At 52.1% G+C, this 54845-nt stretch overlaps 4 protein-coding genes across 11 annotated transcripts in view; 1 reads left to right on the plus strand and 3 right to left on the minus strand.

The window, feature by feature from the left end:
• Positions 1-708: 708 nt before the first annotated feature.
• On the minus strand, positions 709-7544 carry EBI3 (Epstein-Barr virus induced 3). The gene is made up of 5 exons (XM_079772451.1): positions 7365-7544; positions 6201-6321; positions 4970-5148; positions 3618-3775; positions 709-1037 (listed from the first exon to the last, which is right to left on the minus strand). Exons 1-5 carry the CDS (start codon positions 7429-7431, stop codon positions 885-887), a joined length of 678 nt encoding a protein of 225 aa, XP_079628577.1. The 5' UTR covers positions 7432-7544; the 3' UTR covers positions 709-884.
• A 1649-nt stretch (positions 7545-9193) lies between these two features.
• ANKRD24 (ankyrin repeat domain 24) lies at positions 9194-33943 on the minus strand (the record flags this gene model as incomplete). Of its 4 annotated transcripts, none has more annotated exons than XM_079773317.1 (21): positions 9194-9271; positions 9379-9444; positions 9669-9794; positions 11874-12041; positions 14269-15777; positions 15947-16065; positions 16293-16365; positions 17225-17323; positions 17412-17456; positions 18543-18650; positions 18771-18851; positions 20006-20034; positions 20524-20711; positions 20877-20983; positions 21173-21243; positions 23144-23201; positions 23734-23798; positions 24775-24863; positions 24944-25074; positions 25179-25265; positions 33908-33943. In XM_079773317.1, 21 exons carry the CDS (start codon positions 33941-33943, stop codon positions 9194-9196), a joined length of 3333 nt encoding a protein of 1110 aa, XP_079629443.1. The 4 variants fall into 4 exon arrangements, with proteins under 4 accessions (XP_079629443.1, XP_079629442.1, XP_079629445.1 ...); XM_079773316.1 differs by lacking the exon at positions 33908-33943 and adding an exon at positions 26124-26162 and having other exon boundaries at positions 24944-25068; positions 25161-25265; XM_079773319.1 differs by lacking the exon at positions 25179-25265.
• Positions 33944-37591: 3648 nt separating this feature from the next.
• SIRT6 (sirtuin 6) lies at positions 37592-48596 on the plus strand. Of its 3 annotated transcripts, XM_079773332.1 has the most exons (9): positions 37610-37690; positions 39446-39484; positions 40010-40137; positions 41865-42047; positions 44283-44342; positions 46288-46383; positions 46467-46547; positions 47104-47227; positions 47316-48596. In XM_079773332.1, exons 2-9 carry the CDS (start codon positions 39461-39463, stop codon positions 47655-47657), a joined length of 1038 nt encoding a protein of 345 aa, XP_079629458.1. In that variant the 5' UTR covers positions 37610-37690; positions 39446-39460; the 3' UTR covers positions 47658-48596. The 3 variants fall into 3 exon arrangements, with proteins under 3 accessions (XP_079629457.1, XP_079629458.1, XP_079629459.1); XM_079773331.1 differs by lacking the exon at positions 39446-39484 and having other exon boundaries at positions 37592-37690; XM_079773333.1 differs by lacking the exon at positions 37610-37690 and having other exon boundaries at positions 38543-39484.
• A 58-nt stretch (positions 48597-48654) lies between these two features.
• Positions 48655-54845, minus strand: part of CREB3L3 (cAMP responsive element binding protein 3 like 3) — a 10392-nt gene continuing 4201 nt past the window's right edge. For all 3 annotated transcript variants that reach the window (XM_079772673.1, XM_079772672.1, XM_079772671.1), the window contains 6 exons: positions 54180-54317; positions 53513-53619; positions 51712-51780; positions 50157-50241; positions 49842-49938; positions 48655-49639 (listed from right to left, as the gene is read on the minus strand). In XM_079772673.1, coding sequence (XP_079628799.1) covers positions 49326-49639; positions 49842-49938; positions 50157-50241; positions 51712-51780; positions 53513-53619; positions 54180-54317 — 810 coding nt within the window. In that variant the 3' untranslated portion in view covers positions 48655-49325. The remainder of the gene's footprint in view (positions 49640-49841; positions 49939-50156; positions 50242-51711; positions 51781-53512; positions 53620-54179; positions 54318-54845) is intronic.

Below are 54845 nucleotides of genomic sequence, written 5' to 3' on the forward strand. Positions count from 1 at the left end.
TTGGAGGAGGTGACCTCTGAGATGAGAACTAAGTGAAATCCACAAACAGCCGAAACCGGTTTGGCTCAGTGGATAGAGCGTCGGCCTGCGGACTCAAGGGTCCCGGGTTCGATTCCAGTCAAGGGCATGTACCTTGGTTGCGGGCACATCCCCAGTAGGGGGTGTGCAAGAGGCAGCTGATCGATGTTTCTCTCTCATCGATGTTTCTAACTCTCTGTCCCTCTCTCTTCCTCTCTGTAAAAAATCAATAAAAATATATTTAAAAAAAAATCCACAAACAAACCCATGGATTGAGAAAATCCTCCCAGACCTGGCTGCTTTGTCCCCTCCTCAGAGAAATCTTCTCAAACAAACTGATGTCCCCTTTGTGTCCACTCACACTGGGGCTCACATCTTTTGAGACGATGGGTGAACCAAACTGCTGAACTGAATGGTTCCCACCATCCCATCCCAGGCCGAACCCTCCACTCCCACCCCAACTCCTCACGCCTGGGCTCTTCCTCTCGTCCAGCCCTGACCCTCCCCACCGAGCGGCGATTCACTGTATGTGTGTCCCGCTCTGTTCTATCCTCTCTAACTCCTCTCTGGGTCTGTTGAACAAAGGGAGGAAGAGTTTTTATGCTAGTAACAATGGTCCTTGTCTAATGAAACAATAAATGATATGTCACATTCACAGTTCTGCAGTCAGAGGAGAGGGTACATCTCCATTTCACAGATTAGAAGATTAAGTGCCAGAGCGGCAAAGTCACTTGTCCAAGGTTGCCCAGCAACTCAGCAGCAGCGACCCCAGGCCAGTCAGGTTCCATCCGCCTTGGAGAGGGTAGCAGTGAGGGGGAGGGGATGTCACAGAACCAGCCCCTCTTCTGGGGGCTGGGAAGCCCCTGCTACTGGCCCAGAGCCGCGGAGGCCATGGCAGGGAGACTCCAGTTGCTTGACTGCCCGTAGTCAGTGAGGTCCTGAGCAGCCACCTGGATGCAGTACCGGGCGTGGGGCCTCACCGCTCTGAGGGTGAAGGACGTGGCTTCGATGGGCCCCACCTGAGAGCAGAAAGGCTGTGGTCAGTGGGTGAGGAGGCTGGCAAGGGCCATTGTCCAGCGGTCTGTGTGACTGAGCCTCCATCCTCACGCTCCACCCTAAACCGTTCGCCCTCACAGCCCCTCCCAGTCTTTGGCTTGTGTGGTCCTGACCTGTGTGGACTTCCTGCTGGTCCCAGAGCCAACTCGTTCAGGAATCCTTCCTGGACCGCACCAAGGGATGGCCCAGTTTCGAGGGATGTCTCAGTGGTGAGATCCCTCACTCACAGACCTCCCCTTCCCCCCGCCACCTCCTCCTGGCTCTAAACCAGAGCTTCTATCATTGACTTCAATGCCTTCCTCCCCAACCCCCCAGTCCCACTGTATTAACCATGTTTTTAAAATTTCTTTGTATCTTAGGATATTTTGGCATCTTAACATCTTAACTGGCGGGGAACAGACTGCCCTTCTTGGGGTCAGCCAGTTGTTAGAGATGGCAAAGGAGCATGCCTTTCACATACAAACTAAACAATCGGAGTCTAAACCCCCATCTAATTTTCTCTCATTTCCCCCACACAGGCCAGTATTCCTCCTGCCCTACGTCACCCCAGTGCCAGGTGCCAGGCAACTTGAGATCACCCATGTAGCCCAGAGCCCACAGGATTACTCACACTCGCCAGCCCCCAGCATTCACCCCACCCTGTCTCCTTTCCCAGGGAAACCCCAGCAGAGCGCTGCCTTGGCTCGCCACTCCCTCCTGCTCCAGCCTCCTGCTCCAGCCTCCTGCATCCTGATGTTGCCTGTACGGCCCTGCGTGGCGCGGCATGTCCCCTTCTCTCAGGAAATGTAATCAGTTCTTCTCTCAATGGCCTTGGCCTCTCATGTCCCCATGCAGGGACCTCCCAAGATTGAAGTCTCATGGGTACGAATGAGACACCCACTCAGATCCACCTTTTCTGCTTTCTCTCCCTGTCCCTGCTGCTCCACACTCTCCCTCCCTGACCTGGCCCTCACCCCCTCCCATCTCCCACAATCCTCAGAAGGTCCCATCCAGCCCCCACGCTCAGCTGCCCAGCCCCAGGTCTGCCTCGCTCCCTTCCCTGCCCTACCTGAGTTTCCCATAGGGTAGGCCGATATGGTGCTGCAAGTTTTAAATTCAGGTTAATGGTTGCACAACTTTATGAACAAACTCAAAGCCACTGGCTTAAGCACTTTAAAACAGTGAATTTTCTGGCATGTGAGTTCGATCTCAATTTTAAAACTGCAAAGACTTAAAAAAATTAATGAACACTAGTAAAATTTAAAAGCCAGTTCCCGGGCTACTCGCCACATTGGAATGGCTCGGTGGCCACCCATAGTTCACGGCCACTGTCCTGAGAGCAGATGGAGAAGCTTCCCCATCACCGAAGACTCCCACACCCGCGGGGCAGGGTGTGAAAAGCCACACTCTGCAGACTCACTCCTCAGCTCAGGACCCGGCACTGCCCAGGACACACCGGCCTTCGGATGCTCACAGGACACTGCCTTTATTTTTTATTTTTTAAGAAGTTAAGACAACCCTAGCCAGTTTGGCTCAGTGGATAGAGTGCCGGCCTGTGGACTGAAGGGTCCCAGGTTCGATTCTGGTCAAGGGCACATGCTCAGGTTGCAAGCTTGATCCCCAGTGTGGGGCGTGCAGGAGGCAGCCGATCAATGATTCTCATCATTGAGGTTTCTATTTCTCTCTTCCTCTCCCTTCCTCTCTGAAATCAGTAAAAATATATTTTTAGAAAAAAGAAGAAGAAGAAGTTAAAACAAAAGGTTGTGGGTTCCATTTCTGGTTAGGGCACATACCTAGGTTTCAGGTTTGATCCCAGGTCAGGCCATGTATGGGAGGCAACAGATCGATGTTTCTCTCTCCCTCTCCCTTGCTCTCTCTCTCTCTAAAATCAATAAAATCTTTTTTTTTAAGTTAAAATAATATATGTTGTTTTCAATCAAGGTGAAATTTACATGGCATAAAATTAACTGTTCTAAAATGGACAATTCAGTATCCTTTAGTACATTCACAATGTTGTGCAACCAGCACCTCTAATTCTAGAAAATTCCATCACCCCCCCCCCAAAGAAACACCCTGTTTTCATCAGCAGTCACTCCCCATCCTCCTCCTCAGCCCCTGACAACCATGAATCTACTTTCCATTCCTGGATGTGCCTGCTCTGGACATTTCACATCAATGGACGCACACACCTTTTGTGTCTGGCTTCTCTCACTGAGCATCATATTTTCAAGGTTCATGCACATTGTAGTGAGTGTCAGTGCTTTCATGGCTGAGTAATACTCAGTGTGTGGGTGGACCGTGCTTTATGAATCCATTCACCCACTGATGGACATTTGAGCTGTTTCCGCCTTTCAGCTATTGTGAATAGCACTACTATGAAGATTTTGTTTTAGTCCCTGTTTTCAAGTCCTTTGGGCAGATACGCAGGAGCAGGAGTGGAGTTGCTGGGCTGCCTTTATTTTGCACACTAGCCACAGGCAACCTCAAGCTACAGGGGAGGCCTCCTTTGCACGTGCTGTTCTACCTGGGAATCATCCTCCCCAGCTGCCTCTCAGCTTCCTCACCTGGCGAAAGCGGGCAGCTCCATGACGCTTGTAGCGAATCCAGTACTTGAGTGAGAAGATCTCCGGGAAGGGCCAGGACCTGGGAGGTTCCCACTGCACCCACAGCCCCTGCCCATGGAGGGGTCTCAGGTGCACGCCTTCTGGAGGGTCTGGTTTGACTGATAGACAAACAGGAGACAGGGTCAGCAGAGGGCAGTTTCATTTATTCATGCAAACAACCAACAAATATTAACTGAGGACCTACTGTGTGTCCAGTGATGTTCTGGACACTGGGGACACAGCAGTGACCAGTACAGACCCAACCCCTCTCCTTTTGGAGCTCAATCCACAGGACAGAAGGCAAGAGATGAGAAGGAAATCTACTGATCATAAAGAGTAGGGAAGAGCTTTGCACAGTGGCAGTATCGTAGCCAATGAGGTTTATCCGGGGCGTGATTATTGCTAATTGAAAAAAAAAAAAAAAAAAAAGGAGGAGGGGAGAAAGTTCAGGAGTGCAAGGAAGAGAGTGGCTTGCAACTTTTTGAGACATAATTCGCATACCACAAAACTCACCCTTTCAAAGTGTGCAGTTCAGTGGTTTTTAGTACATTCACAATGTGTATGAACACCACCACTATTTAATCAGAACATTTTCGTCACCCCAAAAAGAAATCCACATCCATTAGCAGCCATCCCTCCAGCCCCATTACTGCTAGGGAGGAGACCCGAAAGGTCATACAGGGCCCTGTGGGTCATAAGAGGACTTGGGCGTTTACCCCAAGGAAGGCGGGAGCTAGAGAGCTGTGGGCCGAGGGGCGGGACCTGACTAGGGTGCTCACAGCGCCCTCTGGTGGCTGATTCAGGGAAGGCGCCCTCTGGTGGCTGCTGAGGGAAGTGGGTGGGAACCAGAAACTAGGGTGAGAGGACTGTGGCCCAGGTGGGCGGTAAAGAAGCGGGATCAGACCCTAGCCAGTTTGGCTCAGTGGATAGAGCATCGGCCTGTGGACTGAAGGATCCCAGGTTCGATTCCGATCAAGGGCACATGCCCGGGTTTCGGGCTCGATCCCCAGTAGAGGGTATGTAGGAGGCAGCTGATCAATGATTCTCTCTCATTGATGTTTCTCTCTCTCTCCCCCTCTCCCTTCCTCTCTGAAGGGAAAGAAAAAGGAAAGAAAGAAACGGGCTCAGGGAGGCTCAGGAGGAGAGAGAAGTGGGAGAGAGAAGATTCTTGATTAACTGTGAAGTGGAGCCCACAGGACCCACGATAGAGGACAGGACTGTGTGACAGGTAGAAGGTGGGGGTACCTATAGAGGCGGAAGAGCACAAACAAGCCAGTGACCCTCCTCACCCCCCAACCATGGCCCCCACTCACTGATATGCTCTGGGACAAAGGTCACGAAGCTGCTGCTGCTGCCCCAGGGGTGGACAGCTGTGATGTTCAGCATGTAGGGTACCATGGAGAACATTTGGACGTCTGGGATGGTGCAGCTGGTGGCTTCTGGTGTTGGCTGGAGGCAGGGCTGGCTCTCCCCGTGGGCGGCCACTCCAAGCCTGGGCACGGAGTGGGCACTATGAGGGCCTCAGCACCTCCTGCTGGCCCTGCCTGTGCCCTAGATCCCAAGTAGGGACAGAAGGTGAGGAGCCCTGGTTCGGGGTCCTGCTCTTGTCTCTGTGACCCTGGGGGAGGCACTCACTTGACATTACAGATCCCACAAGTACCCAGGGTTTGGGGTGAAAACCACGCTAGATGCTCAGGTCCCAGATTCTACAGGTTTCTGGAAGATCAACATTCCATCCTTAGAATTCCCACATTCTGAGGTCTACAGAGTCACAGACTCTGGAATCTGAAACAGTAAGATTCTGAGACACCAGGATTTCAGGCTTTAGAGACTTGAGCTGAGTGCCATCCATAGAACTTTCTACAACATTCACAATGTCCTGTTTCTACATTGTCCCATGCAGCAGTCACTAGCCGCCTGTGGGGTCAAGTGCTTGAAACACAGCTAACATGACTGAGTGGGACTTTTAAGTTTGGTTTATTTTATGTAATCTAAGTGCAATGTTTCCAGTTATCAGAAAACTTGGGAAAGTTGTTTGGAACAAGTTGGATGCATGAATTTATTGCTTCAAATGCAAATTTTATGAAATCCAATCAGAGATCAAGAATTTCTAATGAAAGTTTAGTATCTGAACTGAAATGCACTATATTCATAAAATACACGTGGAATTCTGAAGACTTCATATAAAAAGGATGTAAAATATCTCATTAATTTTTAAAGTAATGATAACGATAATATTTTAGCTATTTCTATATTAATTTCTATTCTACATTTAAATGTATACATTGTGTATAAGTATGTTCAATTACATTATGCTCAATCATTAAATGATATACATATTTGGAAATATAGATGTTATTTACATAAAATATTAAAATTAATTTCACCGATTTCCTCCTACTTTTTAAATGTGGCTTCTAGAACATTTTAAACGACACCCCTGGTGTAAAATATGTACTGTAGGAGGGTACAGCGCGGGTTCCAGGCCCGCGCTGCCTGCAGGCCCAGCTGTGGGTCTCCAGGAAGCCCTCGGGGCTCTCTGACCTGTACGTGGCAATGAAGGACGTGGGCCTGGTGGAGTCCGCAGCAGGCGGCAGGGTCCAGAAGCAATCTACGGCAATCGGGTACCTAAAGGCCCAGCACCACACCCTGGACTGGGTTGGGGCTGCAGGGGTGAGGGAGGAGGGAGGAGCGTGAGCTTTCAAACCACCCCACACGTACCCAGGGTTTGGGGTGAAAGCCACCCTAGATGCTCAGGTCCCAGATTCTACAGGTTTCCGGAATGTCAACATTCCAGCCTTCGAATTCCCAGTCTGAGAGGTTTACAGAGTCACAGACTGGAACCTGAAACAGTAAGATTCTGATTCTCTCCAGAGAATCTGTAAAGCCCTCCCCTGGGTTCATCCCGCCTCCCTGCCGGCCAGTGCCAGGCGTGTGGGAGGCACTAACAAAGGCTGGTGGAATGAGTGCATGAATGAAAGGCACCTACGCCGTCTCTCGCCCCTACTACCTGCAAAGGTAGGAACTATTGGCTCATTTCCCAGGGTTAACAAGCCACAGAGGAGCCCTCGGGAGTGGAGAACCCTGACGGGAGGGAGATATTTCACTGTCTCTCCTCTTTGTTACAGATTCTTGGTTTTGTTAATCTTCACCCGAGGATATTTTTTCATTGATTTTTTTTTTTTTTTTTTTTTTTAGAGAGAGTGGAAGGGAGGGAGAGAGACAGAGAGAGAGAAACATCGATGTGAGAGAGACACATCAATTGGCTGCCTCCCCAATGTGCCCCAACCAGGGCCAGAGCTTGCAACCGAGGTACGTGCCCCTTGACTGGAATCCAACCTGGGACCTTCAGCCCGAAGGCCGACGCTCTACCCACTGAGCAAAACCGGCCAGGGCTACAGTTTTGTTTTGAAGCACATGAAATGAATGCATGCAATTAACACCCACCCCTTCTCTCTCTCTCCCTCCCCCCCTCCCTTCTCTGTCTCTCTGTCTCTCTGTCTCTCTGTCTCTCTCTCTCTCTCCCTCCAGGCTGTGGCTGCCAGGACCTGTTGTCACTTTGGAGTAGGATTCATCTTCTCCGTGCCTCACTTTCCCCATCTGTGGAATGTGATGGTAACCCCCTCCTATCCCACCCAGAATGTTCCACAGCAAAGTCCAGTCCCCAGACTGGCCCTGGTCCCCCAACCCCCCAGGGGCCCTACATACCTTCACTCCCACTGCAGGGCCAGTAGCCAGCCCAGAGGACAAGGGCTAGGAGAAGTCTTGGGGCCATGACTCCTGTGGGCTCCTTGCAGAAGCTGGGGCAAGGGGCACCCTTGGGGAGCAGGCACTCAGACCCTGCCACGGCCCCCTTCCCTCTCTCTGGGGGGGACGCACGGGCAGGTTCCTGGGGCCGCGAGGAGTCAAGCAGGGGCAGCAGATCCGCTCGTCCCTGTACTGGCCACCCGGGGACGAGGGTGCGGAAGGCTCTGAGGGTGGGGGCAGGGGGAAGAGGCCACAAAAGGGAGAAGTGGAGACCCCGTGGCCTTTCCCAGCACAGTCAGTCCTTCCTTCCGGCTGCTGTGAGGAGGGGCTGGGGAAACCCCAGAGGGGGAGATCGCATGGAGAAAGACAGAGACAGAGGCAGGAGGGGAGACTCAGAGGAGAGGACAGAGGGGGTGGGAGACTCAGAGGAGAGGAGAGGGGGGTGGGAGACTCAGAGGAGAGGAGAGAGGGGGTGGGAGACTCAGAGGAGAGGAGAGGGGGGTGGGAGACTCAGAGGAGAGGAGAGGGGGTGGGAGACTCAGAGGAGAGGAGAGAGGGGATGGGAGACTCAGAGGAGAGGAGAGGGGGGTGGGAGACTCAGAGGAGAGGAGAGAGGGGGTGGGAGACTCAGAGGAGAGGAGAGGGGGGTGGGAGACTCAGAGGAGAGGAGAGGGGGGTGGGAGACTCAGAGGAGAGGAGAGGGGGGTGGGAGACTCAGAGGAGAGGAGAGAGGGGGTGGGAGACTCAGAGGAGAGGAGAGGGGGGTGGGAGACTCAGAGGAGAGGAGAGGGGGGTGGGAGACTCAGAGGAGAGGAGAGGGGGTGGGAGACTCAGAGGAGAGACAGAGATGGAGATAGGGAGAGATAAGAGAGATAGAGAAAGAGAGAGAGACAGAAAAAGAGGAAGGGTCAGGAGACGGAGAGATAGACACACAAAGGTCTAGGAAAGAAGAAGACAGGGACACGAGAGACCCAGGCATCTCCACAGGAGATGCCCATTCACGCGTGGACCCCAGCGACGGGGTCCCCACCCTTACCGGCCACACTCCACACCCCAGGCCAGAGAGAGACAGAGACAGACCTGGGGCAGCCCCTCCCCACGGACATTCGCCTAGCCATGGGGATGCCCAGCTGCTGAAAACCGGACCGGTTCCTGCCCTGGGTGAGCAAGGAAACCCCCAGGGGCAGGCTGGACACTGGGGGTTCACAGTCTTAGTCACCTCCTCTCCCTGAGCTGGAAAGGGCTGAGAACCACCGGGGGATTTCAGGGAAGTTGCCGGGGCAGGGGGTTGGGGGGGGGCTCTCCCTCCCAGGGGTGGGCGGAGGTTAGGAAAGTGAGGTAAGTGCCGGCGTGGCCCCTGTCTTCCCTTAACTCGGAGATTTTGTTCACGGTGAACTTTCTGGAATCCATTTTGACTTTTTAAAATATTGCAGTAACACAGTGTTCATCGTGGGGACTGAGACTGGGGTGCGGGAGGGGGTGCCTCCCTCTCCTCACCCTAATCTAGGCCACCCTCTCCCCTCCCCGAAGTGGGCACCCAGCAATCAGGCCACACGCAGTCCTGGGCTCAGTGAGCTTTATTCCTGGGGTGGGGTCTGGCGACAGGACGTGAGCGAGGGAACTCACAGATTCTCCGATGGGGGAGGGTGTGGGGTATAGTCAGGGCCTGAGACATGGACACCAGGGACAGCCGGGTCGGGGCTAGGCTGATCCCCAAGTCCGGAAGGTCAGAGTGTGAGCCCCAACACGCCCCGTGCAGGTCCTAGCAAGCAGGGTCCGTGTCCCGAGGCTTAGCGTCCCTGAGCCTGGAGCCTCTGCATCTGCAGGATCTGGCTCAGAATCCGTTGCACATCTTCATCCATCTGGCCCTGGGGTGGGGGGACAGAGGAGAGCCTGGGCGCCCTGCCACTGTACAGACGGGAAACGGAGGACCAGAGAGCTGCCAGGGGTGTGGCCAAAGCCAGGGCTGACTCACCTGGATGGCGTGTAGGAGGTGGCTCCTGTACAAGGCCACCACTGCGCTGTGCTCCCGGGCGGCTTCCTGTGGATGTGGCGGATGGGCGCTCAGAAAAGCAAGACAGCCCCCAAGGTGCCAAATGCCCCCTTCGTACCCTGAGCCCCTATGTTGATGGCATGGACCAGTAAGACAGTGCCAGTTGACAAAATATTGCAATATTTTCCTCCCAGGCCTGGTACATGTACCCCAGGTTCCTGCGTGCCCCCAGCCCTCTCCTGGGGTCTCTGTGTGCCCGGTGCGGCTCTCACCTCCAGCTGCCCCTGGAGGGCCTCCACCTGGCTGCGCAGGGCCTCCACCTCGGAGCTGCCCGGGACTGCTGGCTGGTCCTTCAGCGCCTCCTTAAGACTGAAGACCTCCTTGGAGAGCTCTGTGATCTGGGGTGGGGGTGGGAGGTGTCAGGGGTCACCCTGGCGACCCTGAGCTCAGGGCTGGGGGCAGCAGGGGTAAGAGAGGTGGGACAGAGGCTTGCGAGGGAAGGTCACATCCTAGAGGCTAGCAAACTCTGGCCCTCAGGCTAAGAATGGTTTCCATAGTTTTAAATGGCTGAAGGATTGCCCTAACTGGTTTGGCTCAGTGGATAGAGCATCGGCCTGCTGACTGAAGGGTCCCAGGTTCGATTCCAGTCAAGGGCATGTACCTTGGTTGTGGGCACATCCCCCGTAGGGGGTGTGCAGGAGGCAGCTGATTGATGTTTCTCTCTCACCGATGTTTCTAACTCTCTAGCCCTCTCCATTCCTCTCTGTAAATAATCAATAAAATATATTTAAAAAAATAAAAATAAATAAATGGCTGGAGGATTAAAAGTCAAAAAGAGAATGCTATTTTGTGACACGTGAAAATTAGATAAAATTCACACTCCCGTGTCCATACATGAAATTGTATTGGTGCATGGCCACGCCCATTCGCATTAGGTCACCTATGGCTTCTCCTGCAATGGCAGACCTGAGCCCCAAACACTGCCTATCGGGTCCTTTACAGTAAACGTTTGCGGATCCAGTCACACCCCCTGTTGGAGTCTGGAAAGGGAAGCTGGTGGAACAGGGGCGGGAAGCCGGTGTGGCTGCCAGACAGCCCTGGGTTGGGTCCTTCTCTATCCCTTTCTCAAAGGAGATCTTGGGAAGATGACTCAACCCCTCTGAGCCCAGTTTCGTCCCCTGTAAAGAGAATCATGGTTCTCACCAGTTAACTGATTCTGAACAGTGATTAAGTGTAAACTGCTGGGCAAAGAGCAGGCACTTAATAATGCTAAACTCCATTATTATTCCTACGGATAAGAGGTTCTCATCAGAGGCCATGCTGCCCCCAGAGGACACCTAGGGCTTCTCCTGCAGTGAAAATGTCTGGGGTGCTCCTGGCATCAAGAGGGTGGGGCCAGGGATGCTGCTCAACAACCCACAGTGCCCAAGACAGCCCCCCACATAGAGTGACCTGCCCCTTCATGCCACTAGTGCTGAGAAAGAGAAACTCTGATACATATAAAGCATAATCCCCACCACAACTTTATCTTCATTTTACATTTAGGGCTCAGAGAGGTCAAGGGACTTATCCAAGGTCACACAACAAGTCGTATCTGGATGACTCTTTGCACTAAAGCCCTTGGGGCTCTGAGGGTCACATTCACTATCCAGCGGCATGCTGTGTAACTTTGAGCCATTCGCTTTGCCTCTCAGCGCCTCAGTTTGCTCATCTGGAAGATGAAGATAAAAATGCTTTCTGGCTCTTAGGGTTGTGAGATTAAAAGTGACGGTGTGTGAAAAACAGCTGAGTAACAACCAGAGGCCTCAGTTATCATTATTCTTATATTTAAGAAAAGAACTTGGGAACTTGGGTTTGAGCCCTGGAAGAACCATTGCATAGCTGTGTGACCTTGGGCAAGTGGCTTCATCTCTCTGTGCCTCGGTTTCCTCAAATGGGCAATAAAAAGAGCAATCTTTTTGGAACTTAATGTGAGGATTAAATGCAATGATCCAGCCCTGGCTGGTTTGGCTCAGTGGATAGAGCGTTGGCCTGCGGACTGAGGGGTCCCGGGTTCGATTCCGGCCAAGGGCACATGCCTGGGTTGCGGACTTGATCCCCCAGTAGGGGGCGTGCAGGAGGCAGCCAATCAATGATTCTCATCACTGATGTTTCTATCTCTCTCTCTCCCCTCTTCCTTCCTCTCTAAAATCAATAAAATATTTAAAAAGTAAAAAAAAAAAAATGCATTGATCCATATTGAGTGCACAGCACAGGGCCCGACATGCAATAAGCACCCGATAAAGGTTACTGTGGTGGTAATTAGTAATTGGAACAGTAGCCTGTGTGTCTGAGTTGTCCCCTTCCTTCTCTGTCTCAGTCTCCTCTCTGGAAAATGGGCTCATTTCCCAGAACCCTTTCAGCTGGGACATTCTTAGATTCCCCCCAATCTCTGTTAAGTGGGGACCTCCAACTAAGTATAGGAAAAGGAGACCCACCTTCTTGTCCTTCTCTTTGGCCCTATCCAGGGCCTCCTGGGCGCGGCTCTGGGCCTGGCGTGCCTTCTCAGCCTCCGTGCGTAGCCCACGCAGCTGCTGCTCTGCCGTGGCCAGCTGGGCCTCCGCTGCGTGTCGTTCACTCTTCATGAATAGGGCCTCGCGCTGCACCTGTGGCCCAAGCCCACGTGTGACCCTGAGGACACTTGGACCCCAAAGATGCCTGAACCCCAGACTTCCTCTGACCCTCTATCTTGTCCTGAGGTCATTAAGCCCATTTTGGCCTTGAGGAGTTTGATTCAGGGAAGTTCCGAATTCCACAGGGCATTATAAACATTCTGACCCTGCCAAAGACCTCTGACCTGCTAGCTGTGTGGCCTTGACAAGGGACTTAACCTCTCTGTGCCTCAGATTCCTCATATGTAAAATGAGAATAATAATAGCTCCCCACTTCATAGGGTGCTGTGAGGATAAAATGAGCAAGTACATGGAATACAATTAGAACCGTGTCTGGCACACAGTAAGTGCTATATTCCGGTGGGTGGTATTATTATTACCACTAATGTTCTTTTCTCTGCTAGTGGTTGAAGGTTTGTAGATTTCTTACAAAATGAAAGAAAACCAGAAGAATTTGGATGAAAAGCAAACAGATGTTCAAAAGTTGATGACTGCATTTTTACAAAAATATCAAGATCAGAGCAATGTGAGCTTTGCAAAAACCGATCCTAGAGGGAACATTGACCGTTATAGAAATAACAGCTCCAGGGAAGAGTGGATAATAACTAGATGTTTCAGTTAGTATAGATTGACACACATTAACAGTTTAAATAAATCCTAAACCGATTGATAAATCAAACCAGACTTGTAAAGTTTACCCAAAAAAGAAGTGATCATGAGGAAGGTAAAATTGCAGACATCCATGAAGATGGTCATACTTAGGTTGGACTGTGATCAAGGGTTTAACTGGTTTAAAAGAGGGTTTTCTTCCCAGCTGGTGTGGCTCAGCGGTTGAGCGTTGTCCCATGAATCAAGAGGTCACTGGTTCAATTCCTGGTCAGGGCACATGTCCAGGTTGCAAGCTCAATCCCCAGGAGGGGCCGTGCAGGAGGCAGCTGATCGATGATGTTTCTCTCTCATCAATGTTTCTCTCTCTCTATCCCTCTCCCTCTCTCTCTAAAAAGCAATAAGGGGAAAAAAAATTTTAAAAAGAGGGTGTTCACCCTGGCCGGTTTGGCTTAGTGGATAGAGTGTCGGCTTGTGGATGAAGGGCCCTAGGTTCAATTCCAGTCAAGGGCACATGCTCAGGTTGCAGGCTTGATCCCCAGTAGGGGGCGTGCAAGAGGCAGCCGATCAATGATTCTCAACGTTGATGTTTCTCTCTCTCTCCCTATCCCTTCCTCTCTGAAATCAATAAAAATATATATTTTACAAAAGAGGTTCTTGGAGAAAGAATAATTCTGGCTGTCATTTGTAAATTGCTTGTACCATCACTGTCCTAAGTAGCTAACATAAATTAAGCCACTTAATTTCCATGCGAGGACTAGGAATTATTATCTCCATTATATGGGTGAATTAACAGAAGCTCAAAGAGGAAAATGATTTCCTGACAAGTAATAAATGTAGCTTCTTATTTACATATTTATTAAAACAGCTCCCAGTATTGTTTAAGAAAAAAGATGGGGTCCACCATCAGGGACAAAATAAATAACAAACAAAAAACTCAGCATAAAAATCTACTGGATTCAAAATTAGATTAAAAATCCCGGTACATGAGGTCCTCCCCCAGAAGGGGGTGAAGCATCAAAATGATCATAAGATAAAATGACAATCTCAAAAGAGCCAGTGGGGGGGAAAAAAACAGGCTAATCTTGACCAGCAGAGAAAATGGACATTTGGTAAAAACATCAGGGTAAAACCCCCAACTCACTGCTTGCAAAACAATGAGTAAACATTGATCCCCACCTCACACCATACACACAATTAGAGGCAAAGCATAAACAAGACTGTGAAACAAAAACAATAAAGATGCTGGCAGAAAACATATGATTATTTCTCCATGACTTTGGGATACAAGCAGGTTTTATAAAAAGATTACAGAAAGTGCTAACCATTTAAAAAAAAAAAAAAAGATAGGGTCGAAACAGCCAAAAGGATTTAAAGAAGAAAACATGAACAAAACAAAAGAAGAGAAAAGGAAAAGAAAGAAGAAGAAAAGGCAAACTGAAACATCCAGGAGGTCAGAATAGCCACAGGGTCAAAGGTCGACCTAGAAACACTGGCAGGGGCTAGTGTCTATAGGACTGAAATCTCTGGGATTGAAACATCCTTTGGCTGCAGGGTCAAAACAGGTGGCCAAGTGGCTGCTAGGTGTGCCTGGTAGGGGCTCGGCCATGCTCACCTGGAAGACCTCAGCACTGGTCTTTTCATGGCGGCGTCCTAGTTCCTCCAGCTGCCCCTCCAGCCGGGCCACGTCGGCCTGAAGTGCACCCACTATGCGCTCGTGCTCCAAGCGGGCCACACTGCCCACACGCTCCCGCTCTAGCTCGGCCCGCAGCCGGGCAGCCTCCTTGCCCGTGGCCACCACCTCCTGCTCCAGGCTGGCTGCCCGGCCCCGCAGCTCAAGGGCCTCCTCCTGCAGCCGGTGATGCTCCGAGGCTGGCACTGCTGACTGGCGGAGCACCTCTGAGGCCTCGCGCAGCTCTGCCAGGCCCCGCCGAGCCTCCTCGCAGGCCTCGGCCAGCTCAGCAGCCCGGGCCTCTGCTGCTTCCCGAGCTTGGCTCAGCTCAGCGGCAGCTGCCCGCTGTTGTTCCTCAGTGGCCGTGGAAGTGGCCAGCTGCTCCCGTAGCACCTCCAGCTCCCGGATTTGCTCCAGCCTCACCTCCTCCCGCTGGGCCAGCTCTGCCCGCAGGCCCCGAGCCTCCTCCTCGGCCAGCAGTCTGGCCGCTCGGGCCTCATCTAGCCAGGCCAAGGTGCCCTCCAGCTCCCGGAGGCGAGAGTCCCGGTCTCGGAGGTCCTCCCGGGCCTGCTCCAGGGCTGCCCGCAGTTGGACCATGTCACCACCAACAGCCTCACACACCCGCTCCGGCGGCCGGTCAGCCTCAGCCTCCGTGGCCTCCCACTTGCCACGGGCTGCCTCCAGCTCGGTGGCTGCCTCCCGCTCCCGCTGCCAGAGTGCCTCCTCCAAGCCACGAATCCTAGTCTCCAGTTCGGTTTGCAGCTTTTCCGAGGCCTCGGCAGCACCAGGGTGTAGGACGGGGCCAGTGGGGACACTAGGGGTGGTGGCCTCCACTCCCGTGGCCTCCACACTGGTGGTCTCTGGGCCTCTGAGCTCTCCTTCCACTTCACTCACTCCATTGGCCTTCATTTCTGGTTCCTCTCCTCTCATATTTGTGGCCTCTGCTCCCGTGGCCTGTGTTTCCCGGTTTCCTCCTCCTCCTAGAGCTTTCGTTTCTGTGACCTCGGCCCCCGTGGCCTTTGTTTCCAAAGCCTCAGCTCCCGCACCCTCTGTTTCCATGGCCTGACTGTCCGTGGGTTTAGTTTCCATGATCTCGGTCCCTGTGGATGCTGCTTCCGAAGTCCTGGCTTCCGTGGTTCCAGCTTCTGCAGCCTCATCATCTGTGGTCTCAGCTCCATTAACTTTTGTTTCTGGAGCCACGATGCCATCAATCTCCATTTCTGTTGGACCATTTTGGGTGGTCTTGGCTCCTGTGTCCTTGCGTTCCCCGGGGGCTGCCTTCTCTTCTCTGGGGCTCCCCTGTACTTCCTGCTGCTCCAGCACCCGCACAGCCTCGGCATGCTGCCTGCGCAGCTGGTCAAACTCAGCCCGGAGAGAGTCATAGAGGGCCAGGGGGACGACCTCGGCTGATCCATTTGCCTCCATTTCATCCTTCTCAAAGTTCTCCAGGATCTGGAGGAGGGAGTGGGGGTGAGAGGGAGCCAGTGGCAGCTGAAGTGGCCGTGGGGGCACAAGGCAGTCTTGCCACCTTCCCTGCCCATGGACTCAGTCATGTGCCCATCCCAACCCCCTCAGATCTGTCCCCAGCCATAGCCACTCTACCAGGCCTTGGTTTCCCCACCTGGACCTTCTCCATCAGCTCCTGGTTCTGTCTGGTGAGGGTGGCCACCTGTTCCTGCAGCGAGGCCAAGAGCTCCTGGGCTGACGGGCTTAGCTGCTTGGAGAGCAACGTCTCGGCCCCTGGCAGCGTCACAGAGTCAGACCCTGGGGTCCCAAACCGCAGGGGATGGAAGCTGGGGTCTAGAGCGGTGCTTTGGGGCCCCCGGGGCATGTGAAATAAATAACAACTGAGGGCCAACCTTCCTTTCAGCTTCAAACTCTCCACGCCTGTGGGCAAAGCTCTGTCTCCTGGGACCCCAGGGACCAGGTGGGTGGGTGCATGGGGGAAGGACAAATTAGAGGCTCACCTGGAATGTCGGGCAGCTCACCCTCCTCATCCTGCAGGGTGGCCACGTCATAGCTGGTGTTCTCCCGCTCATTCTGAAAGGGGGCCCAATGTCTGTCTTGGGGTCCTGCCCTCACACCCCAAGGAACCCCCAGGAATCTAGAGTGGACAGAAATGTTCATGTGTCTGTTTGACCCCACAAGCATCAAACTGGCTGTGTTTGGCCCACAAGTATAGAGTGCCTACTGTGTGCCTGGGACTATGCTGGCCTCCCAGAAAATTAGTAAATGGCCCAATCTCTGCCCAAGTGTGTGACCATAACCCCAATGACTGGACACCTGGGACTGGGAGGGGGACAGTGGGACCATCCTGGTGAGGATGTGAGGTTGTGGGTCTGCAGTGAGCACGTGTGTGTGCGCGTGTGTGTGTGTGTGTGTGTGTGTGCCCTCTGGGCAGTGGCCCTTGCCTCTCCTGTGTGAGTTCCTGTGACGGTGTGATTCTGCACTTGTGTTTTAGTCTGTTGTGTGTGTGTGGTTACATTTGAATGTGTATATGAATATGTTTGTGTAATTATGTATTTTGAGAAATGTGTGTTTATATGTATTTGGGGGGGTGTCATCTGCATATGTGATTAAATGAGAAGGGTTTGCTGTATGCACATACTTGTGATGTGTGTGTGATTGTGCCTTCATGGATTTGTTTGTTGTCTGTTTGCCTGTTATATGTGTAAGATCACATGTATATGAGCATGGCTGTCCATCTCTGTGTGTGTGTGTGTGTGTGTGTGTGTGTGATTGTGTGTTTTGGGAAGTGTCCTTTATGTGTGTGTTATCTGTATGTGATTGTGTTTGTATGTTTGTTGTGTGTGTTTGCATGTGTGTGAGACTGTATATTAGTGTGGTTGCCATGCAACTGATTAAGAGAGGTCCCGCCCACACTCTCCACCCTGCCCACCTCCAGCAGGGACAGCCGGCTCTGCAAACTCTCCACCTCCCGTCCCAGACTTTCCTTCTCCTCCTGCTTCTCTGCCAGCAGCTGCTGTAGCTCTTGCACCTGGAGGAAGGTGGTGGAGGCTCAACCGGTCTCCGGGAGGAAACACTGGGCAGCTGGGTGGCTGGCTCTCCCCCGACCTTCCACCTACCTGTCTCTCCAGGCTGTGCAGGGAGCTGGCCTCCGCCTCTGGCAGCTTATGAAAGAAGTGAGGACAGGACTTGGATCTGGGCTGGGGGCACCCCTGGCCCACCTCCTGCTTAGTAGCCCTCCGTCCCAACCACAGACAGCTGCTGTGCATCTATTGCACACCCAGCACTGCTCTACCCGCTCACTCATTACTAAGTACTTACTGAGTGCCTTCTTTGTGCCAAACCCCATTTTTGGCCACTAATTCATTCATTCACTCATTCACTCACCCATTCAATATTTGTCCATCCTATAAATATTTATCAAGTATCTCCAAATATGTCAAATAACAGTAAGTGCTTTACATAAAAATAAAGGGAACTGGCCCTGGCTTGTGTGGCTCAGGTTGTTGGGTACTGTCCCATGCACCAAAAGGTTTCAGGTTCGATTCCAGATCAGAGCACATGCCAGGGTTTCAGGCTCCTTCCCCAGTAGGGGGTGTGCAGGAGGCAGCTGATTGATCTTTCTCCCTCTCCCTCTCCCTTCCTCTCTCTCTAAAAAAATATTTTTTTTAAAAAAAATAAAGGGGCCCTGACTGGTTTGGCTCAGTGGATAGAGCGTTGGCCTGCGGACTGAAGGGTCCCAGGTTCGATTCCGGTCAAGGGCATGTACCTTGGTTGCGGGCACATCCCCAGTAGGGGGTGTGCAGGAGGCAGCTGATCGATGTTTCTTTCTCATCGATGTTTCTAACTCTCTATCTCTCTCCCTTCCTTTCTGTAAAAATCAATAAAATATATTTAAAAAATAAAGGGAACTGAGAAGCGACAGAAGAGTGTTACAATTTTAAATAAGGTGGGCAGGGAAAGTATCTTTGACAAAGGATCTTTGAGCAAAGACCTGAGAGAGGTAAAGGAGGGAGGCTGGAGAGATCTGAGAGGAGTGTTGTAAGCAACGGGCACAGCACGTGCAAATGCCCTGAGGCAGGATTGTGCCTGGTGTGTTGGAGGAGCAGTGAGGAGGTCCAGGAGCTAGAGCAGAGTGATCGAGGGGAAGAGAGGGAGGAGTAAGGGTGGGGAGGTAGGAGCATTCTTCCCCTCAGAATTGCACCCCGCCCCAGGCTCAGCCCCAGGCCTGTGTTCCCGCTGCTCCTTACCTCCTGCTTCCTCCGTTCCTTGTGCTGCTCCAAGCCCCGGATCTTCTGAAGCAGGCGGCCCTTCTCCTGTCGCAGCCGCACAATCTCCTCATAGGCATCTCGATCATCCTGTTCCCCCGACCCCAGGACCCCTCACTTTTACATGAGGCTCAAGAGCTGTTCCGTCCCATACTTGAGCAGGAGCTTCCTCCTCCCATTCCCACCCCTGAGGGCCCCCATTCTTCTCACCGGCATAGGGGTGCTGGTGGGAGGCGGAGGCGCCTTCCGCTTCTTGGGAGCCCCTCGCTTCTCATGGCTGGACACAGAGTTCTGGTGGGAGAGAGGAGAGGGGCACATGGGAGACCTGCTAGCCTCCCACCAGACTAGTCAACCCACCCGAACTCTGCCCTCACTTCCTGTGTGACCCTGCCCGTCTGGTCCTCACTTATCCCAGCATCAAAGGGGATGAGACCATGTTCCCAGCGAGTTCCAGATCTTTCTTTTTTTTATTTTTTTTATTTTAAATTTCTTTATTGATTAAGGTGTCACATATTTGTCCTCATCCCCCCATTCCCATCCCACACCCCTCCCCACGGATGCCCCAACCCCCTGTTGAACTTAACCATTGGTTAGGCTCATATGCATGCACACAAGACCTTTGGTTGATCTCTCCCCCCTCCCCCCACCCTCCCCCCACCCTCCCCTATCCTCCCTCTGAGGCCTATAGTCCGATCGATGCCTCCTTGTTTCTGGTTCTGTTCTTGTTCATCAGTCTATGTTGTTCATCATTTCCCCTAGATGAGCGAAATCATGTGTCACTAGAGATATACTTATAAGAACCGAATGTGAGACGAGCAATAATAGTTATGCTGACAGGCAAATGAATCAGTCTGTAGTGAGTTTCTTTCTGGACCAACAGTTCTTTTGAGACCCAATATCAATGTCCACCAGTTCCTCATGTGTACATGTCGGCACTGACCCCTCAGCTCTGGATGGTGGACAAATGGTGGTAATGCAGGTCCGACTCCCTCTGGTTTGGTCTCGGCCGGACCCAGGGGGACGGCTTCACCCGGAGTTCCAGATCTTTCGCTTTACTTTCTGCTTCTCTCTGTGCCTCAGGACTTTGCCCACCGAGACTAAACTGTCTCCAAGCGACCCTTCCCTGTGGAGCTGAGGTGCTGCAACCCGGGAGAGGGAAAGGGCAGACCTGCCTCCTTCCCTGACTACATCAGCCCTCAGCAGTCTCGCTTCCCCCACCCGCTCCCCAGTCCCATGATTGGACCTCATCCCCACAATGTCTCAGCCAGTTCTGGCAGTGATGCTGTGGGTGACGCTGTCACGTGGTGGCAAGGTACCCGACAGGTCCTTCTGAGTCAGAACCCTGTGGCAGGGCCCACCTCTCCCTTCCCTTCCCACGGAGCTTAGGGTGAGGGGAAGGCAGTGAGCACAGGGCGGGGGACTCAGTCACTGCTTACAGACCATACCTGAGATGATGCCTCGCCCGAGTCTTCCTCTAGGAGGGCGGGGGAGAAAGAAAAGCAGGGTCAGGCTGGGTGTTCCGGGTCTCCACTCCGCACCCTCGGAAGGGCATTAGTGAACCCAGGGCACTTATGCGGAGGAGCAGGGAGCTCCTGATTGCCCAAGAGCCAGAACTTTTAAGTTGGGAATCAACCATGTTGGCAGAATGCTGAGGGGCCTTGAAACTCTCAAAAAGAGAGGACAGTGGCCTCTTCAGGATGGAGCAAGTGGGACACCAATTCTTAGAAAAGGCAAAGACCCAACAATAAAGATGACCCAGGAAAGTAGGGTGGACCCCTAGACTATTCTGAAAGCTCTGGTGCTCCTTGAAACTGTCCTGATTAGGATCAGGGAAGCCAGGAAACCCCCTATAACGCAGCACACAGGGATACCTTGAAACTATCCACAGAAGGGAGAGAGAGGGGTAGCAAGACACTGCCTAGAAGGGGGTGCCCGAAATTGCTTAGAGGCGGGGCTTGCATACCGCTGGGTGGTGAGGGGCGCTGGGCCGCCTCCTGCAGGAGGTGCAGGATAAGTTTGTCCCCTGCCAGGGAGCCATAGTGAGCAGCGTCCTGGCCCAGTGCGTCGGTGATGCCTGGCTGGGCCCCTCCCTGCAGCAGCACCTCCACTGTTTCCGGGTTAGCCCCCTCACAGGCCAGCATGAGGGCTGTCCTACCAGGAGAAGGGGCTACTGAGAGGGTAAGGACATCCTCAAACCCCCCTGCCTCCAACGCCAGCCCGGGTTGAAGGAGCATGCCAACAAGATCCCCAGCCAGAGACGCTAAGAGGCTTCAGTGTTACACACAGGATGGGCCGGCTAGGCGGAGCGGTGCTCACCTGCCCTGCAGGTCCTGGTCATTCACGGCAGCCCCCTGCTGCAGGAGGAGGCGGCACAGGTCTGTGTGACACATCTGAGCTGCGATGATGAGGGGGGTGGTGCCCAACTGGTGGGAGTTGGGGGAGGAATGAAACGTCAGAGGCTGACCCTGGGAGGTGGGGAAGCCCCTGTATAACTGCCCCTGAGCTTTACCTGAGACTTTCCCACACTTCTCGAAGGCTGCCTGCGATGCTACCACTTGGTGGCAGCACATGTCAAGTTCAGTATCTTTCCCCTAAAGATCCCAGAGGCTCACCCGATCCCGGGGATTCAGATGTGCCTTGAAGGAGCAGAGCATTTCTGAGCAAGAGATGCAGCCACCAGCCGCTGGAGAGAGAGAAAAGGATGGGGGTGGGTGGGTAGTTAGGGTAAAGCTTAGACATTTGCTGGGAGCCTTTTGTCTGGGTGTGATCTTTTATTTCATGAGAAATTCCCACCTCCCCTGAAAGATCAATAACAAAGGTATGAATCCCATTTTACAGTTGAGGAAACTGAGGCCCAACCAGGTCCATGGTCACCCAGTGGGGCCGGAGGCAGAGCCACGATTAGGACCCAGGTCTGCTAACTCCCAGTCCCAAGCTCTTTCTACCTCCCATTGTGGTTCTCCCTTAAGGTAGAACTTTGGGCTGATTTTCATGTCTTTATCCTCTTTGAGTTACCCAGCATTTATTGTGCACCTACTATGTACCAAACCCTCTGTACAGACAGTGTTACTGTTTACCAGAGGGATCAGATCTCAGCTGAGGTTTGGCAGGCTTCTTGAGGTTTGATCTGAGTTGTGAGTTTTTGTTGTTTTTAATATATCTTTATTGATTTCAGAGAGGAAGGGAGAGGGAGAGAGAGATAGAAACATCAATGATGAGAGAAAATCACTGACCGGCTGCCTCCTGCACGCCGCCCCCCTCCCCCCCGCCCCCCCCCCCCCGGGACTGAACCTGCAATCCAGGCATGTGCCCTTGACCGAATTGAACCCAGAACCCTTCAGTCCGCAGGCCGACACTCTATCCACTGAGTCAAACCAGCGAGGGCCTGAGTTGTGAGTTTTGAAGGTGAAAAGGGGAAGGAGAGGATACTGCATAGGCAAGGGTCTTTGAAGTGGAAGCTGGGTAAGGCCGATGTGGAAGATATGGACGTCCAGAGCCTCAAAAAGGGAAGGGAGGGAGGGCTTTCTGCTGGGAGGTGTCTCTGGACAAGTCAACACACTGTGCCCAAGGGAGTACAGGATTTTGTTTGCTGCTATAATCCTCATGCTTAGAACAGAACCTGGTGCACAGCAGGTACTCAAGAAATATTTACTGAATGAAAAAACCAATGAGCTTCCACAGTGTGACCAAAGGCATGGCCACCACTAGGTGGCAGCATACTCCAACTACAGGGACTTATAATAAAGTTAAAAAACTAAAGCAGACCCAAATTTATTCTGTGTTCCCAAGAGGACAGACATTTTGGATTTGATGAGTTAAAAGGCTGCCTGGACCTTCGGCCTTCCTGAGATTCCCTAAGCTCGTGGTCGGCAAACTGCGGCTCGCGAGCCACATGCGGCTCTTTGGCCCCTTGAGTGTGGCTCTTCCACAAAATACCACGGCCTGGGCGAGTCTATTTTGAAGAAGTGGCATTAGAAGAAGTTTAAGTTTAAAAAATTTGGCTCTCAAAAGAAATTTCAATCGTTGTACTGTTGATATGTGGCTCTGTTGACTAATGAGTTTGCCGGCCACTGTCCTAAGCGTTCCTCCAAGGAAATTACACTCTGGTCATCCCCTATCACAGTGATCGCGAACCTATGACACGCGTGTCAGCACTGAAAGGTCCCAGGTTCAATTCCGAGGCGGCCGCATGCCGAGGATGAAACATTTGCTGCTCCTGAGGATGAAACATTTGCGAAATAATGTTTTTTCCTCAAAGTGACACACTACCCGAGTTATGCTCAGTTTTTTGGCGAAGTTTGACACACCAAGCTCAAAAGGTTGCCCATCACTGCCCTATCAGGACTGGCACACAGTAGGCTGTGCTTTGGGGTCAGAGGCCTAGGTCCTCCCAACTGTTTTGTGGATGAACCTCAATCACCTTGTCTGTCCAATGGGATCATCATGGCTCAAAGAGTTGCTAAGACCCAGTGCCTGACACACAGTAAGGTGCTCAGTAAGGAAGAAAGAGAAGGAAGGCAGCTCCCCAGGGCACTGGATAGAATAACCCCCAAGCCTAGCAGGACAAGCTGGGCTGCACCCACCTGCATGATGCAAGGCCGTCCAGCCACTGCTGTCCACAATGTCCACCACGCAGGATGCCTGGGGAGGGGGGAGCAGGTCATTTCAAGAGCCAATCCTCTTTGTTTCTGGTTTCTATAGGAACTGCCCCTCCTTGGCTCTGCTATATTTCACTCTCCTTGCTTCACCCCCTCCTCCCCTCCCAGTTACCTGCTCTGTGGAGCCTGTCTCCTCATGGGCCTCTGAGTGACTCTTTGTTTTTATAAAAGTTTGTGAGAAAAAGGGAATAGCTAGGAGCTCAGAAGCAGCTGAGGGTTTGGGGAGTGGATAGGAGCTCCAAGAGTACTGGTGGCCAAGAAAGTAACTAAGGTTTGGGAGAAACTGGGGCTCAGGAAATATCTGATATTGGGAATGTATCTTGTATGCAGGAAGTATCTGGACACTCAGGGAGTATCCAGTTATCGAAGGAGTAGCTCAGGAGTAAAAGAGGCCAAGGAATATCTAGGATTCAGGGAATACATTGGGGTTAAGGGCATTGCTGTAACTCAGGAATAGTCAGGGCATGGGAGTATCTGGGAGTTCAGGGAGTATCTGAGACAAGAAAGGAAATGACCTGGAGCAGTTGCTTCAAACATTGTGGATGCCCATACTTGGCAGCCAGGTGGAGGGCATTGTAACCTGAAAGGAAGAGAGGATTTACTAGGGCTCCAGATACTCAAGGAGCTCTGACTGCTCCTCAAACTGTGTCAAGTATTTGTGATGACTCAGTTTCCCTGTATCTAGCAAGTCTCCAAACCCAGGTATTTCTCAAAACCATGCTACTCCCTGTGGTCAGACTCTCCCAAGCCCTAACTAGTCTATGTCCCAGACAATCTCATCTTAGTTACACCCCCACACCCCACCCACTCCTCAAGCCCTTAGTAGCCCAGCTACTTCCCATATCCCTAGCCACTCTACATGCTCAGCCACACTGAAGCACCTTCTATGCCCCTCAGAATCCACAGTTGTTCTGTATGTCCCAGCTAATCCATACACCCTTGCTATCACATGTGCCAGCTATGTCCCTGTCTTGATACTCTACAAATCCGCAGTTACTCTACACATCCTGGCACAATGCCTGTTGCTGGAAGCTTCAGACATGACTATGCTCCATGCCTAGTTACCCCCTGAGCCCCAACTACTCCTTTTGGCTGTGAAGTATATATCAGTTTTCCCCTCGGGTCCCTAGTTAAGTCATAAACTCAGAATTTCCTTTTGTTCCAGCTATTCTCAGAGCTCCAGCTACCTATAAACCCCAGCTACTCCACACACTCAGATACTCCCTCCAAATTGACGTATTATTCTCATGCCCTCAGCTACATCTCAAGCTCATATACTTCCTCTGTCCCAACTACTTCCTCTGATTCAACCACTACCTGAGTCCCAGCTGCTCCTCATCTACAAGTTAACTCACCTTGCTTGGAGATAGCCATGGTCCCTGTCCTTGGGCACTGGTAGCCTGGCATGCCCCTGTGACTCCCTGTGGACACTAAAGGGAACCCCTCCCCCCTTTTCAGCAAGACACTAAGGACATGAGGCAGGGCCGGGCTGGATCCCCAAGTTGGGCACCTGGTCTGAGTTCCTCCTCCCTCCCCGGGGGCCTGGTGGGCAGTACCTGCCCCGTCTGTGCTCATGACGTTGGCGCCGTGTGCCAGCATCACCTCCAGACAGCTGGCTGCACCCCTCATAGCTGCCAGGTGGAATCTGGAGGTCAGAGGCGAGGGGTAAGCAGCAGGGTGGCCACCCCTCAGCCATCATACCCCCCCCCGGGCATGGGCACTCACGCGGACTTGCCCTCGGGGTCCAGCTTCGTGGGCACCAGACCCTTGCGGACGATGAGGGAGGCCACCCGTGCGGCATCATTGTTCTCCACAGCCTGCAGCAGCCGCTCATCACTTTTGCCCCAGTCCTGGCTCTGTGGGGCACACCCAGAGGACCATGGGGCTGGGCAGCCACTGCCCCTCCCCCCTTCCCCTGGCAGGGGCTCTGGGCTCTCACCACCCGCCCCTGGGCACTTGCCTGGCGCCTGACTCTGGCTGCCGGCTTCGGGATGGGACAGGGACCACAGGGAGGGCAGGAGCCAAGGTCGGTGGGGCTGAGCCGCAGCTGTAGGGGGAGGTGGTCTTGGTGGGAGTCTGAGACAGGGTCCTCCAAGCCTGTGCCTCCCAGCATCTGTCCCTAGGCCCATCGCCCCACCGGTTCATCCAATACCCAGTGTCAGCATCCTCCCATTAAGCCATGCCGGATAAGCCCCCAACATCTTTCCCCAAATTGCCCCCCATGCCTAGACCCCAGTCTGTCCCTTAGTGAATAGCCATCTTCCCAACATCACCCTATCAAACTGATCCACACATCTTTCCAAACTACCCTCAGAAGTCTTCCCATAGGAACCCCTAAAATGTCCCTTTAAATGTCCCTCATAACCATCCTTTGCCATTTATCCTTCTACCACGACCCCTGAAATACCACAATTGTCACCCAAATGTCCTCCAAGATCGGTTCCCCAAAACTGAAATGCATTCTAAAATGTCTCCCCAAAGTTCTTGGTGTGTTTTCCAAACTGTCCCCGCAAATGACCCCATCATCTGTTCCAAAAATATCCTCCACAAAATCTCTCAAATGTCCTCTGAAATTGTCCTCCAAATGTCAATCTTTTTCCAAAAGTGGTCCTCCAAAATAGCATCCAAATTACCTCCCCAAATGACCCCATCCAAAACTGTCCCTTCAACAGCCCTCTCAATTATCCGGTGTTCCTATCTGTCCTCAAAGTCCCCATCTGTCTCCCCAAAAGCCTCATCCATCCCCCACCTCTGCCCCCTCCCAGCTCATCCTTCCCCGGTCCGGGGGTGGGGGCGTCTAGGCCCCTGTGTGATCAGGCCCCCATGATCAGGGGGAGGGGAGGGGCGGGGCAGGGGGAGAGTTAGGACCCCAGTCCCTCGGCTCCAGGCCCCTCCCCTGGCCTACCGCAAAGGAGGTGGCGGCGCACAGACACAGCTGCTTCATGGCCTCCTCGGCCAGAGGGCCCGGAGGGAGGGGCAGGCACTGCCAGAGCTCCGCGATCTGGCCCAGCGGTGGTGCCAAACCCAGCACCGCCCCTTCCTCCCCGCTTACCCGCTGGCTTGCCCTCCTCCTGGTGTCCTTTCTCAATGTGGGGGGGCAGGGAGAGGGCTGGGCTGGGCGGTGGGGGAGGGGCAGGACTGGGCGGTGGGGGAGGGGTGGGGTGGACAGGGAGGGGTGACCTGACCTGATGGCCCTGAGGAGATGTAGCCAAGGGGCTTGGCTCCCTCACCCCTGCAGGCTGCCCACTGTATCTCCCAGGAACTGCCTACTGTGTGGTCTCCACCTCCTTCAAGCCGGTTGGGGCTGGCAGGAGACTCTTGGCCTGAGCCCTGGACAGCAGAGCCTTCCACTGCCGCCCTGACATCCCGGCTCACTCATCAATTCATGCATTCACTCACCCATCATTCATTCACTCATTCATTCACTCATTCATTCACTGCCTCATTCATTCACTCAACCACCATGGGGATCTGCAGCTTGACAAACCTGAATTTGAATCCAGGGCCTCACTCCCTGCACAGCCACATGTACCATGTGACTCCACTAAGATACTTACCTGCTTTGGACTTTACTTTCCTCATCTGGGAAATGGGTTCCATAATAAACAGTAGCTACTGCAGAGGGTTATTGGAGGACCACATGAGATACTATAAGCGAAGCACTCAGCACAGTGTAGTAAATGTGCCATAAATGTGGATTCACTCATCAAAAAAAGGTGTGGTTGGACCTGTGTGCATTCTAATGCTGAATCCTGGGGATGTAGGACATAGTAGGTGCTTAGTTAAATCCCTGAAAGACAGAGAAGACACCACCTTTGGCTCTAAGTCCAAGGGGCTGGCTTGTCCAGAGAAGAGACTGAAATGGATCTCCTGGCTCAGGCCTCAGATTTCCAACTGCCCTGGGCCCATCCTCCTGGAAGGCCCCCACAGTGAGCCAGGGGCACTGCTGTTCCCCCAGGGGCTCAAGCCAAGTTTTGGCATCACCTGACCCCTCTCTCAGTGCACACCCCATCTACCAGCCAGCCCCACTGGCTGCAAACTACGTTCAGGTCCACCCCTTCCCGCTGGGGGTCCAGCCCCATCACCAAGGGTTCCATTTGGACTTCCAGCTTTTACCCGGATCCCCTTTGCGTGTCTCCCGGCTTCCTAAAGCCTGCACCAGATCCTCTTTCTCTCTCCTGCTCCAAAGCCGCCCGCGATCTTTCTTTTTCCCCAGGTGTCTTTCTTTTTTATAATTTCTATTTTTTTAATATTTCAAGAAAAATGATTTTAAATATAATAATGTTACATGCAATCCAGCGATCTTACTTGCATAAAATGCAGACTGCTCACAGGCCCGGGAAGTCCTGTGGCAGAGGATCTGCAAACAGTGATGATCCTCAGCCAAATCCCACCCCTGCCTGGTTTGTCAGGCTCAAGGGCTCAGAATGGATTTTACACTTATAGTTGTAAAATCATTGAGGCGGGGGGGGGGGGATAAAAAGAATAATTTTTCGTGACACGTGAAAATCATGTGAAATTTACATTTCAGTGTCCACAAATAAAGTTTTATTGGGACAGAGCCATGCCCATCTATTAAAGATGGCCATGGCTGCTCCCAAGCTGCAATGGCAGAATTGAGGTCTGAGGGCCCAAGAAGCCAAAAATATTTACTGTCTGGCCCTTAACAGGAAAAACGTGCCCGCCCCTGTTCTAAACAGCCCCGCCCCTTGCCAGGCGCCTGAGCTCACCTCCCCCTACATTATTTCCGCTGGTCCGATCGTCCTGCCGCAGCCTCCTCTCCGGGCGCCATCCCTCCGCTCCGTCCACCTGGCTGATTCCTTTACTATTGTCTGCACTGGAAGCCACCCCTCAGACAGCTCCGACCACCCTTGTCACTCTCCAGCCCCTTCGTGGGCCTTATTTCTCCTCCATTGCTCTTGTCCCATCTGATGTCATACTGTGTGCCTTTCTGAAAACATTGGGGGTTTTTTTTCCATTCTGTTTCTTCATGGCCTCTCCCCTAGAAAGTCATTTCCACACGGGCAGGGATTTTGGTCCATCTTGGTTACTGCTGTATCCCTAGCAGGTGATAGATCCTCCCTTCCCCCAACTGTGGACGGAGTATGACGTAAACTCCACCTGCAGCCGGACATTCCTGAACACCTTATATGGACTGTACATTGAACCACCAATCAGCACCTGCCATATACCCTAAGCTCCCAATTCCTAAATCCCTAGGTGCCTAATCATGTGCCTGACATGAAACCACCAATCAGCGTGTGCTGAGTGCCCTAAGCCCCATCCCCTCTTTTCCTCCCCTTAAAAGGCACTCTCACCCCGGCAAGCTCGCTCTCTCTCTCTCTCTCTCTCTCTCTCTCTCTCTCTCTCTCTCTCTTCCCTTTTCCCCTCTGGAAGGCGGCCGGCAAGGTGATCTCCAATAAAGCCTGTGTCCTGGTATCCCATGGTCTCCGGCCCTCTGTTTCATCTTTCAGCAGGTACTGGGGATAGATTTTGCAGGGCCCAGTGCAAATGGAAAATTCGGGGCTCCCTTGTTAAAAAATTATTAAGAATTTTAAGGTAAGCCCAGCTGGTTTTGTTTAGTGGTTAGAGCATCAGTCCACAGAAGGGTCTCAGGTTTGATTTCCTGGTCAGGGGCACATACCTTGGCAATAGTTGGGGTGCGTGTGGGAAGCAACCAACCAATGTGTCTCTCTCAAATCTATGTTTCTCTCTCTCTATCTCTCCTCCTCCTTTCCACTCTCTCTCAAAATCAACAACAACAAAAAATATCCTCGGGTAAGGATTAACAACAAGAAATTTCAAGGTAAGCCCAGCCTGTGTAGCTCAGTGGTTGGGCATTGACCTATGAACAAGGAGGTCACGGTTCAATTCCTGGTCAGGGCACATACCCATGTTGCCAGCTCAATCCCCAGTAGGGAGTGTGCAGGAGGCAGCCGATCAATGATTCTCTCTCATCACTGATATTTCTCTCTCTCTCCCTCTCCCTTCTTCTCTGAGACCAATAAAAATATATTTAAAAAAAAATTTCAAGGTAAGGGGTGGGTGGAAGTGGGGGAAGTGGGTATAAGAGGGATAAATGGTGATGGAGGGAAAAATAAAAGAGAAAAAAATAGCCCCAGCTGGTTTGGCTCAGTGGATAGAGTGTTGGCCTACAGACTGAAGGGTCCCAGGTTCAATTCTAGTCAAGGGTACATGCCGGGTTACGGGCTCAATCCCTATTAGGCGGTGTACAGGAGGCAGCCAATCAACAATTCTCTCTCATCATTGATGTTTCTATCTCTCTCTCCCTTCCTCTCTGAAATCAATAAAACACACACACACACACACACATACACACACACACGCACACACACACATATATTAAAAGAAAAAGGTGACTATGTTTAAATAATAATAATAATTTCAGGACAGTGAGAACAGAGCATTAAACCAAGCAAGCACCTAAATAGGGCTTGACACACAGTAGGTGCTTAATAACTGTTTGTTGAATAAATATGAGAGAAAGAAAGAAAGAGATTGGTTTTCTAAGAAGCATTGAGGCATTGGGAGTCTATGAGTCTCTAACACCCCAATCTTCTTTCTTGTGGGATTTTTCAAAACCTGAAATAAGGGCAGCAGGTCAGTGGGAGACTACTAGGCTCAGCCCCAGTTAACTCCTATGTGATGGGTGGAAACACTGAGGCCCAGAGAGGGCGGGGAAAGGCCCAGATCAAGTATTGCCCCCTGCTGGGGCCTTGAAGAAAAGGCTGGTGTTAGAGGAAGCAGAACGGAGCGGGAGGCAGCAGAGAAGGCCTGGAGCAAAGGTGTGAGGGCTGGACCGTGTGTGCTGAGAAGAGAGGAATAAAAGGTGCGCAGAGACATGAGGTGGGATCTCTGCAGTCACGGGTGTTTGCTTTCTTCCCTCGGGGAGCTGAACAAAAGCTGAACCTGACTCCTGCTGCCTGCTGAGAAACTGGAGCCGGGGCGGAGGGAGGGATGGCAGATGCCCGGTGTGTGTGTTGGGGGGAGGTGGGGGGAGAATGGAGGACAAGCTACTCCCCCAGGCCTCCCAGCTGCTGCTACAGCTCCAGTTCCCCCAGCCCAACCCAGGCGCCTCCCTGCTCAGAGCAAACACTATTCCCACCCCCCAGACACCCAGAGACCCTCATACCCACTTGGACATTTTAACACCCTCCAGTCCCCATTCTCTCCCCCTTGACTTTGTGCCACACACCTATCAAAACACACCCATGTCCTGAATTAGGAGTCTTTTTTATTTAGTTGCACAAAACTTTTTGAAAGATTTTATTTCAATATAATTCTGCTTTTGAAATTAAAGTTATTTGTTTGGCTTACTACTGGCTACAACTTCTCAGAAATTCTTGGGGCTAATGTGAAAAATTCAAGTTAGAAATCGATTCCAAACTGGAGGTAAAAATGTATGGTGATTCCACAGTAAATGAAACTGAGCTTATGTCATGTTTTGTAGGTTAATGAGCCATTTATTATTTTCTCTCTATTTCTCTCTCTCTCTTCATTTATTCTCAATCAATGCACTGGTCGCGCCCCCCCCCCCCCAAAACAAACAAACAAACAAAAAAAACCAAGATCATGTTCACAGCAATGCAGCCCTGGGAGAAGGAAGTCTGGTGTCTCAATTCCAAGCTGTGTGACCTTGGGCAAATTCCTTAACCTTTCTGGGCCTCCATTCCTCATATATAAAATGGGGATAATGCCCTGACCCGTTTGGCTCAGTCTGCCTGCAGACTGACGGGTCCCGGGTTTGATTCCAGTCAAGGGCATATACCTTGGTTGCAGGCACATCCCTGCTGGGGGGTGTGCAGGAAGCAGCTGATTGATGTTTCTAGCTCTCTAACCCTCTCCCTTCCTCTCTGTAAAAAATCAATAAAATATATTTTTAAAAATAAATAAATAAAAATAAAATGGGGATAATGAAAGCTACCATTTCATTAAGAGAATTAAATGCATTAACATCAGAAAAATACATGGTAAGGTATTTATAGTATCTGAATAAAAATAAAAATGAATTCAATGACACTCAATTAAAAATGAATAATAAAATAAAATTAAAAATGAAAAGCAATGTTAAAATCAATCAATAAAACAAAATAATTTGAAAAAACTGAGGGAGGCCACAGAATGGGTGGCAACAGATCCAAAGTCACCCAGCTTGTCTGGGACAGGATTCTAACCCAGGGCCACCTGACTTTAAAACCAGGCTTGTGGCCCTGCCCCGTTTTCTGAACTCCTCCGGCTGGGCCGTCTCTGCCCTTAGCTCCCCCTTATGTTCTCTGCTCCATCCAGAAGAACCTGCTTATAATCCCGTATGTCCCTAAATCAACCAGGCCCGGTCCAGCCTCCGAACCTTTGCCCACACTGGTCCCCATCCCCCTCCTGTCTGTCTTCACTTGTCTAAATCTTCCCTGTTCTTCCAGGTTCCTCTCCAGCGCTGCCCCCTCCAGGTAGCCTCTCTGATTGCTCTGGGCTAGGCCTGCGGATAGAAGGCCCTATCACTTGGTGGAAAGTCAGGCATATGCGTGTTTGAGCCTTATGCTGCCACTTTGCTTTGTGTGCTCTGTGACTGGGAGAGGGGAGGTCACCTCTCTGGACCTGGCTTCTTCGTGCTGTAAGTGCGAAGTCAAGCCTGACCAAGGTCAGCACAAAGGGGCACTCTGACTCTAGATGCAAAGCCTCACTTAGGTCTCTTAATCTATGCCCTGAACTGGCCCCCACATTGGCAGGGACTGGGGGGCAGAAGGGAGTGGGGATGACAGAAGAAGGAGCATTTCCCTCTGGAGGTACACAGTCCAAGATATAGTTTCAAGCCCTAGCTGGTTTGGCTCAGTGAATAGAGCATCAGCCTGACGACTGAAGGGTCCTGGGTTCGATTCTGGTCAAGGGCACGTACCTCCATTGCAGGCTCTATCCCTGGCCCTGGTTGGGGTGCATGCAGGAGGCAACCAATCGATGTTTCTCTCTCTGTGTCTCTCCCCCTCCCTTCCACTCTCTATATAAAAAAAAATCAATGGAAAAATATCCTCTGGTGAGGATTTTTTTAAAAAAAAGCTAGCTTTAAGGGAAGCCAGCTGGATCCCACCTCAGGGCCTTTGCACTGGCTATTCCCTTTGCCTGAAATGCAGTTCCCTCAAGTAAACCACAAGTCCCTCCTTCCCCTTCTGATCTTCGCTCTAATATCAGCTTCTTGGAAAGGCTTTTGCTGACAACCGGTTTAAAAGTGCAACCTAGCCCTGGCCGGTAGCTGAGGTGGTTAGAGCATTGTCCCGATACGCCAAGGTTGCAGATTCCATTGGTCAGGGCACATATAAGAATCAACCAATGCATGCATAAATAAGTGGAACAAATCAATGTTCCTCTCTCTCTCTCTCTAAAAAAAATTTTTTTTAAGTATTTTAAAAACAAAATTGCAACCTATTCATCCTACACAGCTCAGTTTCAATTAGCTGACAACCAGTTTAAAATCGCAATCGTCTCCCTAGACACTCCAATCCCCTTTCCTTGCTTTCTTTGTCTCAATGGCACAAAATATGCCTTTCCACTCATTTATCTTGTTTCGAGTTCATCTCCCCCACCCAGCTGTCAGCACCTGACGACAGAGATTTCTGCCTGCCCTATTCATTGCTGTTTGTTCTATGCCAAAACAGTGCCTGATGCAAATGTTTGCTGAATAAATAGTCAAAAGCAAGAGATCTGGTGAACACACAATACAATATACAAATGCTTATAGAATTGTACACCTAAAACCTATATAATTTTATTAACCAATGTCACCTCAGTAAGTTCAACAAATATTTTCCCCCCAAGGGTAGTTGGCAGCTTTATCATGTAAAATACTGACAATTAAATGTGACTTGAAAAAGCACCTAATATGTGACAGTAACAATATGTAGATAATGACAGCGTTGTTGTTTTTAATCCTCATCTGAGTACATGCTTAGAGAGAAGAAATGAGAGAGAGGGAGAGGGAGGGAGGGAGGGAGGGAGAGAGAGAGAGAAAGAGAGAGAGAGAGAGAGGCGGACATCAAACCTGCCACCCAGGTATGTGCCTTGACCTGGAATCAAACCGGCAACCTTTCGGTGCACAGGACGACACTTAACCAATTGAACCACGCCGGCTGGGCTGAATTGTATTTTTTTAATCAATTAAATTCCTTGAATGTGAAGTTGCTCTGACATATGAAAAATAGAAAAAATTTGCCTATTAAAAACAAAAAATAGAGATCAAGGTCCCCAAGAAAGTGAGTCCTCAGAAAATCAAGTGGTCACTGTAGCTGGGGAGAACAGAGATCTTCTGGAAGCAGTGTTATTGGAGCCAAGTTGGGAGGGATGGGAAGGGTTTGGTAGGCAACAGTTCTGGGGGAGGGCATTCCAGGCGGAGGAGCAGCTTAGGCAAAGGCATGGTGGCTGGAAAGCTTGAACAGGAGACAGTGAGGACATCGTGACAGCAGGGGGCAGTAGAGAGGAAATAAAGGGGCAAACTGGAGCCTGTGGGAGGTGAGGAACTATGGGAGAGTTTTGAACAGGGAGGACCCTGGTCCTGTGGAAGCTGCCAAAAGAACCTGATGGGCAGGGGATCATGGCCCGAAGGCCCAGTGGATCTTCAGCCAGGCTTTGGGGACAGCCACTGAGGTTGGGGGACAGCATGCATCTCAGTGGCCTCAGACTTACCTCTGTCTTCTTAAATCGAGCCCGGAGAGTCTTCATGGCCAGCATACAATGCTTCTCCTCAACCCAGGCCACCTGGGAAAGGCCGGGGGTCAGGGGTCAGTCTTGGCGAGCAGGAGGGTCAGCAGCCTTCCCCTCCTCAAAAGGACCACTTCCTCCTCCCTGGGCCACCCTGGCCCTTGAGCAGGACACAGACGTGCCCCATCTCCTGACTGCTGTGTGTCCGGCAGCTGGTCGTTTCTCACATCTCAGTTTCACCTCTCATCCTTAAAAGAAGGAAGATACCCCTCTTGACCAACTCATGGTTAGTTTTCAATGAGGTCTGTAGCATTGGGTCAGCAAACAGCAGGGGCTCAAAAAATGCACTTCACCAGTATTTCCTGTGGCCCAAGAACATCAGGTTTTTTTCTGGTATCCAAGCTTTTGACTGTGCAGTTATTTCTACCTAAAATGCCTTTCTTGCCCGGCTGGTGTGGCTCAGCCACTGAGCATCAACCTAGGAACTAAGAGGTCAAAGGTTCGATTCCCCGTCAGGGCACATATCTGGGTTGTCAGCTCGATCCCCAGTAGGGGGCGGGCAGGAGGCAGCTGATTGATGATGTTTCTCTCTCATCGATGTTTCTATCTCTCTATCCCTTTCCCTTCCCCTCTCTCTAAAAATCAATAAAAACATAATAAAATAAAATAAAATGCCTTTCTTTATTCCTTCTCTGGTGAACTCCTATTCATCCTATGCAGCCCAGTTTCAAAATCCCATGTTCTGATTGATCAGTTTTGCCTCTCACCAGTAGGCAGAGCTCTAACTCACCAAATTTGGTTCCTTCGGCCCTGCCTGGGTCCCTTCTAACCCAGCCCTGGCTCCATAAGCCCAAAGTGTCGGCTAATTCTATCATCCTGAATAGTTAGGGGCTCTTTGGGGGCCAGGCCCAGAGCTGAGGCTCTTAGCACAGAGGCCTGTTTCATGAGTGAAAGCATGGAGGAAAGTCACCAAGGCGGGAGGAGGTCTGGGTCGATGGTTATGTGCATGTATATGCACACACAAGCATGAGGCATGTGTGTGCATGCATGCCTGTGCACCTTGGCCTGTTCTGTGTTCCATGCATGTGCAGGAATAGGCAGGTCAGACAGGTATACCTCGAGGGATGTTTTGCTAGATGTGGGGCTCAGGATCCCTTCCCGTGTCTGAGTGGGATTTCTGTGAAGGTGTGTCTTTCACCTGCCCACCTGACCATGACTTCTCCAACCCATCCTTCTTCCCATCCCCCTACCCCCAACCCATCCTTAAATCCATCTACCTGTGCATCCATCTTCCTACCTCAGGACTTGTATATCCCCCCACCAACTCATCCGCCCAACTCATCTTCTCAGGGTCCTTCAGCACCCTTCCACCACGCTTCATTCTCCATCCATCACCCACCCACCCATCCACCTATCTACCCACCCATGTATGCACTCACCTAAACATCCAAAACCCACCCACCCATCTACTCATTCATCCATCGTTCATCCACCCTACACTGACTTATCAACTTACCATCCATCCACCCTTCCATAAATCCATTCACCCACTCATCCATCTACTGCCCATCCGTTCATTCATCTCTTCAATTTACTCCATTCACTCAATGTACCCCTTTGCTCACCACCCACCCGTCCTTTTTCTTTAGCCCTGTCTAAAGGACTCAATCACACCCAGAGGAGAGTGTAATAAGACACCCACGAGAGGAGTCCACAGGTTGAGCAGGTGGGAATCTATCGGCTTGGGGGAGGGGGAAGTGCTCTCATCTAGGGAGCTGCTTCCGGGAAGAGGCGATGATCTATAAGCAGGGCCTGAAGGCCAGACAGGACCCTAAGCAGCAGGGAAGGAGGGTACACACCCCAGACGGACTAAGGCTGAGAAGTGGGAGGCGCATGCACGCACAAGTGCGTGTTTGTCAGGGTGCCTGGGTAATCCCTCGGTGTGGCCCCTCAGTGTGGGATATATACCGGCGCCTCCTTTCTCCCCCATGCTAGGGCTCAGGGGCAAGGAAGCTGAGGTGCTAAGGGGAGCCCCCATCCCAGGCCTCCCTTCTCTCCTTCCTCTCCTACCTCCTGCAGTTCCAGGGACTCCAGCACCAGGCCACTGTGTTCACTGCTGGCTCCGGTTACCCACTCCCTGCTGGGCCACCAGCTAGCACCAGCAACACTGTGCACTCAGCTCTGACACCCGATCAGCTCTAAGCAGGCGGCAGCAGCCCCAGGGGGCCAGGGATGAGCCGAGGGAGGAGGCAGGTTGGCAGCGGGGCTGCCTGTTGGCCAGCGGGATCTAGTGGGAAGACACTGATGTTCTTCCCTATCATCACCGGACCTAGTTCAGTTTCTGGAATGAGCTACTCTCTTCTTCTTCTCCCAGCCTTTGCACTTGCTGTTTCCCCTGCCAGGAGCACTCTTTCTGTGCCCCATGTCACCCCCCAACTTGATCATTCTCCCCCTCTCACTCCTACTCACTCTTCAGATCTTTGCTATGACATCCCCTCCCCCAGGAAGCCTTTCTGGATGCCCCCGGGCTGGGTCAGGTGCCTCCTCTGAGTTTCCGCATTGCCTGGTGCCCTCACTGCACCTCAATCACACTGTCACCATTGCCCAGGCACTGGTTTGTACCCATCATTAGCCACAAGGCGCCACTTTTGTCCTCCAGTGTCTCCTTAGCACACTGGAAAGGTGCTCAACACATGTGGGGTTTTTTGTTTGTTTGTTTGTTTTGAGAGCACATTTATTAAAGCTGGGGACAGTGAAACAAGGAAGGGCTTAGCATAGAAGAAGCAACAGCGGAGAGCCTGGGGATGGGGGGAGTGGGGGGGAGGGGGGACTGCTTGTTATAGGAAGAATTGAGCCACTGTTGGCTCGGAGAAGTAAAAGTCACAGGGACAGGAGTGAGTGGAGGCAGAGCTGCTGTTGGCTCACTGAAAAGTCAGAGAAGAGGGGGCCTTGGAGACAGGTTCGGGGGTAAGCCTGGGATGAGCTGCCGCTGCCCACTGCTTCCCTGGTTTGCAAGTCTCTGGGACCCTTAGAATTTAGGGGGGAAAGCAGGACTGAGAAAGAAATGGGGAAGAAGGCGTGGGCAGGCTCCAGAGGGAGCCGCTCAGCACGTGCTTCTTTTTTTTTTTTCTCCCAGCACGTGCTTCTTAAATGAGTCCTAGAGGCCACCTTCTCCAGCCTCTGGGTGCCCACGGGACCAGTCCTGCTGGGTGACCATCACCCACCTGAATAACAGTCAGATAACTGAGAGTGTCACCCCAAGTTCTCTCTAGTGAGGCTCCCCGCTTCACTTGGAATTTATAAACTTCTGAAATGTGCAATGGAAATGGAAGTCCGAGTCCTGGGACCCTTCTCTGTGACGGCATCCTCACAGGGGTGGGGGTGGAGCGGGAGCATCCGTTTACTAATTTATAAAAAGGGGAAATGGCTGTGTCCCCCGCACCAGAGGTGACTGGAGGACACTCACGTGGGCGGCCGCCCCCGCCTCCCGCGGGCTCACAGCCCCTCTCCCGCCCCACGCGAGCGGTGAGAAGAGAGCCGGCCTCTTTACCAGCAGTTAAAATGGCGCCTGAGGCGTCAGCGAGAGGCGCATGCGCCTCGGAGGGAGCGGCCGGGCGGCCCCGCCTCTACCGCGTCCCTCCCGATTTCCGGCGGAAGTGGCCTCAACAAGGGAAACTTTATTGTTCCCGTTGGGGGGCGAGAATGTCGGTGAACTACGCGGCGGGGCTATCGCCGTACGCGGATAAGGGCAAGTGCGGCCTCCCGGAGGTGAGCGTGGCCGGGGGTCCCCGAAGGCCGCCCCTTCCATGGCCGCGGGCCGGGTGGGGCCGGGCGGCAGCAGGGCGTTGGGACTCTCTGGAGGCACCGAAGCTAGACAATGGGAGGAACTTCCCACTGAGGAGCGGGTGGGAAGCGACGCCCCCTAGCGCGCCCGGGGACGCGCAGAGGCCCAGCCCGGGGTCGGCGGGGCTGGTACCAAGGGAAGGGCCGGCGTGGCCAAGTCCTGAAGTTCCGATGGGGTAGCCCGGGATGTAGTTCTCGGCGGAAGGCACTGCAGGGGCAGAGGCGGGGGGCGGGGGCGGGATAAATGCACTTGGGGAACAGATTAAGCTAGAGTCAGGCGAGGGCAGCCCCAAATGCCAGCCTGGGAAGTTGACTTGATCCTGTGGGCGATGGAAACAGGTTTTGAGCTGGGCTGGAACCTGGGATGGATGTAAGTATGTCAGGAAGACCCCTCCAACTACTCCGAGAGAAGTCCCCTCCACAAACTGAGACCTTTGGCTTGTCACTTCCTTTCTGAGAGGAGTCTCCCCTTCTGTACACTGGGGGGGGGGGGGGGGGGGGGGAGGGGGTAGATTGCCCTCATCCCATAAAAGCTACTCAGTTCGTTCGTTCATGTAAGGAGCTCTCAGATGGTGTGAACCCCTCTGGAAGCCCTGTTCCTCGCCTGCCTGTGTTGGCTTCATTCCTCAAATATTTATTGAGCACCTACTGTGCACCAGGCCACAGCAGGGAACAAGACAGACAAAACCCCCTCATTCCAGGGGGAAAAGAGAGAAGCAGCAAATAAACATAAGTGAGGCGGGAGCTAAGGAGAGAGCCTAGGGAGGGCGGAAAGCTGGCCGCGATGAGCGCTGGGGGCTGCACGGAAGCCGGGTGGCCGGGAGGCATCCCTGAGGTGGCTTTTCTCAGTGTTTTCTGTTATGGTGAAGTACACCTTTCATAACATTTATCATCTTGATGTACACTACAGTCAGTGGCATTAAGTATATTCATGTTGCACAGCCATCCCCACCATACATCTCCAGAACTTTGTCATCTTCCCAAACTGAGACTCGGACCTCATGAAACCCTTAACTCCCGATCCCCCTCCCCCAGCCCCTGGCACCCATTATCTACTTCCTGTTTCTATGGATTTGATTCCCTTAGGAACTTCATAAATTGGAATCACACAGTATTTGTCCTTTTTTTTTCTTTTAATCCTCACCCGATGATATTTTTAAAATTTTTTTTCTTTATTGATTAAGGTATTACTTATATGTCCTTATCCCCCCATTACCCCCCACCCCCACCCCACCTGAGGATATTTTTCCATTGATTTTTAGAGAGATTGGAAGAGAAAGGGAAAGACAGAAACATCGATGTGAGAGAAACACATCAATTGGTTGCCTCCTGCATGAGTCCTGACCAGGGCCTGGGCCAGGGAGGAGCCTGCAACCGAGGTACGTGCCCTTGACCGGAATCGAACCTGGGACTCTTCGATTCGCAGACCGATGCTCTATCCACCAGTCGCCACCCAACCTTTTGGACCTCACAGACTGCCAGTGGTTCGCAGATCACCGGTTGGCGACGCTGACTCTATCCACTGAGCCGAACCAGCTAGGCTGTCCTTTTTGTTTGTTTGTTAACCTCACCCGAGGATTTTTCTTCCCATTGATTTTTAGAGAGAGTGGAAGGGAGGGGGAGAGACAGAGAGAGAAACATCGATGGGAGAGAGACACATAGATTGTTTGCCTCCTGCAGGTGCCCTGACTGGGGATGGGGATCGAGCCTGCAACCGAGGTACAAGCCTTTAATCAGAATCCAACCTGACACCTTTCAGTCTGTGGCTGACGCTCTAACCACTGAGCAAAACAGCTAGGGCAGTATTTGTCCTTTTGTGTCTGGCTTCTTTCACTCAAAAACAATGTCCTCAAGGTTCATTCCCATTGTAGCGTGTGTCAGAATTATGTTTATCCATTCATTCATCAATGGATACTTGGCTTGCTTCTATGTTTTAGCTGTTGTAAGTAATGCTACTGTGAACCTAAGTGTATAAATGAAGTGTCTTCTGAACCAAGACCTAAAGGAGGTGAGGGAGTCTAGGAAAAGAGTATTTTAGGCAGTAGGCCACAGGGAGGATTTGGGCTTTTGCCTGAGGAAGGTGGGAGCCCTGGGGGGCTGTGGGCAGAGGAGGGACATGATGACAAACTGCCTTTTTGGATTCACTCTCATCAAAGCAAGGGCAGCTCAGTCTGTGGCTAGTGGCCTTGCAACTGTGGGACACGTTTTGATCACATCACTGCCCTTTGCTCTCTCACACAACAGATCTTCGACCCCCCTGAGGAGTTGGAGCGGAAGGTGTGGGAGCTGGCAAAGCTGGTTTGGCAGTCCTCCAATGTGGTGTTCCACACGGGCGCTGGCATCAGCACCGCCTCGGGCATCCCTGACTTCAGGTCTGTAGGTGTGGAGGGGAAGTCAAGGCGGGACCTGCTAGCTGCTGAGGGCTTCCCTGTGAGCCACAGATACCCAGGCATCGGAATCCAGCCTGCTGCCTCCCCCCGCGCTGAGTCGTGATCCTCCATTCCCTGGGAGTTTGGGATGGGAAAGACCCCTCCCTTCAGACTTGTCCCTTTAAATCACACCCAACATTTCGCTGTCCATTCCTAGCTACAAGGGACGCTGGGCTCACTGTGCAGAGCTAACTATCGGTACTATTACCCTAGAAAGCAGGGAGATTCACATCAGGGACAATTAGCTCCACACTCGCAAGTATTTTTCTATCAGACCTGGTACCGGGCAAGTGGCTTAACCCTTTGGACCTCAGTTTCCTCAGCCATAACTGAGGGTGTGAAATCTGATAAACCACCCTAATCTTCAGGCAACCTGTGTGACAAGAATTTTGGAGCTGAAAAGCAAGTTTCTCAACCTGGAGGCCCCCGAGTTGCTCCTGTAGTTGCTGAGTTTGCAACCCTGCCCCAAAGGGCAGGCCTATTGCATTTATACTATTTTCCAAGTCCTCTTGGGCCTCCAGTAGCAGAGGAGCAGATTCCTTGGAGGCATGTTAGAATTCTAAGGCATGAATTGCTCCCACTCCTTCTCCATAACCTGCCATGGCTCCCCATTGCTACTCCGGAGAGTTCCAGGACCTTCCCGACCCAGCCCTAGGTTATCTCTTCAACCTCCCGCTCCCGTTGTAGCTCCCAGACCACTTGCATTTCCCCAAACTCACAGGCTGTTGCCAGCACCCCAGGCCTTTGCTTACCCTTCTCCCCGAACTGCCCTGCCCTTCCCTTTCACAGTTTAAGAGACAGCTCAGCCTCCTCCAAGAAGCCTTTCCATAGTCCTCACAGAGCCCTCACTGCCTCCACCGGGCCAGCCCAGCCCACAGGGCTGAAGGGTCTGTGCCCACCAGTGTCTCCCCTGACAAGACCAAGGACTCCTTGGGCAGGGCCTGGTTCCCCTGGGTCCCCAGCATCACCCAGCACAGGGCCAGGCTCTGCAGCAGCAGGAAGTGTTGGTTGAATTGAATAATTAATTTTTGCCCTTGGTGTACACTATTCTCTCTTCCTCCTCCTCTTCCTCCCTCTCAATCTCTCTTTCCCCCACTTTAACCCTTTGTCTATCTCATTCTCTCTCTCTGTCTTTCTCTGTTTGTCTATCTTCAATTCTGTCTGTCTCTCTTTTTTAAAAAAATCCTCACTGGAGGATATGTTTTTATTGATTTTTAGAGAGAGAGAGAAACATTGATCAGTTATCTCTGTATGCTCACTGAATGGGGATTGAACCCACAACCTAGGTGTGTGCCCTGACCAGGAATCGAACCTACAACCATTTAGTGTACGGGAAGATGCTCCAACCAACTAAGCCACCCAGCCAGTGCTGTCTGTCTCTCTCTTTTAAAAAAAAATTGATTTCAGAGAGAGGAAGGAGGAGAGAGAAAGAGATAGCAACATCAATGATGAGAGATAATCATTGATTGGCTGCCTCCTGCACATCCCCTACTGGGGATCGAGCCCACAATCCAGGCATGTGCCCTATCAAACCGTCACCTCCTAGTTCTTGGGTCAATGCTCAACCACTGAGCCACACCGGCCAGGCTGTCTGTCTCTTTTTATGTCCCCCCCCCTTTCTCTGACCCCTAAACTTTTTGTCTGCATCTCTCCCCACATGCCACCCTCAGAGGCCCCCATGGCGTCTGGACGATGGAGGAGCGGGGTCTGGCTCCCAAGTTCGACACCACCTTCGAGAGTGCACGGCCCACAAAGACACACATGGCGCTGGTGCAGCTGGAGCGGGTGGGCCTTCTCCGCTTCCTTGTCAGCCAGAACGTGGATGGGCTGCACGTGCGCTCTGGCTTTCCTAGGTAACACCCGGCTCCCTCTCTGCACGTCGGTTTCCTTATTTGCAAAATAGAGGTTGATGGCAGCCCCTCCCTTGAGAGGGCGATGTGGCGATTCAGCAAGGCCACAGGGGAAAAGCATTTCCACTTAATAGGATTTCTCCAACCAGAGCTATCTTTGTCAGTGCTTCCTGGGCACATCTCAAGAATTCGGGTCCCCCTTTTTCAGGTCCCAGGGTGGCTGCAAAATCTCCCTTGAGGTGGGGAGGAGGGTGGTCAGGGTCTAGTATTTGCAGTTGCATTTATTTTATTTTATTTTATTTTTTAATATATTTTATTGATTTTTTTACAGAGAGGAAGGGAGAGAGATAGAGAGTTAGAAACATCGATGAGAGAGAAACATCCATCAGCTGCCTCCTGCACGCCCCCTACTAGGGATGTGCCCGCAACCAAGATACGTGCCCTTGACCGGAATCGAACCTGGGACCTTTCAGTCCGCAGGCTGACGCTCTATCCACTGAGCCAAACCGGTTTCGGCTGCAGTTGCATTTTAATATTCGTCTTTATAACTTTTATTCTGAATGTGAACACGGGTTTCGGGCAGAAAGGTCGATTCCTTAATACCAAGTGTGTCGCCCTCCCTCCCCACTTTCCCTGATCTTACCTTTGGGGACAATGAGAGCCCCAGTTCATACAAGTAGCCAGACCCTCCACAGGCAAGGGGGGCGGGAAAGGACTTGTCTCTGCTTGCAAAGGAGGATGAGGCAGCCGTCCTCTGCGCTTTTGAAATGGGCCTGAGTCCTAACTCCAGGCCTCTGGCACAGAAATAAAATTTCTCCAGGAGTCAGACAGCTCTTCTGACCTAGAAATGTCTCCAAGTTCTGGGCCTTCATCCATTTCAACATGTAAAGACCTAAGAAAGCAAGACCCCAGCCTTCCTGGCTGGGTGACCCTTGGGCCCTCTTCGGGCTGTAACTGCTGGGCACCTTCTTATCCCTCCAAACAGAGTAATTCACTAGGTAGGTGGCTACAGACCTAGCCCTTAAGGCACATGCAGACATTTCTAGAAATGAAAGCAAACGTTTTCTCACCATATAGCAAATACGTTCCTGTGGCACAGGTGGTTAGGGCTTCTATAAGAACCACAAATCCAGGCCCTACACCTGGACAACATTGAGCTGGAGTGTGTAGGTGGATGTGACAGAGCCACCCAGAGATAGAGGGGAGGGGACAGGAGTGTATTTGGGGATTTCAATGCCTTCGGTTTCCTGACTGATGGATTTTCAGTCAGCTCCCTTGCCTCCACCCAGGCCACTCCCCGCACCCACTGCTCACTTCTCAGTGACACCAGTCTCAGTGTGCATACTGGGGAGACACCAATCCCCCAGCACCACTGGGTACAGGTAGGAGCAAAATGGGCCACATTCAACAACTATTGAGCACCTACTGCCTGCCATACACAGTTCTAGAGGCAGGACATAGCATACCAGACAGACAGAAAGCCCTGCCCTCCTGGCTTACGCTATAGTGGGAAGGAATCAGGCAGCAAACAAGATAAATAAGCATGTTAAATTCTGTGTCCAACAGTGATCATTGCCATAGAAGAAAAAGAGAGGGTTGTGCAGGGTGGAGTGTGTGGGGAGTTGCAGCTTTTAACAGGGAGGTCAGGGTGGCTATGACATTTGAGTAGGTACATGAAGGAGGTGACAGAGGGAGCCATAGGAAAGAGCCTTCCAGGCCTAATAATTGTTCCCTCAAACTTCCTAAGAGTGGACACTGTCATCCTATTTCACAGATGGGGATTCAGGCACAGAGAGGTTAAGTGACCTGCCCAAGGTCACACAGCAGGGAGTCAATAGTGCGAGGAGTTGATTTCATATTCCTCTGCGTCAAAGCACATGTCCAGAGCCACCTATCACCTCAGTTTCTTCCTTTGCAAACTGGGGATTAGAATTCCCATCCTTCAGACCTGGTGACGTTGGAAGGTTCCTCCAGGTTTATTGGTGGATTTTGTTCATAGAATGGGCTGCCCAGGTATGGAGGTGGGGTCAGCTGTGGGGTTAATGAATCCTTGGGCTCCAAGAGGTTGGGCCAGCTGCCCAGGGTTGCACCCCTGGAGGAACCAGAAAGAGGGAGTCCATGGATCCTGTGGATGAGGGTTTAGGTAAGGCTTCCTGGAGGAGGAGGGCTTGGCACCAGACCCGAAGCCTCAGGATTCAGGGAGCCCACGGCACCACCAAACCTCTTCTCCTCCCACAGGGACAAGCTGGCAGAGCTTCATGGGAACATGTTTGTAGAAGAATGTGTCAAGTGTAAGACGTGAGTGTCACAAGGGCATGGGGGCAGGCAAGGTATGGTGACCCAGGCCCGTTTTTTGTCACTTCCCAGGTTGGGCTCTGCAACAGGGCCTTCTGAGTTGAATCTGAGACCAAGAGACCCAGGATGGGGGGATAGGACTGGGGTGTGACCCTGGGGGTGTGGGGCAGCAAGGCACATCCTACTCCTGGGGAGGTGTATTCATTTCCTGTGGCTGCCACAAGTAATCACAAACCAAGTGGCTTAAAACAACAGAAATGTATGTCCTCACAGTTCTGGAAGCTAGAAGTCCAAAATCAAGGTGTTGGCAGAGCCATGCTCCCTCTGAAACCTGGAAGGGGATTCTTCCGACCTCCCCAGCTTCTGGTGGTTTCTGACCTTCTGGGCTGTAGATGCATCACTCCAACCTCTGCCTCTTTGTCACATGCCCGTCTTCTCCGTGTCTCCGTTCTTACAAGGATACTAGTGTTGGACCAGGGCCACACTACTCCATTGTGACCTCATCTTAACTCATTACAGCTGCAGTAACCCTCTTTCCAAATATGGTCACATTCTAAAGTACTGGGATTCGGACTCCACCATACCATTTGGGGGTATACAATTCAATCCATAATGGTTGTGGGTTGATGGGTGTGACCCCAGGTCCGAGAAGGCTGAGCCAGAGCCCTTCCTGGAATAAGTGGGCTCTGGGTGTGTCTTCCTCTGTGCGGGAGCAGCCTCACAGATACGAATAACTGTGGGATGTCAGTGGCAGGGAGCGTGACCTGCCCACACCTCCTGTAGGTGGAATCTTGGGGACTGGGGCACAAGTGAGACCCCTCCCCCACTTGTTATAAAAAAATTTTCTCCATATTTATTTTGAAAAATGTTCAAACCAATGGAAAACTCACAAGAATGTGTGATGAACTCATACTTAACCTAGACCAGGGGTTAAACATTCCTGTAAAGGGCCAGATGGTAAATATTTTCAGCTTTGTGGGCCAGACTGTTTTTCTCATGACCATCGGCTCCACTGTTGTAGTGCAAAAGCCACCATAAATGACACATAAAGGAATTGGCATGGCCATGTGCCAATAAAACTTTATTTATAAAAACATAACAGGAGGGCCAGATTTGATCCATGGGGCCATAGTTTGTCTGTCACAATTTGTCTTCCATTCTCTCTGTTACCATTATTTGCTGTGCTATTCAAGAATAAGTGGCAGGCTTCCTTATCCTTTGCCCCAAAACCCTTAAGACAGTTATCTCCCTCAAGCTTCAGTATCCTCTTCCCCAGCTACAGTATAGTTATTATATATATATATATACATTACATACATATATATATTAATTGATTTCAGAGAGGAAAGGAGAGGGGAAAGAGATTAGAAACATCAGCGATGAGCGAGAATCATCGATTGGCTGCCTCCTGCATGCCCCCCACTGGGGATCGAGCCAGCAACCTTGACATGTGTCCTTGACTAGAATCAAACCTGGAACCCTTCAGTCCACAGGCCGATGCTCTGTCCACTGAGCCAAACCAGCTAGGGCCACAGTGTAGTTATTAAAGTTGGGAAATGTAAAAACCATGTACCATGATTCCGTCTCCAATTAATATTCCCAGTGCTCCCATCGTTGCTATTTTTCTCCTCATCCAAGATCCAAGCCAGGGTCACACTTTGCATGTCACTGTCACTTCTCTTTAGTCTTTGTCTAGAACAGTTCCTGGCCTTTCTCTGTTTTCCATGCTGTTGATGTTGCAAAGCAGCTGTTTCATGGAAGGCTCCTTCCCCGCCCCTCCTCTGGGCATGTTGAATGTTTCCCTGTGCTTAGATTCTAGTCACGTAGCCCCTACTTCCCTGGGAGAACAAGAGTCCCCCCAAATGAAGAACCACTGGGTGGGGCCATAAGGTGGGAAGGTGGTGGGCTTCACCAACCCCCACCATCCCTCTTTCCTCCTCCAACGTAGGCAATATGTCCGGGACACTGTGGTGGGCAGCATGGGCCTCAAAGCCACTGGCCGGCTCTGCACCATGGCCAAGGCAAGGGGCCTGCGGGCCTGCAGGTGAGTGACCCCTGTCCATGCCTTGGGTTCCCAGGGAGGCGGCAGGTCTCCACACTGACTCCCCCTAACCCTCACCATCGCAGGGGGGAGCTGAGAGACACCATCCTGGACTGGGAGGATGCTCTGCCCGAACGGGACCTCACTCTTGCTGATGAAGCCAGCAGGTCAGATCCCCAAATGAGCCCAGGGTGGGGCAGGCAGGGAGAGAGGCACAAGCACAACTAGCTTCAGCACCGGGCAAAGAACTCCAGCTCAGAGATGGAGTCAGGAGAGGCTTCCTGGAGGAGGCAGCTTGAACCCTATTTGGGCATTGATTTCCCCTAATAATGGCAACAGCTAGGTACTAGCCCTCTTACATACCTGACCCTGGCCAGGGCCTTCACAGACAAGGTACTCACCACAGCCCAGGGGGTTCTACACTGGGCCCATTTTACAGGCAAGGAAACAGACTTCAGCAAGGTGACTCCTCTGTCCAGTGCTACCCACCCAGGATTCAACTCAGGAGTCCAAGTGTGGAAGGTCCCGCCCACATCAACAACTCCCCTCTGCCAACAGTGGAAGGGAAGCCACAGGGGCAGGTTTCAGGGAAGCTTGGCCTCCCAGGGTGCACCTGGGCATGTTGCAGTTGAGTTTGAGACCCCACCCCCAAGGGTGAGGCAGGAGGAGGGCTGCAGAAACCCTTGTAGAGAGGCTCAGCCTACCCCCGCCTCCCGGCCCCAGGATCGCGGACCTGTCTGTCACACTAGGCACCTCCCTCCAAATCCGGCCCAGCGGGAACCTGCCGCTGGCCACCAAGCGACGTGGAGGCAGGCTGGTCATCGTCAACCTTCAGCCCACCAAGCACGTATGTGTTGAGCCCACCCCTGACCTTTCCCCCGCCCCAGGACCCGACGAGCCCTCTGCCTCCGCCTCACGCGTCCTTGCCCCAGCAGGACCGCCAGGCTGACCTACGCATCCACGGCTACGTAGACGAGGTCATGACCCGGCTCATGAAACACCTGGGCCTGGAGATCCCCACCTGGGACGGCCCCCGCGTGGTAGAGAGGGCGCTGACGCCCCTGCCCCGCCCGCCCGCCCCTAAGTTGGAGCCCAAGGAGGAACACCCCACCCAGTTCAACGGTCCAGCGCCAGCCAGCCCCAAGCAGGAGCCCACAACCGAACCCCCCACTCAGCACAATGGTTCTGGGCCCGTCAGCCCCAAGAGGGAGCAGCTGGACAGTCCTGCCCCCCGTAGGACCCCTAAAAGGGTGAAGACCGAGATGCTTCCCAGCTGACCAGGGGGCCCGGGAGGGCGGGGCTTTTTGTAGAAACCGTGGGGTTTTTTTTTTTTTTTTCTTACCGGTCTCACTTTGTTACTTGCCTCTGTCCTGGGGCAGGAGATCTCAGGGCAGTGAGAGCTGTGCTGCCGTCCCGAGGGCAAACTTGCCCTCCATTGGGGCTTCCTTTAGCTCCAGGGGCCTCTGGCAGGGGTCTGGGGAGGAGCGACCCTGCCCTGGACCCTGACCTTCGAGCTGACACCGCAGGTACCTTCTCTGCTCCAGCCCACGACTCAGGATGTTTTTTTGGGGGAGATGTGGCCACACCCTCAGTTTCCAGCCTAAACAGAAATTAACTCCCTCTGCTCCCTGGGCCTTCACACCCCCAACCCCTGCCTCCCCCAAATGGCCTTCACAGTTCCTCCAGAAGGGAGAGGGGCAGATCCTCCATTTAAGAGCCAAACTTCCTGGTGGGACAGACAATAGAGGGTTGCACTGCCTTTGGACTGAAGGGAAAAGGTGGGCCCACCTGGCTCTTCCACGCTTCCAGAAAAGTCTTCAGTGCAATAAAAGCAGAATTTCTTGCATCTGAGTCTGTGTGTAACACCCACAACCTTGCACCGGGTCCTAGGCCCTGGGGAAGGAATGTGTGGTTCCCTCCTCCCCACCCCGGGTCGTCAGCCTGAGCTTCCATGCATTCCAGACGAAGGGCAATACCAGCTGCCGGCATTCCTTAAACTTTCAGTTTGTAATTGTGTACCTATTTGCATGGTTTTTAAGTATTTGCTCTCACTACTAGGCTGTGAGCCACGCAAGGAATGATCCTTTGGTCGCGATTGCATCCCTCAGACACCTACGCAAAGGGGCAGGGCTGGGGTGACCCCTTAAGAGCCTAGGTGAAACTGGGTTCCACCCCAACCCAGCTGTAGCCTTAGGTCCCTTCACTTGCGATACCTCAGTCTCGGAAGGCGGATGCCCTTGAAGGGCCTCTGGAGGCCGCCAAAGACACCAGGACCTCGCGCTCCGTCAGCTGCCGCTCTCCACGGTGCTGAAGACATTCCTGGCGCCTCACCGGCGGCCTCTCCACCCTGGGTGCCTGGGGTCTCCCCACCTTACTCCCCCATCCCAGGCTTGCCCAGCCCCACCTTCTGGGGGTTGGGGAGCCCCAGACTCCAGCCTCTACCCAGTTACACTTCCACACGAGCCGTGTTCTATCGCAATATTTTATTAAGGATCACGGCAGTCAGAGAAGGTGGAGGGTGGCCACGGCCATCCCGAAGTTCAGAGCCCAGCCACAGCTTAGGGGCCAGGCTCCCTGCAGTCTCAGTCACTTCCTCCTCCCTGTGTGTGAAGGGACGGGGAGGAGTCCCCAGGCAGCGCAATTGTTGAGGCGTGTGTGTATGTCTGTCAGGGTCTGTGGCTCACTCTGTATGTATCTGCCTGTTCCGTTCTGTGCCTGGGTCTGTGTGTATTTCTCAGGCTTTGTGGCCTTAGGGTAGCCCTGGGTCTGAGCATCAGTTTCTGCTCCTGTGTCTGGGTCCCCAGGTATGTAGCTGTGAGTTAATGCATCTCCATCCTGGCATCTCCACAGGGGTCTCTGTCTCACCTCCAGCCCCCTGCCTCCGCTCCAGCACCCACCACAGTGCCCCTGAGCAGAGGGGCCTGGAGTCGACATCCAGGTGGTACTCACAGCTCCTCCCCCACCGCCTCCAGCCCCACGAGACCTGGGCTGAGTGCTGGCTCAGATGAGGCCCAGTCCAGCAGGGTGGCCCGGCTCAGCTCCTCTGCCCAGTTGCCCTGGATCAGGGTCGATTTGTTCAGCTCCTCCGTCGAGTTTTCCAGAGGCAGCATGTCCTGGGATTTCCAGTGCACCCTGGGGCTGCCTGGAGACCCTCCCTGAGGTGCGCCAGCCTCGGCCTGAGGTCCTGGGGCCTCGGAACCTGGCATGGTGTCGGGGGCCACACGGGAAGCTGCGTCGTTGTGCAGAGTTCTGGAGAAGACTGAGTGAGGGTTGGGGGTTCATGAGGGGTGGGGTAGGAAGATTGGTGTTCCTCTTCCCTTATCTCCCAGCTTCAGGGAGCAGTTGCATGGGGGGCTCCTTCCCCCTCCCCCAGAGGCCCAATATTGGGACGTGAGGAGCCATAGGGATATTGTCCATGATGCAGCCCAGAGGGGACCCCAGAGTGATACTGGCCCACCTACCTCGCACAGGTGTGAAGTCTCCGGCGCTCTCGGCTTTGTTGAGGGCAAAAGGGCTGATGGAGGGGAGGACGATGAGGGCAAAAGAGAGCAGCAGGACCTGCCAGAGATGGGGGTGGGGTCACCCCATCCCTCCACTATCCCTGTAAGCACACCCATCTTATGGGCAGGGAGACAGGCCCAGAAGACTGGATGATGCTTGAACTGGGGCCAGGGCCATGCTACTCACACTCACCTTTCCCCCTCCCACAGGCCAGTCTGCCAAGGCTGAGGAACCCCTTTATCCTGGGGGCCATCAGAGCAGGGGGTAGGACTCACCGCTATGCAGGTGCCTGCCTGGGCTGTCTTGCTGGTGGACTGGACTACAATGGCCTGGAGTTTCTTCAGCTGCTCCAAGAGGGACCTTAGTGGAATGAGCAGCCTTGGCTGAGCCCTACAGGGCCTTAACCTGGTTCTCTGTCCATTTCTTGGGTTCCCCAGCATAACTGATGTCCGAATTCTGTCCACCCCTCAAGGCCCCCCTCCCTCTGCTTTGGTAAATCTCCAATGGCATCCACCCACTTCTCTGCCACCCATCCAGGCCTCCAGGATCACTCACCTGGACGCCAACTCAAGCCTCCTCTCTGGTCCCCCTCATCTCTATCCCCTTCTCCCCCCCCCCCAGCCTCCCCCCACCTCTCTTGCCCTCACTCAGCAACCAGGGGACGCTTTCCAAATGTAAAACAGCTTCTCCCAACCCTCTCAGGGCTCCCACCTCCCTCAAGTCCTCTCTGCAACTGAAGCCCTGAACAACTTGCCGCCCTCACTCACTCTGCTCCAGCCACACTGGGCCCCAGGACCTTTGCACAGGCTATTCCCTCTAAGGACACTGTTCCCCCAGGTGTCTTGGCAGCTGGTTTTTATCTCATCCCATTAGGCCTCATCTCAACACTTTATCTGATCTTCCTATCTAAAATAGCCCAACAGTCCTGGCTGGGTAACAAAGTTGGTTAGAGCGCCGTCCCGATATTCCAAGGTTGTGGGTTTGATCCCTGGTCAGAGCACATACAAGAATCAACCAAAGGCCCTAGCCAGTTTGGTTCAGTGGATAGAGTACTGGCCTGTGGACTGAAGGGTCCCGGGTTCGATTCCAGTCAAGGGTATATGCCCAGTGTGGGCTCGATCCCGAGTAGGGGGCGTGTAGGAGGCAGCTGATCAAAGATTCTCATCATTGATGTTTCTATCTCTCTCTCCCTCTCCCTTCCTCTCTGAAATAAATAAAAACATATTTTTTTTAAAAAAGAATCAACCAATGAATGCATAAATAAGTGGAACAACAAATCATTGTTTCTCTCAAATCAATATAAAATAGCCCTTCACCCTACTTTGTTTTTCTTCATACAAACTATCACTATTTGTATGATCTTTTATATATTTTTGTTTGTCTTGAGTATGTCTGCCACTAGACTGTGAGTTCTTTAAGTGGAGGGACTGTGTCTTCTTTGTTCATTTGTGGTCCCAGTGCCCAGAACTATGATGCAGAGGAGATGCTAAATAAACTGACTAAGTGGATGCACCCCTTAGATGGAATTATGTGTAGTTCTCCAATACACCATGTCCTCAGGCCATTCATATGCCATTTCCTCTACTGAGAGTAGTTTCCCCCATGAACTCTTATACATCTTTTAAGACCCCAAATCCAAATCCCCTCTGCTACGCAGCCTGCCTCCTTTCTAGGTGGAATCCTTACCCGTGCCCCCCCTCCTTCACCCCTTCCCCCTGCTCTGCCCTGCTATCACAGAAGTTGCCCCCTCCCCCACATTGTTCACCTCTCCTGCAAGGGATTTGGGGGCCAGTTCCCCCTGTCCTCTGCCCTGGCTGGACCAAGACTCACTGGTTCTGCTTCTCGAGATGCAAGACTTTCCTCTGAAGCTCCTGGTTCTGGGCAGTACAGGCCGACATCCTGCAGGGACAATGTCACAGTGACACTCAGAGTATGCCTGCCACCAACTGCCCAGTCACCTCTTCCTGTGAGGCTCCACTTTATAGGCAGGGAACCCAGGGCCAAAGAGGGGAAGTCACTCATTCCAAGTCACCCTGGCAAGTCTCCGAGGGCCAGAATTGAACCCGTGTCTGCCAGGGTTCTAGGTCCCATCTCTGCATTGGTGTGGGGGGCTTCATTCAAGTCTGAGCCCCCACGATTGGGATGGAATGCCACAGTCAGGCAGTGGTGCTTCCAGAGGATGAAATAGCAGGGAGGCTGGGAGTCCAAGGAGAACCAAGTTACACTCCTCACCATCCCTGTGACCTTGAGCCTCTCAGCTCTCTGACCGGACCTCAGTCGCCTCATTGGTAAAATTGGGTTACAGTTATTTAGTTCACAGAGGGGTTGGGAGAACAGCATGAAGCAAAGTTGAGTAGGGGCTTGGCAGATTGCATTTGAGGAACAAGACAACGATTATTGTTCCATCTAGAGTTCTGATGGAACACCTTTCCCATCTGCTTCCGTCTGTGAACATGGTCGTGGCCCAGACCTCTCAGATGTGGAGTTTAAATACTCAGATCACAGCATGAGGATGTGTCAGTCCTCATATCACAACCAGGGAAGAGAAGAAATCCCCGCTCTGAAAGGTCCTCTCTAAATAACTCACGAGATAAAGAAGAATTAGAGAAAACCTAGGGTCCACATGGCAATGACAGTAGTACAAATCAAAATGTGTGAGATGCAGCTAAGGTGGTGCTGAGAGGGAAATTATAGCCTCAATTCAGCTCAATCAACTAAACAACAGCATAAAATCCACCCCCACCCCCACATACAAAAAGCCAGTCTAAGAAGGACATAACAAGCTTACAGTAGAGATGAAAGAACTCGAAAAGAAAAATACAATTGGATGGGAGGGAAAGCCAGAAATCCATTCTTTGCAAAGGATAATAAAATACACAAACTTCTGGCAAGATTGATAAAAAAGATAAAGAGAAGGCATAAATAAACAAATGAATTATTAAGAAGGGCATAATTATAGCCCAGCCAGTGTTGCTCAGTGGTTGAGCATCGACCCATGAACCAGGAGGTCACAGTTTGATTCCTGGTCAGGGCACAGGCCCAGATTTCAGACTCAATCCCCAGCGGGGGGTGTGCAGGAGGCAGCCAATTGATGTTGATGTTTCTCTCTCATTTATGTTTCTCTTTCTCTCCCTCTCCCTCTAAAATCAATAAAAACATTTTAAAATAATAGAGAACTATAAGCCATTTTATGTCAATAAATTTGAGATCGGCATCTTCACAAAAAAATATAACATCCCAAAACTGACCCAGGAATAAGTCGGAAACCCAAATAGACCTGTAACATTCCATAAAGTCATTCTTGGCAGTCACAACAGCTCTGAGGACCAGTGATCTCCGTCAGGGAAGTGAGCATCCCATATCCCATGATCTGGCACGGAGCCAGACAAGATGGCTCTGTGCTCTCTCTTTTGGTACCACATATTCTAGGGGACAAAGGGACCCTGAAACCCTTCCCTGAGCCAACTCTATGCATATTCCGTCCTTGCAACTCACATGAAAAAAGGTCTCTCCTGGAGAGGGAAGACGACTCTAACTTTGTCAGGCCTTAAAAACTGTGACCGTAGGCCCATGACATCCCTTTCTCTGGGCCTCAGTTTCCTCCCTGAGTATGCCCAGGACCCAGCCTTACCGAGTTTCCAGGCCATCAATATATTCCTTCTTCTTTTTACGGCTTTCTTGGGCTGACTGTTTGTTCCGGATTTTCCGGCGGATTTTTTTCAGGACTCGCTCCTCATACTGCCACGTGACATGGGGAACAGGCTGAGTCAGGCTGGAGGGTCTACTCTGTTGTCTGGACCCCACAATTTCACCCAGTCTCTTCCCAGAGGAGCCATCCCAGACCCGGGGACAGACGTGGGGGCAGACTCCTGATGATTTCAAGACCAGCTTTCCTACCCCTCTAAATTCTTGCAGAGTCTCCAGGAGAGTCCTGGGTCCTGGAATCTATCCAGCTCCTATTCCCAGTTAGTAACGTGCTACCAAACTCTGTGTATAGTGCAATTGCGCCACCTTCTGGTCATACCTGAGACCAGCGCTTTTCATGGGGGCCAGCTGATACCAACACTAATGTCTTCCAATTGGAATGGCAAACTCAGGTGTTGATATTACGTGAAAGGGCTGGGTGAAAACTGTGGCGAGATAGAGAGGTCTCACTAAGTTGGCTTTTTGGATGACTTTTTTACTCTGGTTGTAGACACGTCCAACCATTTTAGTGTGGGAGGCCTAAAGGTGAGACTCATGGGCAGCTAGCTGCAGGAAGTGGGGAAGACTCCGAGCCAAGGGCCTCACCATCTCACCTTGGTGAGGGGCAGCTGGGTGGGCAGTGTGATGCCTTCTTTGGCCAACAGTTTCTTCTCGTCCTCTGTCAGCACTAGTTCCTGGCAGTGCCCAGTCCCAGGTCTCAACAGGTGGGGGGCTGCCAAGGAATGCTGTTGCTATGGAAAAAACAGGGCAATTGCATTGGGGGCAGAGAGAGTGACAGCCTTTGGGAAATGAAAGAGGCATCAGATTTGAGAAACAATCAATCCATCTGCTGTAGAGTCCCCACTGGCCAGCACACAGCCCTTTGACCCAGCAATTCCACTTCCAAGAATTGATCTTACAGATACCCTCCCACATATGCAAAAGAAGGGACATACAGATTTTTATTCACTTAACAAAGTCACTAGACAGCTATTTATAGCCACCTACTACACTCCAGGCACCATTCTGGGCTGTGCCCATTCATTGTAACACTGTCTGCAATGGCAAAGGATTGGAAGCAATGAAAATATCCAGCAAATAAGGCACGACCCATTTGTACAATGGAGTATTACACAACTCTGAAAAGGGATGGCTCTCCATGTCATGCTATGGAGCAATCCCCATAATAAACTGTCAACTTAAAAAAAAGGGGGGGGGGCAAACCATTGTTGCATGTGGCCTGCTACTTTTTATATTAAACTTTTTTTTAAAGGTATCTC

Source organism: Cnephaeus nilssonii, assembly GCF_951640355.1.
Source record: "Cnephaeus nilssonii genome assembly, chromosome: 5".
NCBI classification, from domain to species: domain Eukaryota; kingdom Metazoa; phylum Chordata; class Mammalia; order Chiroptera; family Vespertilionidae; genus Cnephaeus; species Cnephaeus nilssonii.

Bases quoted from the DNA above. Each gene is read 5' to 3' on its own strand.
- EBI3 (XM_079772451.1), bottom strand. From the start codon at position 7,431: ATGGCCCCAAGACTTCTCCTAGCCCTTGTCCTCTGGGCTGGCTACTGG. The intron at 5,149-6,200 runs GTCAGAGAGCCC...CTCCGTGCCCAG, and splicing joins TCCTTCATTGCCACGTACAG to GCTTGGAGTGGCCGCCCACG. The intron at 1,038-3,617 runs GTGAGGAAGCTG...TTCTGCTCTCAG, and splicing joins GAGCTGCCCGCTTTCGCCAG to GTGGGGCCCATCGAAGCCAC.
- SIRT6 (XM_079773331.1), top strand. From the start codon at position 37,625: ATGTCGGTGAACTACGCGGCGGGGCTATCGCCGTACGCGGATAAGGGC. The intron at 46,384-46,466 runs GTGAGTGACCCC...TCACCATCGCAG, and splicing joins AGGGGCCTGCGGGCCTGCAG to GGGGGAGCTGAGAGACACCA. The intron at 47,228-47,315 runs GTATGTGTTGAG...TTGCCCCAGCAG, and splicing joins ACCTTCAGCCCACCAAGCAC to GACCGCCAGGCTGACCTACG.